Source organism: Leptosomus discolor, chromosome 5 (genome assembly GCF_034619465.1).
Source record: "Leptosomus discolor isolate bLepDis1 chromosome 5, bLepDis1.hap2, whole genome shotgun sequence".
In the NCBI taxonomy this organism is placed as follows: domain Eukaryota; kingdom Metazoa; phylum Chordata; class Aves; order Leptosomiformes; family Leptosomidae; genus Leptosomus; species Leptosomus discolor.
Window position 1 is genome coordinate 35,416,485 of NC_141395.1, and position 72,089 is coordinate 35,488,573.

Genomic DNA, 72,089 nt, shown 5'->3' on the forward strand with positions numbered 1-72,089 from the left:
CAGTAGCTATTTTCACCATAAAATGAGGAGGTTTCCTGAATGCCAAAGTTTTTTATGGATTATTTGCACTATTCTTCTATGTTGCATTAAGTACAGTTGTCCCTATGTTGAGACTGAATTTGTGCTGTTAAGGTCTCCCCTCACTGTTCTGGTGCTGTGTGGGCACATCCAAATTCCATGATGCCAGAGCAGGGCAGTGTCTTGGCTCAGACCCAAATCTGGTGAGGTTTCTTGAAAAAACAAGCATTTCTCTGCCCATTTTTCCTGCTTGGTCCAGTACAGAAAGTATTCTCAGAGTATGTGTGATCCATCATCATCAATGAGAACCTTTAAGAATCTGAATATTTTTCTCCCTAATTTTTGTTGTCTGACCTTATTATAGAGGGTCCTTAATGATCCTGGGTTGTGGAGCAACATGTGGCAGTGCGGTAATGATGTGGGGGCAGGCTCTCTATCTTCCTTCATGGGAAAAAGTGAGTAGCATCTATCAGCACCTACCTCTGGGAAAGGTTTTATGTCCTGGATTCTGGTGTGCGGCTAATTTCCTTCTTTTGGTCTGAAGGTCAGGCACTGCCAAACTACCATGGTAACTGCAGGTCCTTGAATTTTTGCTAAGATCTGGGGATGCGTTTGTTGTGCAGGTTCAATGGCCACAAAAATATCAAGATGCGGAGACTATCAGCTTCATCAAACTGCTAGTGCCTCTATCACACAACAGGAGGCCCTTAGGCCGTTTATTTAAGCTGCCATCTGAAGTTATAGTAGCCTATGACTGCCTATTTACTTAGACTGAAGTAGGTATTTTTTTTTGCAGGGAGGGAGGATTAAGCTCTTGTATTTCCTCCAAACTGATCTGCCTAGGTGCATGGGTGCTGTTCTGGATCTTGCTGTGTGTCCTGGGTTACAGTGTAAAATGTGCCAAAAGGAAAAAAAATATTCTATTACCATCTTCAGGAGCTGTTGAGACCAGGTGGGGCGGTGCTCCCTGCCTCCCCCCTCTGGACTATCTGCTGTTAATGGGCACAACAATGCCTTATCGCCTGACCCATCGATAACTCGCTCCTGGGCTATCTTCTGTTAATGGCCCATCAAGGAACTGCTTCACGACTCCCCATCCCATTGTGAGATGCTCCGCCCGGGGGGGGGGGGGGGGGGGGGGGTTGTGCTAGGAGGAGACAAGCAGTCCATGCCAAATAAAAACGGAGATTTTGAACACTCTAGCAGCCTTCTTCCACTGGATTCCCAGAGGAGCTTTTCCCCCCACTGGAGTTCCAGAGGACAAGAGCTACCTACCACTGGACCTTCGGAGGAAGATCAGACTCTTTTACCTGATTGCTGCTTCCACAGAACTACATCCATCGCTTCAGGAGGACTGCAGCCAGCATCTTATCGGACTGCTACTGCCACCCTAACAGGGTGTCAGGTTGTATTTCTGACTCTGTCAGTGTAAACCAGTGGGTTGTTTGTTTTTCCCTGCCTTGTGTTATATATATTAGTAAAGAACTGTTATTCCTATTCCCCATATCTTTGCCTGAAGGCCCGTTAATTTCAAAATTATAATAATTTGGAGGGAAGAGGGTTGCACTTTCCATTTCAAGGGAGGCTCCTGCCTTCCTCCACAGACACCTGTCTTTTCAAACCAAGACACTGTGAGAGCTGAATTCATGATGATAGTCAGACAAACTCACTGTACTTGAAAAAAGGGAGCCACTGGATGGAGTGGAAAAAGTAAGAAAGAAAATTTCATAGGATGGCATAAATTGCATCCTTTAGCATTACCAAGTTTCCTTCAAGCAAAGTCTTAGAAAAATCAGTTAAAGTGATACCAGAATTGTGTCCTGCCTTTTCAATTTGTTTGAAGAGATACAAATAGTAAAATTTAAGAAAAAAAGAGAGAAAGTCAGTTTTATGAAACAACAAGGAATTTTATTAAGATATTTTTATTATGTGTCTCTGAAGGAATAGACCAACAACCATATAAAAGCTTATGAAAATGGTTAACCTTCAACACTACAAATGTGTTAACATGACAGAAGTTGTTCACAATTTTGCATCTTTATTGACTTTTAGAGAGCGAAGGGAGAAAGTTCTCAACTATGACATGCCAATGACAATCTTTGACAGGAGACATTTACAATTGCTTTAAATCCTTTACCTTTTTTTTTTTTAAGCAAGTCAATAACCCTGACTTGCAGAGTTAGGAGTGAAAAATACATTAGCACCATCATATTAATCTTTTACACTTCCCTAATTTTAGTGGTCTTGACCAGCAATGACAGGAAAGTAGAGAAGCACCTTTGATAACAGAATACAATCCAACAATAAAATTATGGTGACTACTGACATTAAGGTATTAAATTCTTAAAATAAACTGTACTTTTTCATAGCTAATCAGTACAGAAATAAACGATTTTGTACCAAATGATTCCACTGAATTGACCAATGGGTCCAATGTGTTTTGATTGATTTGATTGATTTTTAGTTTTACTCATCAAACACATCCCAGTTTCCGTCCATGTTGAGGTAGTTGAAACAGGGAGGTCTTTCTAGCTTTATGGACTGCATCTTAGAAAGAAGGGTAAACTTTATTACTGGGAGCAATCAGTGCTTTGTAAATTGGCTAACATTCAAATAATAGAACACAGTGTTGTTTTATTAAGTGTTGAAGTTGTATTATAGCACCATGGAGACATGTTTTGAAGATGGAATTTGGTAAAAAAAAAAAAAAGTAGAGCAAAAAAGCATTTTTACTGTACTTTGTGTAATAGCAAAAAAATAACCCTTAATATCAAATTGACTTTTCCCCCAGAAATTTTGTTAATAAATAACTGGGATACAGATGGTCACCTGTAGTAGCTGACAAGGCTAAAACAAAGGAGCACAGTTGGAGTGTGAATCTGTTTGCTGGGGTTTCAGAAAGAGCAGGGTCTTTGAGTTATAGGAAGCAGACCGGGCCAATGTCCACACCAAATTCCTGATCAGGGCCACCTATATCTATGGGTGCAATATCAATCACAGGCAACCTCATTGTCTTGCGTGTTCTGTATTCAAAGACTGTTTTACCCCATTCACCAGTGTGTTTCTGTGAAGTTAAAAAGAAAAGAAAAAAGAAAACGTTAGAGAAATCAGTGTTGGGTTGTGTGAAACTTATCCTACAGTTTAATGGACTTCATACTTTCCCTGTTAACATGTACCCCTTGACACCATGAAAACTGGTTGCAATTTCTGTAGAAATGAACATGTAGATAGACATTTATAATTTCTGGACCTTTTATGCGAGGTCGTATAGGGATATAGACCTTGCAGCTTGGAAGGGAGAGGATTCTGATGGACAGTAGAGTACTCTGGAGTGGCACCGGTGCCCTGACTTAGGACTGAAACGTGGGCTGTGTGCTGGAGATGGTATAAATGGCTACTCTATTTGCAAAGTGGTTTTGGCCTCAGGAAAAAGTGACAGCAGTAATGAGGTAGCTCCTTGTGTTCACATTAAAGAAATGGCCGCAAAGTGGCTGCAAAGTACACATGTTCATGCATCTTTAAACGTCAGGTTTGCCATGCACATCAGTGTTGTTTGTTGTGCTTTTGAGACCTTAAACAGCAGGAGGGACAAATTGTAGATGGTATTATAGTGTTTGGTATTTGTTACTGAGAAGGCTGCAGATGCTTGTAGACCAGCATGCTCATTGATGTTACTGCTCCTCTCTAGTACTTCCTGCTGCAGTGAGCATGGCCCAGTGGAGCAATGTTGCATCTGCAAAAAGACTGTTCCCCTAATCACAACCCATGGCTTGTATCAGCCAGCCTTGATTTCTCTGTATGATTAGGATGATGCCTACTGCTCATAGTTTTAGAGCTGACATGGGATGGATCAAAACTTGGTTACTATGACTTCACTGACTTTGACTCTAAAGCAAGGAGATACCTGTAAAGCACAGATTTAAATGGAAGTGCACCTCACTTTCTACAGTTGCTACAGGAGTGATTACTTGTGGTGTATAGAATTGAAATTTCCCCAGTTAGGTGCAGCTGTGGCCTTTCCTTACTCAGGTCATGCAAAGCTTTCTCTTCCTTTATTATGGATCTAGTCCTCTAGAGGGAATTATTGATTAAATTATCATACTAAAGTCTTGTTTACTCACAGTACAACTGTCTTCTAGAACAGCATATGTGAATTTGCTGTTTCCTTCAGCCTTGATCTCACTTTCCACAGAGCTCATCAGTTTCAGAGCTTTTTTAACATTTCCACTAGCTTGATCCATGTAGGCAATGCTGTTCTTGCAGTGGTAGGTGACGTTCTGGGAGGCACGGCTGGAGAGGATGCGGAGGAAGGCCAGCTGAACTTCTGAGACATCCTCTGGAAGCTCAGGGTCTCCGTAGCTGAACTGCAGAGTACATACACATAAGCAACATTTTTTGTTTAATAGTGTCTAGGGGCAGTCCATATAGTTATTATTTCATGCAACAAATATTTAGCTTAGTTTAATTTCAGGATTATTTTTTAGTACATTGTGATGTATGTGAGCACAAAGTGTGCACTACTTTTTGGTCTGTTAACTGTGATAATTTCTTACCTGGAAGCCCCCATTCATAGATTCTCCAAACCAAACGTGTTTCCTTCCACTGCTTTCACTGGTCCACCAGTTTTTCCTTGGCACAGTGCTGGGATTAGGACTGAGGCATGTCTCACCTGTTTCCATATTACAGTATACTTTAATAGCATCCATCTTGCAGCCTTGGTTAGGATCAACCCAGTACTCTCCTAGAGGTTAAAAAAAAAAAAATTGTTAAGGGGCTTAATATATTTGGAGAATAATCTGACTGCATGATGGTGAAGCTTATTTCTATACCAGATTCCTGAGCCAAATTAGGAAGCATATTAATTTTGACAGAAAAGATGTCACAGAAGATAATATGATATAAAAGTATACTGAGTTCATGTGAATACTGTGATATGACTGACATTTGAAATAAATGTAGGACTTATACTTGTCATGGGTTTTTAAAAATTATTTAAACAAATGTTCACTTATAAATATGTAAGAGTGGAGTAAAGTCAGCATATATACAGTATAAAAGCATAGTAAATTAAAGTTTAAAATTATGATTACATCTATCATTTCTGTCACGACACTTGTTAAAAAAGAACGCAAATTTTTCTGGCAGATCTCTGCATTTAAATACTCAAAGGCAAGAGCACTCATGAAAAAAAAAAAATCAAGATCTGCTACCATTGGTGAAAATAAAAACCTAACATACCACTCTTGAGCTCAGGATGGCAGAATTTCAGATCTCTGCAGTTACGAGCTGGATTCTTCCGTGACCCATCAGGACTAATGATGTTTTCAATCTGGTTGTTAATTGATTTCATTGAAGATATGAGGTCACCCAGGTTGATGTCATTTTCTTTTGGCTCATCTCTATATTCATACCCATAGCCCACTGGACCTTTTTCAGCAGCACCCAGGCCAACTGCTCCTCCACAACATGGACCAGGAGGACCAGAAGGACCAGGAAGACCAGGCTGGCCTGGTGGACCCTAAAAAAAAAAAAAAAAGAGAACATAGTGCTGAGTAGAGATCACAGGTTAAAAATAAAGTCTGTGTGGGCTCTAATCTTAAAAAAAAAGAGAATTCCCACATAAACGTTTAATTTACTTATTTGTTAAATAATGACATTTGCTATGTATAAACATCTATTAGACTTCTCAGGCCTTTATTTTCCTATAATTGGAGTTTTCTTTTCTTAATTTTGTCAAGCTCTGACTGCCCTTCTTCGGTCTGGGCTGTGAAAAGGAGAAGGAACTCTTTCCACCAAAATCCAGAGAATTACCATTTCTTGGCTTTAGGAGAAGTGACTATGCTAGTGACCTTTGCAGCGCTGGCCTCTCTAGAGGAGTCTAGGAAACCCATTTCATGGCTTCCAAGACACAAAGGGAGTCTGTGCTCTGAAGTAAAGAGGAGATCTACCTTCCCATTGTATGCAGTAAAGTCGATTGATTGTCTGAGATTAACACAATACCCAGTGCATCAATAGTTACACTGAACTACAAATGATCTGTATTTTGGGGGGATTTAGCCTTGATAGCTAGACATCTCCTACCACAAACTCTGTCCATGAAATACAGAATTTTCTGAGGGAGATATTTAAATGGGAGTGAGCCCTATGTTTCATGAATAATCCCTACAGATGTGTAACTGTAGAAACAATTAAACAATTTACTTACTGCAGGGCCACTTTCACCTCTGTTGCCACGGGGTCCAGGAGGACCAATTGGACCTGGATAGCCACTCGTACCATCTTTTCCAGGTGGGCCAGCTGGTCCTGGGAGACCCTAAAACGTTGAACACAAATAATATTGTCAAAATAGTTTACTAGATAACCTCAAATTCAGCAATACTTTGTGAGATATTTCAAACATTTCTGTATGATTTATCAAGTGTTTTCTCCTTCTTCAGCTGTTGCCTCTTAAGATGGTCAATTTATTTATTTATTTATTTAAACCAAACAGTCTGACTCTTCCTTCCAGTTATGCTAAGGAAGGAGTGTTTCTTACCCTTGCACCTGAAGCTCCTGGACTTCCAATTGCACCTTGTGGACCCAGGGGTCCCTATGAAGAAGAGAAAAGCAAGTCATACACCTTCCAGTAATATTCTGGAAATAGCTGGATGTACCTTAAAGACATTGAAAACAACTTTAAGATTATATAAAATACATCTTTACAAAAAGACTATACGTCAGATATGAGAGAGAATGGTTGCCATTCTTTAACCAGATAAAAAAACCCCAACAAATCAAGTGTCCTCTATATGAAAAAATATCAGTGATATCCAAAATGCAAGAAAGCCAACTGACATCAATGAGCTTTGGATGAAATCTTGTATTCATAAGAATACATAGCTATAGGCTCCAAATGCTTCAGTTTTATTCATATTACCAGTAAAGTTATTTAAATAATTTGACAAACACTCATGTTTTCAACTGCCTTAAAAAAATTTGCCCTATTTACACACCACAGAGTCATACGTTTAAAAATTATTCATCATCTCACTGTCAGGGTGTAAATAAGAATTTATCAGTTTCATTTTTTTTACTCATGGCATATGTTAGACGTATTATAGTGTGTTGTTAAACAGATTGATAGTGGTAGTATTTATAGTGTACACTTCCATCTTTTTGCCATCACTGGCAGATTGAGAGTGAGTTTTGGTTTCTTGATTCTCACTCATATCATGAGTGCTATTAATAGTTCTTTTCAGTATAAAACCTAGGACATGCCTGTCTATTACCCTTCAATTCTTTTTGCTATTAAGAACTGTTCAAAATGGTAGTGCGTGTTTACAATCCTATAGTTTACAATTTCATGCCCATTTTTCCTTAATATTAATTACCACAAAAGATGCGTCACAGAAGAGAGGTAGTTAGACCCCAACTTTTTTCATGGATTTAGCTGTCTGTCTAGCACAGATTTCTAAATATTTCAACTCCTATTTCTACTTTTTTTATAATTTAATCAGGAATAGCCTATATAAATGAATGCAAAAAGTGTTTGTTCCAGTCAAAGGCAGGCACATAGGTGAAAGGGATTATAGCAAACTCAGCTTTAGCTCCTAGCAGCTTCTTCCAGTTCTTTATTAATACTTATTTTCAGGTTGATTCAGGGAATCTGGACTTTTGAACACACTTGAAAAATCAAATTGCACAGGTTCTTTGTAATTTTTTTCTTTCGTCAGTAAACTAGTTAAGGCCAGCTAATTACATGGGCTCTAAATCACAGAAACTAAGAAAAGCTACAATTCCCAGTCAAACGCAAAATACTCACAGGAGGACCAGGGAGACCAGGGGTGCCAGGAAATCCTCTATGACCCTTTATGCCATTGCTGCCTCGTTCACCCGTTTCACCTTTATCACCACGAGGACCTTGAGGACCCTTTAAGAGTAGATTTTCAATATATAAAGAAATAAGAGAAATGCCCAAATAGCATGAAATAGCGAATGCATGGTATCACAAATACTTTCAATATGACTTACAGCAGGACCACGAGCGCCAGCAGGACCAGCAGAGCCAGGAGGGCCAGGTGGACCCTGTGACACAATAAGAATAAGATAATATGGATCACTTGGAGTTGACTAGACCAACTTTTTATATCCAGACAAGCAGTATGTTCAAAGCCAGCATCTGTTCGGAAACAAGAGGAAGCTCCACGCACGCTACATAATCAGCAAGAATTTTGGCCAATTTTTGTACCAAGGTTAGCCTACTCAGCTGCTTGTAGGCACTGATACATACTACATGACCTAGACCCCTTCATTTTTGTGAGGTGCTCAATGCTCAAGCTGTGCTGGTGTCAGCACTTCTAAGAAATAACTTGAAGACTTCATAAGTTACTCCTTTAAATAACATCGCTTGCGCTGCATGAGCACCAGATGGGATGGAAATTAACATAGGGCCTGGTGGGATGATGTGCTTTTTGGTGTCCTAAGGAGTACATGGATTTTGAGCTTAATTTATATACAGTTATGAGGAACAAACTGTGATATCTTTCCACTTGATGTTCTTATAAAAGAGATCCTCAATGCCAAGTAACCAGTGTATGACTCTTCTAAACTTCCACTTTATTACTGCCTGAAATGGACTTTGCATAGAAAAGGTATGTAAATAAGCAGTAAGCTATTTACTTTGGTCTTACCTGGAATCCTCTTTCACCGGCCTTTCCAGGTGCACCGCTGGTACCTGCAGGACCAGGGTGACCAGGAGGTCCCGGAGGGCCAGGAGAGCCACTTTCACCACGGTCACCCTGCAGATAGTAACAGTTGACAGGATAAAAATTTAAAGTTTTACAGAACTACAATGTAAAGAATATATTCAGTGGAGCATGAGGAGTTCAAGGAATAAGTTACCTAGCATAGGCTACATACATTGTTGTCTCTACATAATATTTAATCGGCAATCTAAAGATATTGGTGATTCTTACTTTGCCTCCTGGGGATCCATCACGTCCAGGCAAGCCATCTGAGCCAGGGTTACCCTGGGGGGAAAAAAAAGAAAAAGAAAAAAAAAAAAGTGGTACAGTTTTTTGTAAACTAGGTGATGAATAGACAGCTTGTTTTCCAGTAAGCTTAAATAATGCTCAAAGAAAGAGAGTCTTCAAGAAGGATGAGTTCCTGGAGGTGGAGTGGCCCATTAAAGCTCTGTAAGACCTGCATTATTTTGTAGGAGCGTGGTGCAGGCTTTTCTTCAGTTCCAAGTGAGACAGAGATGTGGTCCAAAGGTAGTGAAAGGTATAGCAGAGACAACAGGCTACACCACCTTACATGAGAATGCAATATGCCCAGGCCCCTGTGCATCAAGCACTTAAGGGAGGCTTTGTGAACCTTAAAGCATATTTACTCCCAGAGTCTCCTGTTTGTAACTCCCGAGCTAACAAGACAGTCTACCACATCCACTCACATCTCTGCCAGGCTCTCCAGGTAAGCCTCTTTGCCCAATGGGACCTTGTGGACCAGGAGCACCGCGTTCTCCTGGCACACCATTGGTGCCTGGTTTACCATCTTCGCCCTGAACAAACAAGGAAAGGATTTCATTGCAGATAATGTACACATGAAATACTATCATATTATGCACCTTTAAATTAACATGCAGTGATTATGAAAGAGACCTAAAAAAGAAGGGCCAGTGTGACTTTGGTGATTGTGAATACTCAAAACAAGAAAGAGAAAAACTTGGCCAAAATGGTTTCTTTTTGTTACTGGTAATATTTGTGCATTGAATCCTAGGAATGTTCCTTACTTTTTTGTTAACTAAGATATAATCAAATGGGTAAGAAACCTCACAACCACAGCTGCTGGTTACCAGACATTTTAAAGCCTGATCTTACAGATATAAACACAAATAGCTGTAAATTCTGTAGTCTCTGGACTAAAAAGCATTAAAAAAAAAAAACAAACCCAACACATTCATTACTTATCATATCTCTAAGCTATTTTTAGCAGCTGGATAACAGTTGTTGCGTTAGCTTTGAGGCTGTTGCTGCAGTGAACGTGCTCTCACCTTGGTACCTGCCATACCAGGTGGACCACTCGGGCCACGCAGACCTGGCAAACCTGTGTTACCCCGACCGCCAACAATGCCTTGAGGACCTGGTTCACCTGGTGCCCCCTGTTTAAGAAAAGGTCAGATCAGTCAATACTGAGCATAGGTGGCTGCTTATTCTTGACAGACATAATCCCTCTCTATTGGTGTAACAGTCCCTGGCTGGATGTGTACTTACCCTTTCTCCTCGTGCGCCTGGTGGCCCCTTTTCACCTGGTGAGCCGGGCTCACCTCTTGTTCCAGCAGGTCCTGGACCACCAGGAGAACCGGCACTACCAGGGGGTCCAGGAGGCCCATCCTTGCCTGCAGGCCCTGCGTTACCAGGAGGACCTGGACTACCCTAAAAGAATTTTAAAAAGAAGCGTGTGAGCTATATTACCTGAAACAGTAGCACATGCTTATTGGTGTTGATCTTTCCTTATAAAAGCCAACCAGGCTTGAATCATTGCCTGAAGGTGGATTTGAGGTCCAACCTCCATGCACCCAAATCTGACCTGGTCTTATAAAGAGAATCCTTTTGCTTGCTACTTTCAAAACTGCTATTTTTTTTCTCCCTACTCTCTGGTCATACCATTTACATAATGCAACACCTGCATGTTTTGGATGCCCAGTGGTTGTAATGCATCCAACATAGGATACACATTCCTGACTCATGGCTCTACCACAGAAATTTGAAATGTCAGCAGACTCTCCTGATTTCTGGAATCACTCATGCCAGATACCTTTAAGGTGGTGTCTTGGACACATACAGAATGAAATGTCTTTCATTAAAACTCTCAGCTCAGCCAATCAATGGAAAGAATTACATAGACTTTAATAGTACCTTAAATAAAATCCTACTTTTTCTTTTTATTCAGGAATATTCTAATTTTTATCTGTCTGTAACTATAAGACAGAAAATAAATTCTTTTATATTTGAATAAACAGATTTTTTCTTAATTTCTATCTATCTCAGTTACTGTACAGCAAAGCATAACTTATAATTTTTTATTTTAAAATGGGTAAATCCATTGTATTTTCTTGATTTTTAAAGAAGCAAAAATCAGAATCTAATTTTTACTCTGCGAGTCAAAAGAAGGTGCATGTTGAACACGCAAGGACATTATGAAACAGCTTTTCTTTATGCACAGATATTGTACTGCGTGTGAAGAAAGCTGATTCATAAGTATAATAAGTACTGGAATTAGCTGGTACATAGTAAGTACTGGAATTAGCTAAGGCATCAGCATATGTTTTTATAATAGGACACTGCAGAGTGGTAATTAAACCTCTGATGTAGGCCAGAGAAACTTTGCCAAAAGAATCTTTCCAAACTCCTCTGTCCAAAGATAATTAAATCTTATGCCATTTCATTCTACAGGCAACTAAAAAAAATTCTCAACAGTGATCTACAAAATGTAGTTTTGAAAATGCCAACAAAGTCAAGATCCTGAATTTAATATTTCTTGCATCATAAAAGAGCAAGAGAGAAGACAGAATGTCTGCCACCAAGAGAAATACTCAACGACCTGACACAGGAGGAGGACTCTGCTAACTCTGATGGACTTTGGAAAGCAAACCATAATAGAAGACAGTAAGTAAATGAATTGCTATTCCATATGAAATAACAAGAGAGTAAACTCTGTTTTGCAGATTTTTTTCCCTAAGTCCAAGCATATTCAGAATGCTTTTGCTTATGTTATGTTCATGTCAAGGTGCATACAGCTTAATATAGTTTCAAATATTTATATGTGTCTAAATATATCCAGAAGGTAAGTATAAAAGAAAAGGGGGGATAAGACAACTTACATTGCTACCAGGGGGACCAGGTAGACCACGAGCACCAGGGAAACCAGCAGCACCCTATAAAAGGTCGATACTTTTAGTTGTCATTTTCTGAAGACTGGAAAAACATGAACAAATAGATTTTTATGCAACAGTTGACTTTAAATTACATTTAATTGTTTTGTTTGAAACCTGAATTAAGTGTCCTGAAACCGAACAAGAAAGTCACTTTTTTTTTTTTCCCCAAGAGAACGTCCCATATGTTCCTTAAAGGTGAACTAATGAGCTCTGAGAAACTTGGCAAAGACGGTTTGTAGTCTAAGAACTGTTGAGATAATCCACTTTAGAGCTTTGAGTCATTGTGCCAAAAGCTGTTTTGGCACCTTACTTATATTAAAATCACTGTAATCTAGATTACCAAACACCTCAACTTTAATTATTCCTTCTGGAACACTTTCATTATTCTTGAATTGCCAACACTAAAGTCACTGAAGGTCTTGTTTTTCATTTACATCACATTTGCTGTAGATAGAGTCATTTATCAGTGACTAAGTCAAAGTAATACTCACAGGGCCTCCAGGAGATCCACGTTCTCCTTTTATTCCTTGGGGACCAGGTGGACCCTACATGAAAAGAAACAGATAAAGCGAATTATTTGATAGATAGATTAAAATTTTTGGAGGTGTCATTAAGTTTTAGGCATTCCAAAAGCTGGTGCTTGGGCCCGGCCACCTTGAGGCTGAGGGAGAACAGAAGAAACCTCTCTTTGTAGCAATAAGGAACAGCAAAAACTTACTGGTGCACCAGGACCACCTTGTGGACCTGCAGCTCCAGGAGGTCCAGCCTCTCCTCTTAGACCAGGTGGCCCTCTTTCTCCTTTCCCACCAGGTTCCCCATTTTGGCCCTGTAGAAAAATTATATTGTTGTATATTACAACTCAAAAAATGCAGATGATATCACTGTGATGAGAAACCCTATGCAGATACTCTTCTGAAGGGAATTTAAACATTAAATTAAATGTGAATGCTATTGATCTACCAGTACAGGAAGGGAAGGATTGTTGCAATGTTGCTCTCTGTGTGACTGAGTACAGAAAGAGTAGCAAATAAATCACATGTATGTAGCAGGTATGTATATTAAAAGAGGTTACAGCAAGCCTTTCTGAGATTTGGATGAATTTGGAGAGAATAAAAACTGATAATCACATTAAATTGCTTTAAAATATTTATACTTACTGGAGCTCCAGGGAAGCCAGCAGGTCCAGGAAGACCTTGCTCTCCTCGTTCACCCTGTAGAAAACATCATGTCAGCAATGGAAGGTGTTAGAAAGATAGACTTCGCTTTACAAGTTAGAGAACCCTCCTGTGAATACTGCTGAAGTTTCTTTGTCTTATCAGCTTTTGGAAGAAAAAAAAACCTAACCCAAACACCAAAACAGTTGCTCCGGAGTTCTAAAAAGAACTGTTCAGGAGTTATTTGATAATTATGTAAAGTGTGACAAACTGATCTCAGTTACACCTGTACAAACCCTGAGAACAATCCATTAATTGTGTTGTTTTATCAATCTAAAAAATAAATATGAGTATTGTGAAAAGTTTACTTAACTGTAAGACAAGATGAAAAAAACTATTGCTCATGCTCTTGCCCTGAACTGTTTCTACAGCCATCTGACCCCTTTACAGTCTTAAAAGCAGTGATTTTCTGAAGTCCTTAACATCTGTAAATCCCAGGAGCCAACAGGAGCTGAATGAGCTTAGTTTATTTTGAACTCAAGCCACAGGTGTTCCTGATAGGGTAGGTGCAACACTCATATCCATACTAGGCTACAGGGACCATGGTAACGTTACAGTGGAAGAAAAGCACTATCACTTACAGGACCACCACGGGAACCCGTTGGACCTGGGGCACCTGCTGGACCAGTCTCTCCCTGTGAGGAACAAGAATGATTACTAGGTGTTTCTCTTCCTCCCATAAGACATCCACTAGTGTGATTCTTTATGGTATCAAACATCATTATGGAGGATATTTTACCTTATCTCCAGGTGGGCCGGCAGGACCAGGAGGACCGATGGGACCTACATTACCCTAAACAATTAGAAAATAATATATTTTGTATGAAAATGTGACAATGTTAATTCCTGTCTTTTGATCAACAGGATTTATATTTCCGTGTAAACAGGTTGCTAAAGATATTTAAATGGAAGTCAGTTTACAATGCCAGTGTGCTGTTGCACACTACACTTTGGAGTGACACTCCGAGATCACACTATTTTGCAACATGAGAGGTCTCCAACTATATAGTGTTTGTCTTTTTTTCTTTTTTCCTCCTAAAGCCTAAACCTAATCCAAACCCACCCAAAGTTAAGAGATTTCTTTCAATGGTAGGCAATAAAAGGTATTCATGGCCCTAACTTTTCATATAGATAATTTGTCCACATTTCTTCAGTATGTGTTCAACACCTCCTGACTAGCTCCCTGACATTTTTCTTTCTTGAGATTTTAGTGCGTACCTTATGGTTTGAAACAGATTTTTTGTATTTCCTCCAACTCATACAAGCTGCATTTTTTATATTTGTCATCCCTCACTACTTTGATGTCTATACCGCTTGCATACACTCATTAGGTATATGTATATATTTCAAGTGTCTATTTTATGTGTATACACTATATAGATGTATAAATATATCATATATAGTAACCTGTAGTTAAGTAGTCTCATACAGAATACTTCTATCTTGATGTCTTTTTGTGCTTCATTATAACCAGCATTACCCTCACCAGTCAGCTAGATTTAAGAAGCTAGTAACATCTTCTCTACTTTTGTATTGCTGCTTTCCCACCAAAATATTGTCCCAATTAACTGTAATTTTCTGCTTGCAAAAAATTCTATTATATCTACCCAAGCAGCTGTAATCACAAAAAATAATATTGAGTCTAATTTAGTTTACAAAGCCAGATTTGCACTGCTGGAATGAAATACAATGGGATTACTACTTTACCTCTCCTAGACAGTATTTATTTACTCTAAGTTTTCTCATGTTCTAAGTGTAGACTGTGTGAAGCTACCTGACTGTTGGATGTTTAAAGACTACTCACTCTCTCTCCTCTTGCACCAGGAATGCCATCAGCACCTTTGCCACCAGGTTCTCCCTAGCAAGCGTAAGACATAAAAAGCATAAGCAAAAAGCAAGCATAAGAAGAATTAAAACATTACTGAGGAGAGGCTCTCATACAAATCTAAAATTGGGGATGATATTCTGCCCAATAGTCAGCACCAAACACTGAATATTGTGATGGAAAAAACCACCAAATTGATTCAAAATGGAGTCTACGCCAAGATGTTGGCCAATGGTATGAACTATTCTCATTGTTTATTAGCTTCATTAGAACTGTTTTGTTGTACCTTTCCCCCAAGAGATCCAGCCCAGCAAAGTATCTAGTGTATAAAACTAGGTGGAAAATCCATCTTTTTTAACATATAGGACCCATATAACACTGCTAAATCAACAGTACTGCTATACAGTCTGCAACTCTGAAATCAGGCCAAAAGTGAAGATGTTAACAAGCCCAGTACCTTGTGGGAAGCTAACACTAAATTAGCATAAAACGGGCAGAGTGTGGGTTTGTTACCTTATCCCCTTTTGGTCCAGGACTTCCAGAAGCTCCTCTTTCTCCTGGCATTCCCTGTAAGCCAGGCAGCCCTGTGCCTCCAGGGGCACCAGGGGGTCCAGGAGGACCCTAAAGAGTTAAAAAAAAAAAAAAAAATTAGGGAAAAAAAAAAAATAGCCTGGACGCTAGACACAATAACAGGAAAGCAAACAAGTCTGTGGGTACCTTGGCACCTTCTGAGCCAGCAGGACCTGGCCCACCTCTTGCTCCAGGAGGTCCTGGTGGACCCTGTGCACCACGTTCACCTGGGATACCATTTTCACCCTGTGACAAAGAAATGCATTATTCTTTGTTTTCAGGTTCATAGTTTGTTAATTCATTCGTGTCATTATAGAAACATTGCTGTTTGATTTACCTTAGGGCCTGGGAATCCAGGTCCTCCAATATCACCTTTTGGCCCCTGTTTATGAGAAAATAAAAGCAAGTTATTAATGCACTTAGTAAATCTATATTGTGGTCAGCAACCTGTTTCTCTCACACGTTTTCCCCAAAATCAGACTTCTCTGCTCTGCAGAGTGCTGATCGATGTCTCAATTTGGGAATGTAATCTAGGAAGAACTTCTTACATATTTTTTGTTACTCAGAAAAACAGAAATACTACTTACTGGTTCTCCAGGCTTTCCATTCTCTCCAGCTGGTCCTGGGCCACCAGGCAATCCCTATATGAAGGAACAGTATTATCATCCATGATACATAGATAAATTATTGATTTTCCTATCCAGATTTTTTTTTTGTTATAACGATTTTACCCAAATTGTTCCAATTCTTTACAAAGTAGGAAGTGCTAATTTGATAGCTAGAGGTTTTATGTGACATAATCTACTGAGCTAGCCATCTGGTTTGCAATTATGAACTACTAAACAATAACTTGTCAAGTGGTTGATCTGTCTTACTTCAAAATACGATGACATGCACTCTAGTGAAAATGTTTAGGTGTCTCCTTTCTTTATTATTTTCTTTTTTTTTTTTTTTTTGGCGGGAGGGAGCGGTATGTGAGGGTGTTAGTCTATTAACAATTAAACACACATCACCTGGAGGCCAGGTGGGCCTGATGGTCCTGGTTCTCCTCTCTCCCCAGAAGCACCCTAGAATCAAACAAAAGATTAAAAAAAAAAAAAAAAAAAAAAAAGAAGAAATTTTCTGAGCACATATCAAATTATATCAAATTACATAAGCACCTCCACATCACCTCTAATCTAGGCTTCTTTATCATGATCCAGTGACAGCATCATACAGTCCCCCAGACTAATATATCTTGGTGTTCTGGTATTTGCTCTTTTCATGCCAACCATTAGATGTAATTCAGCAGACACATTTATACTTGATACTAGTCTAAAATGCTATAAATGTTAAAGGGAGAAACAACATGCTTCAATTTGAAAAGGTGGTAGATCTATAAGAGCTCTAAATTGACTTTGCATTTCAACTTATACCAGATATACCTGATTCCGGTTTCTCGTAACAAAGTTTTGAGAATTTATTAAAATAATGGCAAAGAGCAGCTCTTTTATTTGTCTTCGTAAAAGGAGGTTTCTTTATATCATTAAAAAGATTTTCCTTCCCCTAAATTCACAGTCTCTATCTGTAGATGCCATCTTGACCGTAACTGGTAATAGCCTCTTATATGATGAACTCACTTACAGTAGGACCAGGAGGACCTGGGAGACCAACATCACCGTTCTTCCCAGCAGGACCCTACACAAAGACAAAATTAGGCTGTAGTTATGGGTTGATATAATTTTTGTAAGACTCTCCAAGTTATTATTTATATTGTCATTATTAAATTATTGTATTATTAAACAAAATGTTAATGTACTTACAGGTGCTCCAGGTGCTCCACCAGGGCCTCTTTCTCCATTCTTACCTGGTGCACCCTTACAAAAGAGAAAGATCACATTTAATGTACTTGTTCTGGTCAGTATACAATGACCTGAAGTTGTAGCATGAGATAGCCCCACTACAGAGCAATTTATTTTAACATTTTATTGATCAAGCGTAAGCACAGGAGACGTGGAGAAATCCCACTCACCTCATTGCCCTTAGGACCAGGGAAACCCATTACACCTGGTTGGCCACGTGGGCCTGGAGGGCCAGGTGGACCAGAGCGGCCAGATTCACCCTGATTACCCTGGGATAAGCAAATAAGAAATAAAGACATGGCATCTATTAGGGGAAATAAATGAATATCCTTGGGTCAGTAAATAGTGAGGGTGAGATCAGGCTAGAGACATCATCCTTCAAAACTTGTTATGTGTTCTGTGTTTCAACTAAGCTTCTGTATATTCTATATTTTAAATAGTATTAAATGACAAGATTTATGGAATGTTATTACAGTGAGACAATGTATAAAGTGCTCTGGTAATTAAAACAAACAAACAAACAAGAGACAATTAATCTGACTATAATAACAACCTGTCATGTAGATACTGTGGGATGAGGGTAAGGTCAGTGGGCGGACTAATGTAAAATATTTGCACAATGTACGTACTGGAGGGCCGGGTTTCCCATCGCTTCCAGGGCTTCCTGGAATTCCAGGCAAACCCTGCAATTGAAGAAAAAAAAGTGTTATTCTTCAGTTTAAAATGTGTAGTATTAAGTTATGATACATAAATACAAATATATAAAAATACATTTTAAACTCCTTGCTTGATTTCAATCTCTTTAATAAAACTGTTCCAAATCTCCCCCCCCCCCCCCCCCCCCCCCATTAAGGGGAAAAATAGGAGCAAGCTAACAAATTCTTTTGTTAGGAGTTCATCACTTTCTCTGAGAGTCATTGTATATAATCAGGGCATCAGACATTAAACAACTTGCACAAAAAATGTATTCTTTCATTATTTGGGAAGAAAACTAATTTCAGGAGGTAAAAACCAAGAAATTAAACAATTTTGACTATGTGCCTCTACTTGTAAGCAACACAATCTATAACATATTTTAGTTAACTTGTTTTATATTTTTGAATATTATTTTTGTTATATTTTAAGTTGTTCATCTTCATTTTCAGTAAAATCGTGTTTAGCTCCCGGAATCTGTCAATCAGGCTGACTTAAATTTCAATGTATTTTTTGTCAGTAGTTGTTGAATCTTAGTACAGCTCACAATGTTGTTACATTGTGTACCTATTACACAATAGGTTATCTCTTAAAACCTTCTTGATACATACTACGAAAATCTGACCAACAGCTTCTTTATTTTAATTGCAAATAAGCAATAAATATAATACTTAAGTATATTGAAATATACAAATTAATATAGAATGTAATTATTTAAATGTTAAATTTAATTCAATTTAAACAATAATTTAAATATAAATATATTTACAGTAACCCAAATAAATATTAAATGTAATAAACATAATGCATTTTATAATAAATTATAAAAATCGCTAAAATGTAAATAGATAATACAGAAAATCATCCAGTGCTAATTCACATCAAAGCCATATCTCATGACAGTGTATGGCATACTTTGAAAACTGGGGAGCATGTTCAGCTTCATCTAAGCTTCCTCACTCACTTATGACTGATGTTCTCTGAATGCCCCATGTCTCTGCATGTTTACCTGTTGCATTATGAATACATGTACTCAAAGGAACTAATAGAATTTTTTCCTGTTTGGGGTCCTCTATTCTATCAGGTCAGATGAGGCATCTCTAATAGAGTCTGTCTCGTTTTCTTGGAGACATCCTGTCTTACTCTTATTCCAGGAAGACCTGGGCCTCCATCTTGTCCACGCTCTCCTGCGGGTCCACTGGGGCCAGGAGGACCTGGGCTACCACGTTCACCTGCAGGACCCTAAAAAAAGAGATGTTGAAATTCACAACAAGGAAATCAGCATCATATTGGATCTGAAATTGTCCATTCAAATTCACATGGATTCTCCAGAAGTTTGGGGTTCTTTTTTAGAGGGAGACCTATACCTTTTCACCTGGGAGTCCATTGGTACCAGGTAGGCCACGGAAACCAGGGGAGCCCTGCCAAATAAGAGAACAGAATATGGATTTTTTTTTTCGGAACTATTTAACATTAGACAAATTGTTATGAAAATTAATGAAAGAAATAGATGGAAATTACATTTCACTGTAGCAAGAAAGTCCACAGAATTTTCTTCTCTTTGAATATAAACCTCCTGTTGAAATCATCGCCTGTTCTCTATTATTTTTAACAGGCCCTGCATTAGTTACTCTATTCATGAGTCTTCTAAATTCAGATCAAAAATAAACCAACACATTCAGTCTTGAACAATTATTTTCTTCTAATTCAATATTGAAAATAGCTCTATTGTATTGTTTTTATATTTATATTTACTACTATTGTCATAGCCATCAAGAAATTTGAATTATAAAATTTAATTTGCAGCTCCCATTTATATATTTAATATGATTAATTTGTTCACTGTGCATCTTTGGTTTCCTCATAGCTTCAGCAAATACTACAATCAATTATTAAATTAAGAGTTTGAAATAGATCAGCACAAGTTCCTTTGGTTTAAGATGGGAACAGAAATCTAAAATTTGTAAGGGTTTTTGCTATTTATTTTGTTGAACAAATCAGTTCAGGAATTTCTTTGTGAGAATGCTCTTTAGAAATTTATTGAACCTACTAGTTAAAAATCCTGTTGGCAGTAAAGATACTTTAACATAGAAAACAACCTGACAATGTCACTGTTATTGACGGTATCAACATTTAAGATCTACTGTCAATAAAGATGCTGCTGTAAAGACATATCTTGAATGTAGAAGAATTTTTGTTAATTTCACTTTCCAGATCTGAAATTTTCTCATATTTCATTTTTGTTAACTGAGAAGTAATTTTGAAATTTGTATTTTCCCCCACACCCCATGTAATTCTCACAGTTTATGGTTGCTTTTCAGCACAAATCTTTTGATACAACTTCAAGGCATACAAAAGCACTGTTTCTTCAATATCGAAAAAAAGAAAGAACATAATTTATTTCCAACTGAGATAGATTCAAGTGCTGTAATTCAGATGAGGAACTAGTTAAGAATTCTCCCCAGTTTCACAACTTGGTTTCACATCTGGAATTTGCTGAGAACAGATAATGGAGCCAAATTTCTCCTCAAGGTATTTTGAACACCAGATTTTTGCTGTTTCTATATTAACTCAAAATGTACTTCGTGTGCATGGTCATCTACAGCAACTTACTCTTTCTCCAGGTGTACCAGGTACACCATTTTGGCCAGGTTCACCATTTGCACCTCTTTTGCCTTCCTCACCAGGAGGTCCAGGAGCACCTGGGGTGCCATTTTCACCCTGGCAACAACAACAGAAAAGCCCACCAATAAGTTAGCAGTCTCCAAAAAAACACTCCCAGGTTTTGTACAGGGAATGATTCAGGGTTTGGACTTCCTTGGAAGAAGTCTATGAATGCATTTTAAAATCACTTACACGGTCGCCTTTTGGGCCTGGATCTCCTTTGGCACCATTCTTGCCAGGTTCTCCCTAAACAAGAGAAAATTCCATTAAAATTATGAGTTGCAACAGGGTATTATTCTAGAGCTACTTGAGTTACTGAAATAATAAATAAAAGACATGCTATCTTTCAAATTATTGATTCGTTTTTGTAGTTTTACATTCTGCAAAGGAATGAGCATGCCCTGGTTGAACCTGGATGTGGAATGCATGGGACTCCTTAAAAATCCAGTAGAGGAAAGAAGTGGTATAATCTTAAATACCACTGAGTAAAATTTGATGTTTGTTTCTGAGCTATCTCAGACATCATTGAGACTTTTCATAGAATCACAGAATGATTTGGGTTGGAAGGGACCTTAAAGATCATAGAATTCCAGCCCCCCTGCCGTGGGCAGGGACACCTTCCACCAGACCAGGTGGCTCAAAGCCCCACCCAACCTGGCCTTGAACACTGCCAGGGAGGGGGCAGCCGCAGCTTCTCTGGGCAACCTGTGCCAGTGCCTCACCACCCTTACAGTAAAGAATTTCTTCTTAAGATCTGATCTAAATCTCTCCTCTTTCAGTTTGAAACCATTACCCCTCATCCTATCATCACGCCCCCTGGTCAAGAGTCCCTCCCCACCTTTCATGTAGGCCTCCATTAAGTACTGGAAGGCTGCTACAAGGTCTCCCCAGACTTTTGCTTGAAGTCACTGCATATTTTCTCTGACAAAGAACTATGTGTGGTGTAAGACTGTCAGGAAAGAGCCTGCTGGGGTAAATAACAGTATAAGAGTAGGCACAACTCACTAGGTGGAGTGGACTGTGACTCAACCCATGAAAATTTAAATAGGTGAAATTAGGATTTTGAAACAACATATGTTGTCTAAAGTAGACATTTTAGACAAGCAATTTTTTTTGTTGTGTGTTTTTGAATTGCAAATAAATGTTATCATATTTATGTATTTTTTACATATAGCAATACATGAATGTGTGAAAGATAAATATATATTTATAAAAATAATCACCTATTGTTATTATAAAATAATTTATTAGACCATCTCAAGTGAATAGGACAAATTCAATGTTGTTTTGTTTTTCTTTTAATGGTACCAGAAGCACCATATTTTTTTGTACAATCAGCATAATGAATATTAGTAACTCACGGGAGTGCCTTTTGCACCAGGGTTTCCACTTGTACCTGGAGGACCAGGAAGACCACGGCCTCCAGGCAGACCAGGAGCACCAGGAATACCGGAAGGTCCCTGTGGAGAGTGAACAGTAGACAGATGTGAAGAGAGCACAGCATTGTTTGACTCTGCCCAGCCCAGATAATGACCCTCACCAACACAGTGAAGCAAAAGACAGTGATATGAAAAATACTCACCATTTCACCCTTGTTGCCTGGGCTTCCAGCTCTTCCAGGAGGGCCCTGAAAAAATTAACCTATAAATAACTAATGATGCTAATAATGAATAATTAACTAATTAAATAATGATAAATAATGAACTAGGACTAAACCAAAAGTCATGAAGGGCTTTGTGTAGTCCAGGTGGCACAACACTTCTCAGTTCCTGTGTGGTATTTATGTACCTGAGGCCCAGGTGGCCCAGCATGACCCTGAGGACCCGGTTCTCCTCTCTCTCCAGGACTACCGCTAGAACCAGCAGGACCAGGAGGACCAGCTTCACCCTACAGAAAAACAGTTAAAGGAGAAAATGAATGCATTTTAGTCTAGTCTCCAGGGCAAGCTGTATTAACTTCATGGTTTCTTCTACTATGGCATCTTTGTGAGATTTGGGAAGATGGTTACCACCATCATCACCTGAGTGCAAGAGCCAAATCAGCATGGTGACCTGGTGCTGAGGCGCAAGGTACCCATGCACTCTAGCCAGCATATGCTGCACAGCTCCTCTAGTTGTGGCAAGGTCACTTGAACCCCTCCCATAACACAACATAAAGCATTGTGTCTACCACTTAATGGTGTTTTAGGGTGGGTATTCATGAAGGTGGTGAGTTTTGTCTTATGCTGCATATGAAAACACATCAGTTCTAGCCTTGCAAACTGTGTAATAGCAGGAAGAAAAAGGAAGACTCATACAATAAAGATGTGTAAGGACAGAAGCTGGCCAACTAGAGAAAAGACCAAATCCTATATTTGTATACATCTTCAACTGAATACCTTAAAACCTGGAGAGCCTGGAAATCCTGCAGTTCCAGGGGGACCTGGGGGACCCTTAAAAGTGAAATAAATACTATTAATGCAAAAGGTAAAAGCCATATGGAATTAATCTTGAGTTAAAAAAATTCTGATTATGGGAGTTTTCTCTGAATAAGGAAATACCTGGCAAAATATAAATCATGCTGTAGAAGATGAAGTTTGGCTAGTCCTAAAGTATCACACTTACATCTTAGTTACCCTGATGGTCAGCTTAATTTCTCTGTTGTAAATTTAAAAAACATGAAAGTTATCATTAAAGAGATTAAGTTATAAAAAATATTCAAAATTTGTTCTAATTATAAAAAAAGTGTAGTAGAAAAAAAAAAGCCAATATAGTTGCTACACATACAAGTGGCCACGCTCAGGGTTTTAGGCAGATAGGAAAAAATAAATTTTGCTCACTTCAGAAAGCTAAATAATATATTTGATAATAAGATTCAAAATTTGATCTGCATAGAGAACAGCAATTCTATCCATCTATATGTTCTCTGAGAATAATCTCAGTTTGGATTTATGCATTTTCTGTGTTACGATTTACAGTGTTAAATCTCTCCTGTTGCGCTGTATGCTTCAAGTATCTTGACCAACAGTTACGAAACATACTAAAATAAAATGCTCATTCTTAAACTGGTGCACCCCCAGTTTGGGTTAGTTGGCACTGCAGAGCATAAGCTAGAAATAACTAGACTTGAGCAACACAAATACTTAAAGTCAAACATCTGTAGGTTGCCTTACAGGTGGACCTGCTGCTCCTGGAGATCCATCTTTGCCATTGGCACCCTGCAGAAGGAAGAGAAGTGTTGGGTACAGAGCACTACCCTGGACACAGAACCCACATACTTTAATGCCCAGGACTCACAGACTATCTCTTTTTGTCTGTACATTCCCACTTAGTTGAACAAGACCCAAGGATTCCTCAACTGTGAAATTCTAAAATAATAATAAAGTAAATATTTTGTGAAGGAGTATCCAGCACTTTCCATGATTTGTACTGTAATGATGATACAGCAAGACCCAAAAATGTATTCTTATTACATTTCTTAAGAAAATAACAGTTACAAAGCATCATCTGTGTGGACAGTTCTTAAGGTTAAATAAATAAGATTGCAGTAGATGTATATTTCAAAGCAACAGTTACTTTTAATTCACATAAAAGACTAAAATTTCACTCCAAAAACCTAACAAACTGGTATAATTTAAATCCTGTTGCCTATCTTGTAGACACATTAGACCAGGTCTGCTGCTCAGGTTGTGTAGTGTTTGTACTAATAAGTTGCTGGTTATTATGCTTTAGCTGTGCTTTGTTGATTGTGTTGGACACGATGAACTATGACCATACCCCCTAATATCAGTCAAAGACTGATTTTATCTTTTTCCTGCAAGTTACTTCTGAGATTGCATTTTTTCCTCTTTCTGCCTTCCGCTGCTACCCTTTGCTTCCACATCTCCTCCCTCTTCCTCTTGGCTGAACCTGAGCTTATGCTGAAACACCGAACTCTCCCTCAACGTGTAATCTATTCATTTAAAAAAAGAAATAGAAAATAAGATGGCGAACACATTGTGAGTTGGAAGTACTACATCTTTAAATGGAGACTGAAAAATTTTCATGTATTAGTCTACAGATGCTATGTGGTTTTCCAACCTTTTGCATTACAACTGTTTTAGAGTGTATCTACAAAGTAGGGAATTCTCAACATACTGAAACAAAATATATGCTGCTTCTGGATAAGAACAACAGCTGCAACTACTTACAGGGCCACCAGGATTCCCAGGTCTTCCTCTTTCGCCAGATGGACCTCTTGGTCCCTAGAAAACATAAGAAAATGAGTCTGTTAAATGGCTTCCAAAATAATATGTCTGAGCAAAGAGACATTGCTCTTATCTGCATATCCTAGTATTGTTCAATGCACGTGATTGGGTAATTAAAGTTAAAAGAAAGCTGAGTAACTCAACTGGGAAGCGTCATTTGCACTTCCATTTAAATACTGTAGGATACACATACTTACCGGTTGGCCCGGTGATCCATTTGCTCCAGGAAGACCAGTTTCACCCTATTACAGAAAGGAAGCACCAATTTCAGAAAGAACTGTGGTGAGAACATTTTTTGGTTTATTCAAGGGGAAGAGACATAGAAACATTATAGTCCAATCCGTTGCCCTTTCCTCCGCGATGATGAGTGTCTGTGAGGTCTGAGAAGTCTAAACAAATGCTAAAACAGAATATTTCAACAGGAAAAAAAAAATCAGCAAGACTCAGTTCTTTAATATTATGCAATAAAGTCAGATTATCCAAGCACGTCCTTTCATTTTGGAATCTCATCTTTATTACATCTGGAAAATTGGGACATGATGTGGTTCAGAAAGCCTAATTTCTTTGGAATGAATCTCCGTCTTTCATGGAGATATTCAATGAGTTTCTTTGATGTTTAATGGATTTTTATAATTGTGTAATATGCAGAGCATAACTATATGACAAATTGTGGAGAGTATTACTCTACTTATTACAAAGATGACACTGTAGTTTTTTACCTTTGGACCAGGAGCTCCGCTTTCACCTCTGGCACCATCTTTTCCATCAAAACCCTGTGGGAAAGGAAAATCATACTTGTGAATAGTATTCCTCTTGTGTTCTGGAAAACTTGGTTCCTCTTGGCAAAGTACGAGATTTCAAGACAAACTCATATAAGGGGGCATATTTTTAATAGTGAATGCAATCAGCTACTGGAACATTTTTTGAAAGAAAGTTCTGAATCCTCCATCTGTCCATGGTCATTAGTTAAGAGTGGATGCTTTTCTGGAAGGCCTGATTCAGTCCAGCTTTCAGGATGGAGCTCTACAATTGGGATAACTAGATAAAATTTAACAGTATTTGTTGCAGAAGGTCAGAATACATTGTCCAGAAATTGACCTTCGATTCCATGATTCAGTCTCTAGCTGGGAGTTGATGACTGAAAGATTACAACAGTACAACACCATAATTCAAGTACTAACAGACTCAGCTATGCTCAATATATTCAATACTTACTCGTTGACCTTTCATCCCAGGCATCCCAGGCATTCCAGGATGTCCCTTGTGACCCTAAACACACAAATATAGAAAAACTGATAAATCACATACAGAATGAAGGGCACAAGCCAATGTTCATTGTGTGTCATGTTCATTGTGTGCCATGTTCACTTGACTAACTTAAAACGGGAAAACTTTTGATTAGAAGACTGTTGTTACTGGGGGCTTTTCCATACCGGTAATCCAGGGATTCCACGGTCTCCATTTCTGCCTGGTCTTCCTGGTTCTCCCTATTGAAAGAAAATAATTTTTTTTTTACTATTTTTCTATTCCTCCAGGTCTTGGCAAAGAACCAGTCCTAGTAGATCAAGGTGAGTTGGAATAAACAGGTGAAACTTCCACCAAAGACAGTGGGGAAAATTATAGCAGGGTGACAGTTCACTGTATGACTGCCTTCTGAAAAACAGTTGTCAGAATTTATGAATTCAATTTTTACAAGATTTTGGATAACATCTAATTTATTTCAAGTCAAATTTTAGGAAGAGGGGATCAAAGAAAACATTTTTCATGGTGAAACACTCAAAATAGACAAAAACCTTAGCTGCTTGTCTCGCCTTGTACTATACCTATTCAGAAATCCCCGCTGTGACACAAAAGAAGGTTTTAACAGCCTTAACTCTCAAAGTAAGATTTGAAGAGAGCAGACACTACTGTCTGCTTTTCTTTATAACTGCTAATTTATTTTGCACAAGATCAAAATATCATATTTCATGCTTAGGTTTTCTTTTTCTTTTAAATTGTGTCAATATCAAATTGCTTGTTAAAATTGAAACTTTTTGGACATTTATACTTAGTGTAAGACAAATCTAGTTTCTTACAGTCACGTTGTCAAATCGAGAAACAGTGAGATGTTAAAAATTCTTAAATGTAATAGTATCAATTTGCTCTGCTGTCTTACCATTTAATGAACTTTCTTTCTTCCCATTTATTAAGCACTGGAGGAATAATAGGGAACTTACATCTTTTCCTGGTGGACCAACTGGGCCTATCATTCCAACAGGGCCTGGAGGTCCCTGTAGAAAAATAATTAATATTAGCTATAATCATAAAATATATTCAGTCTCTTTCAAATTAAAAATGCATTAGGTGTCGTAAAATACTTGTACGTTTGAAATACATGATAGTAAACACACAGGATGAACTGTAAAATTTCAGTCCACTTCAGTGATGACACAGATCCATGCTTGTAAGATCATGCCTTTAACATATATAGTGATAGGTAATATACATACAGGAGGGCCAGGTTGTCCTGGTTCTCCAGGTGAACCTTGGTATCCAGCAGATCCCTATAATGCAGAAAAAAAACCCAGTTAAGATGTGAACAATGTGCTACTATATTTTATACTATTCTTGTAATTGTAAGGAAAACGGTAGTCAGAACTGTCAACAAGTGACCAAAGATGAAATTAGCAGAACCAAGCAGAACATGCCTCCATGAAAAAGAAATTAAAACTACTCCTCTAAAAGGAGATGTACATCAAAAAAACTCAGACTCTTTGTGCGTTCGCTGAATGTGTATTAGGATTCCCACTTTCCTTAATAACCCGAACAAACATTTGGGAATATTAACAGAGGATGATAGGCAGTGGCATGTCTTCAGACAATCTTAGCTGACACCTCACAGAATTGCAGAAAGCTGCGTGGAACACACGGACTTAAGCAAGCACAGTATATAGCCCTCAGCCATTGAGTCTTGGTGGAGCATAGATGGTAGAACCCTATTAATAGATGACACTTAGCCACAAAATTCTTCAGCATAGTATCTAGATTTTTGGGTTGAAAATGTACCTAATATTTATGACAGAGAAAAGGAGAAGCTCATATAAAAGAATATGAGATGATTATGAAAAGATTAATTTTACTTACAGGGGGACCTGCATGACCAGGTGGGCCTGGGGGGCCACTGGGGCCAGGGGGTCCTGGAAAGCCAGCCTATAGTGTAGATTAAAAAATACTTATTTTATTAATGTATATAACTATAAATCTTAATGTAGTTGCAATAGTTACCAATAACTGTGAAATATTTTTTTTTGTATTAGTACAGAGAAAAATCCATGGTGACACGCACTTGGTGTAGTAAAAAAAGAAGCAGCAGTGTATACACACATTGTTAAATACATTGTCTAGTACCTATGATCTCTTCAGAAAAAGAATCACTGGATTTCTCTTTGCAGCCTTAGCTAATATACTCCACAAGATATTTTCAAAGCTGTAACTTTTTCTTTTGAGTCACTATTCCCTTTCTCTAGACTCCTAGAAGGATGCTCACAGCTTAGCTTTTCATCTGCCTAAACTGGAAGAGTAGATAACTAGAACTCTTAATTTGTTAAAAAAATTAATTGTTAAACAGGGTAAATGACCTTCAGTTTCTCTGCCATGTAGGTGACCTTTATTAGCCTAACACTACATCTTCAGTGGTGGAGCTAAAATGTACTAATAAACTTGCTTACTAGTCTTTTGATGCCAGATTTTGCTTTCTAAAACTGATTAAAAAATTTCTCACCTGCATTCAGGAGCTATATTACATATACACGTACAATATATTAGAAAAATTTCTTATGATAAACTCTGTTTATGACCCTAGATTATTAGGCCTTACAGGTATACTGAATTAAGGACATATTTTTGTTATTGCCAGTAAGGCAACCATTTTCACCAGTGAAATCTTTTCTGAATTTTAACAGTACTAAGCCACGAGAAATAAAGAATGTCTGGACTAAACAAAGGACTCAGAGGGTGAAATCTCAATATTCCTACGGTTTAACTCAGATCAGTAATGCTGTTCCTTATTTTCACTGGTAAAAAGGGATTAAAATATTACTAAGTAAATTCTCATCTTGGGAAGAGTGCTAATATTTCCACTCCCTTTAGCAACAACCACAAAAGCATTTGATACTCAAAAACAGAAAATGTTTGAACATTAACACAGGGGTTTACTGCAGCTATGTGTGATTCTTTAAAAAAAGCTTTTGTTAATTTAAACTCTTCATGGGTTTGATACAGCCAAAACAATTGAAATATATTAATTACTCGAGAAGCAGTGTGCTGCAGTACTGGTAGTATATTCCGTAACTTAATATTGCACATAATATGTTTCATGAGATATTGTCATATTGTGTAGAATAAGTCATGTATTACAGATGCTACATGAACCAAATTTTCACAACACAAGATGAATAGCATTGTTATACTATACTAGAATATGTAACATAGTATACTACAAATATATTATGTTAGTATTAGTTCACAGATTGTCTTTTGTCTAAAAAAAGATAATCGTTGTGATGTTTGCTATTTTCTAGGACAAGTGCAGCAAGTGGCAGAGCAGTTAGTGTTAGGGCAAATTGCATTGCCTTCAATGCATGAATGCAATGCATTAATTGTTAGAACTCATTTGGTATAAAATCATTCTGGATTCAACATGAATCGAAGCCATCAACTCATCAATTGCAATCAATTGATTAGACATACGGCTATAAACAAACAAGATGTTATTTTTTTTTTTCAAGCTGCACACTGAGGAGATAAACTGATAGGTATGACAGCTGCCAGCATCTCCGGACTGTGAACAAATGAGCATATTTTAGTTAGAACATGTGTACTTGTAGAAAGAGACAAAGACAATATGTGGAGGTTATATAAGCAACTAAAAAGAAACTGTCATGTAAAGTATAAAATCAGTCTAGAAACAATGGAAAGCCACCGGGAAGACAGTAATGAAGAGATGTGTGACTGAGGAAATACCAGGCATGGTAACCACCTATGGACAAATGTGGGTGCTATAGCTGCCATTTTTTATTTTATTATTCTTCCAAATTATTTCAGTTTGGATATTTATTTGAACTGAGTGTTTAAGTTGGAAATTGATAAATTAAATTTATAAATTAAGAAATAGTCTGTGTAATGTTAATGGTAAACATGATGTAGTTCTAGTGATTTTAGTCACATCTGCCTGTAACTACTCTGTTACTTACTGTGCAGTTATGTATTGCATGATGCAATATAAGAGACCATATGACCTGAAAGTACACAGAAAATCCTGGCTGGGTGCTCAAAGAAGTTGATTGTGTTTTAACCCAGAGGTCAGAGCACAAGAAATCACTAAACACCTCAGGAAAAAATGCCAAAATAGAAAGGAGTAACCATAATCGTTAACTGAAAGGTATCTTGATTATCTGCCTGGTTCAGCACATCCCATATTAAGACACTAAGCAGCAAAATGTAGATGATATGATGAGCTGTGGGCAAAAACTGTGAGGAGCTGAAAATGAATAAAGGAATAAATAAACAAAAAAAATGGATGGTTGAAGAAGACCAATGCATGCATGATCATACTAGCAAATGAAGGAGGTAGAAATAAACAGATTAAAATAAAGGTGAGAAAATAATGAACTATGTTTCAGAAAAAAACAGCTATCATGATTAGGAAAATTTGTTTCACAAGATGATCTGACGGAACCCTGAGAAATAACACATTTGCTTGAAACTGCCTTGAATTGTTACAACACATAATACTTAAACCTTGTTATGCAGCATTGGACTGAAAATAATGATTATGCTTAATGAAGCAGCAGCCAATTTCAAATAATCACAATTCTCCACATCCTCTATATAGCAGATTGCCTGAATCAAGAACACTCTGTGTCGTCAGTGGAGAATATCTCTAAATCCCAGTGCCTAAAAGGAAAATCACAAGGTGCGATGTTCAAATTTATTTTATATGGGAAGCATGGCCCAAGCATAACTCTTTCAAAAATCCATGCTTTATCTCACTAAAAAAAAAAAAAGTGTTAAAAGCTTGGGCCAGGCCTAGCAGGAAGATATAGCATCCTTAATACACAGTCTGAATAGCTGTGGTTAAAAAAATGGTAATTGTAAAAGGAGAAAGTGAAAAGTTTTGACTGCTTCTGGGATGAAAAAAAAGGTTATAAGAGGGGTTTACTCACTTGTTATTAGGCAAATTTGAGTTGTGGAAAAGTAAACAAGCATGAATTATCATACTGAGTAAAGATAAAGTGCTGCTGAATAGACAAAGGAAGATAAAGGACAGTGGAAGAGGTTAAAAAAGTGGTGGAAGTGGAGAAGCAATTAGTAGAATACCAAAGCAGATAAATGAGGAGGGTATGCAAGGGAGAAACGGATAAATGTTTAAGTAGTGTAAGAAAGTGAATCAAAGAGAGATTAGGAAAAAGAAGACAAGAAAAGGAAGAAAGAGAAAAGGCAAACCCCCAAGATAATCTATCATTACTTTCTAGAATGATATTGGTCAATCAAACTGCGGCCTTACCTCACATTCCGCTTGCAGGTAACAATTAAGTTAAAATTTATATTGTTAAATTAAAATCAGGGTACATACACATCCAAGGTATAATCTATAAGCAGAAGTTTTGTGTTTGTTTGTTTTTTTTTTAAAAAAGAAAGGACAGAAAAAAGGATGTATCATCTTACAATGGGTTGTGGGTAACCAATACCAGCTGAACCAGCCTTCACATCATAGGAGTCATACTGTGGAGAAAAACTCTGTAAAAGAAATACAGAAAAACAGAAAGAAAAAAAAAAAAAGAAAAAAGAAAAATGATGATTGCTGCAAATCAAATAAGTCTTTTCTTACGTTGGTATGGCAAATGTATAGAAATAACTCATTGAGTGGTACTTGTTTGACATATAGCTGCCATATATTTAAGTCATCCATAAGAGAACCCAGACAATATCTTTCTTTCGAGGTCATGGTAAAGTTGTCTCCCTATGCTCTGTGCACCCAGTTTTCATCTTGACAGCTGCGCCTCAGCTGAACCGAAAAATTACCATTCTCTCTCCTCTTTTTCTTGTTTGACTCCTTCTAAGCTTTTCCCCTGATTTTCTTTACCAGTCTCTTCTGTTGGATATAATTGGACTCCAGGAAGTTGATGAAATGTTTTCTGTTGCACTAAAGGATGCAACAGTTCATTATTATTTTCCTAATTTCTTTTATCTGTGACTAATAAATGAGTCATTTCAGAGTATTTTGTAGCAAAAAATCTCTTACCTACTTATAAGTAAGTCTGTACTTCCCTGAATTACAAATATTTTTTTACCTCATGCATGGGAACTTATATGTCTCAGAAAACTGAGTTTTACACTATTTTCCTAATGTAATTTTCCGTATTTCCCTTTCTCCCTTCCCGTTCACTATGTCACTCTAAATAATTCAAGTACAATCATCACTTTTGAGATCAAGTAGCCAAGCCTCAATGCTTTTGACAATTTATCTTGAAAGAAATGGAAGCTCAGTCCAAGCATGGAGTAAAAATGTGCTGTGGGCCTTTCTGAGAGCAGATAGCATCTTTGACAGACCATTTACATAAAACACTGCTTTAAAAAAGAAATCTATAAATTCTACAGTCAGCTTTTCAAGAAATTCCCATGTAAACCTCTTAATTGGCATACATTGATTTTATTATGCAGATACTAGCAAACTTAGTTGAATAATATGGCATTAATGCAGTTTATGCATTAATGGCACAAAGGTGGTTGAGCAGGAAATGTTGAATAAATTCAGCAGCACACCTTTGACAGAGTGTTGGAATGAGTGACTAATTCAGCCTATCGTGCTCGCCTGTGTCTATATCTGCCAACCCAAATGCAGTAGCTCTCTTGGTGTGTTATGTGATACTCATTGAGACTGGTTATCTGATCCATGGGTACCTCTCCCAGAAGCTCAGTCCTTCAGAGGCAATCCCTTTCAGAATTAAATAAAATCAAGACATCTTTCCTCAGTTTTTGGCTTACCTAGGAGTGGGAAGCGTACATGGAAGCTATGAACAGTGGCATATGTTCAAAAGTAGCAATTGTTTTAACATACAATTTTTAACAGTTTTGTGCTAAAGTAATCCCATCTTGTAAAGCTAAGCTTGCTTGTTTGCATGGGAGACGTCATCTCCTAACAAAGAGCTACCTGTAGCTCAGCTCCCTTAACAAATCCAGCTGCACAGAAACTTTAGTTTAAATTAGCTCTCTTGCCGAGTCTGCCCAACTCTTCAGAAGAGAATTCAAGATTTGGTGGGCCAGAAATAAAGAGGGAGCATGACAAATAGCACTTACATGGCACTTCGCTGCAAGCACAGGACCTGTGTTTTGGTCTAGTCTCCTGGGAATGTTTCTTTATTAAATATGCATTGGATAAAATCCAGGAAAGTAAGAGACTTGCCTAACCATGAAACTTGAGGGGACATACTTCTTCCTGCACCCTGTCTTTCTGGTCAGCTTATTTCTGAGTTTTATAAGTTCCTCATAAGATCTGGCTCCAAAAGTTTTAAAAAGTGAGATAAGGCAGAGATTTAATTGCACTCCAGCCAAATGTTTTGGACAAAACCACAAAACAACAACAAAACCCCATCTACTACTCAGATGTGTTTTTCAAAAGCACGAATGAGACAGGTGCCACTGAAAGCAAAGCACACGTGAAGATGCAAGGGATAGGTGCCTGCAGTATTTCTTCGTATGTTTATGAGCAACAAGGTGGACACTGAACATAATGGTGACTTACGCCTCCGTTTATACTAGGACACGACTGGCAGATCCCAGGGGGGCCGGGAGCTCCAGGACTACCAGGCTGTCCTGGAGGGCCAGGGGCACCGTTTCTGCCTGGAATCCCAGGAGAACCCTGCAAAGACACAAACACAGCAAATACAGATGTCGACACTTGCCTCCAATTACAAGGGCATCAGGACAAATCCTTCCATTTGTAACAAAGTCTGTGTCACTGTCATGGGAAACTATCTCTATTAAACATAACTAAGACCACAACTGAACATTCAGGAAAGACACAGACATTAGACAAAATTCACACGTGGAAACACTTCATTGCTGGAGTCTTATTGCAGCTGATATTTGATCAAACACACTAGAAATGTTAAATAGGTCTATTACTGAATTTAAAATGAATACTGCTAGTGGAGTCCATAGATTTTTATTTTTTTTTTCTTACTGGGAAGAAATGCATCAAAAAATAACAAATGTAATACAGTTTGGCCTAAACTCTCTCTTTCTCTCTCTGTTGTTCAAGTTTAAATTTTTAAGAGTTCTGTTGAAGCTAAAGGGCTACTTCAAAATGACAATATGGCACAGTCCTGCAGACAGTGCAGACATCAATGAAAGCCAGATATCTCAGCAGTTATGAATAGGATATACAGCACTATAAGAACTGGCTCTTGATTTTGTTAGATTCCTTGGGGAAAAAAAACCAAACAACTACACTTACAGGATCTCCTTTAGGGCCTCGGCTGATTACTCCAGGAGTCTAGAAAGAAAGGAAAAATAGTTAAATTAAGAAAGAAAATCAAAATAAAACTGAAAACTGAAAATACATATATATATATATATACACATATATATGTAACAAAATCAAGAAGAAAACACATTTAAACATTGGAATATAGTTTATCAAATTGATTACATTTATTCTTATTCAGTATGTTTAAAAGCTGTGAGGTTTCTGGTCAGTCTATCTGCATTTTTATGGTTCATCCATAAAGCTACACCTCTCCTGCAGGCAAAACACGGCACTAATGAAGTCAGTAGAGCTTTGCCTTTGAGTATAATGGGAATAGAAGTCCATTGCAGAAAGCTGTAAGGGACAGTTTTCATGTATCCTTCTCAGTCCAGCATGTCAGGTGTGATAATGTAACTAACTTTAATTTCTCATATCTACTCCTCCAGTTTATTTATTTTTCAATCAATAATTCAGTTACACATTGCTATCTGGATTCTCAATTAATAGTTCAGAACAGTTTTTATGAGTTCAGCTGCTGGTGGTAACAAAGAATATTCAGCTGTAACTAGCTTTGATCTTTCAATGTGGCATCCTCCTACACAGCCTCCAGGATCAGCATGACAGCTTCCAGTGGGCTGACCAAACTCTTGTATTTTGAAGACAGAAGCTGGAGGAAGTAGTCCACATGTCCTTTTCATCAGGAACCACAAAACTGATCTAAAAAAATTCTCTAGAATCAATAAGAGAGGAAGCTCTGCTTAAATCTCCATCATACTTGTATGTACCACTTGTTTACACCTTCAAAACTGTTCAGTGAAGTAGCTCAGGTATTCCTGAAAGCAGCACAGTCATATATTTGTATATGACATTTCATGTTTAAGCAGATACGTCATAGATCGGCAGAAATACATCTTCTCCCTTTCTTTCCATACACACAGCTATTTCACTCTCTCATTTCTGGATAAGAATCTTCAATGTGCCTGTGGAAATCTATGTACTTTAACAGATTCTCATGGATCTTAATCAAGGATAAAATGGTCAGATAAACTTAGAGCTCAGTATAGCTGACTCACTGAAGCAGTTTAGGCAAGGGACTAATACAAGAGTTTGGTCAGCCCACTGGAAGCTGTCATGCTGATCCTGGAGGCTGTGTAGGAGGATGCCACATTGAAAGATCAAAGCTAGTTACAGCTGAATATTCTTTGTTACCACCAGCAGCTGAACTCATAAAAACTGTTCTGAACTATTAATTGAGAATCCAGATAGCAATGTGTAACTGAATTATTGATTGAAAAATAAATAAACTGGAGGAGTAGATATGAGAAATTAAAGTTAGTTACATTATCACACCTGACATGCTGGACTGAGAAGGATGTTAGTGGCATGCACTAACATTCTTGATTTTCCTGAGGTTAAGATGCTGTAACTGGTTCAGATAAAGTTGGTGTCTATAAACAAGATGATGATAAATTAAGGATGCAGGGCTTGAATCACCTTTCCTTTACAGGGCATTAAATCAGCAATAACTCTTCAAAAGGAAATTTACTCTGTGATGATCTAGGATTGAGTTGATAAGAAATGCAGATCCGCAATACGCTCTTAAATTTGTCTAACTTATTTTAATTCTGTGTTGGCATTAGTTTAATGCATATAGATTGAGCATGCAGTCCAAAAATAAGCTGTTTGCATTACTCCTATGTTTCTCCACAAAATGAAAAATGTAATGGCTAATTGTCTACTACTTATTTGTGACTGTTGTCTATGTAAAACTGGATTGAAAGACTTCATGCTTTCAGTTGCATAGCTCAAAGGGCTAACAAGTATTTTATGAGAAATGGTACCAATTCTGTGATAAAATATGGAAGTATTCTTGAATTTAACAAAAAAATTAAACTCTGTGAAAATTCAAGCTGTTTTTTTTTAAAAAAATTAGTTTAGCAAAATTGCCCATCCTAAGTGTTTGCCTAGAGTCAGAAAGTTGCAAGCTTAGCATTCAAAAGTGTTTAAGAGCACCTAAAAGAAAATGGATTGAGGTTGACATGGATCAAGAAGATGACATCAAGGAAGTAACAACATTGAGGAGAAACTTACTCTTGTAGGTTGTGGTGTTGTTTGTGGACAAACTGGACAGCACTCTCCAAAGGGAATCTCTGGGTTGGGACAGTCCAGCTCCTGATCGTCACAGATGATGTCATCACAGAGAACAGATCCTGAGTCGCACACGCAGATTTGGCATGGCTCTGGTTTCCAAACATCCCTGTCAGCATAAACCTGCCCAAGATGGGTACATTCTACAACTGGAAAGAAAGAAAAAGTAGTGTTCAATATTATTTCAAATGTGTTTTCCAAATCAAAGATGAGTAACATGAAAATTGTTGGATAGTCTGTTTTGTTTTCTGCTGTAATATAGTTTATGCATGTAAAGTAAAAGGCTAAATAGTTATCTTCAGACACTGGGAAGATCTCTTACATTAATTGCAGAGTCTGCTCTGAATCTATAAACAGACATCAATAGAAACCTCCTGGAGCTGATCCAAAGCCCAATTAAATCTGTGATAATTTTCCGTCTTGAGTAATTTTAGTGTCAGACTGAGTTACTGTGTAATTAGCAATTGAATTCTCTGCTGCAGCTAAAAAGGAAACATGCCAAATCTCTCAAGCAAATGTATCATTCGCCCCTATGTGCCAACATGAGCACTTACACATGGCTGTAGAATAAGCCATCTGTCTAGCACAAACTCTTGTTGCTAGCATCTTGCATTAATAGCAAGTGTTTTCAAAGTGTTTTTTGAAAGCCAGCGTATGCAATAGATCTAAAAGAATGTTCACATTAATTGCCCAAATGATTTGCAGTCCGTGTGTCATCCGGTCTGCTCAAATGTTACAAGTGTCTGTGTTTTCAGAAAAAAACTCTGTTCATCTGTAATATTCATACCTTTGTGAATTCCTTCCAACATCTATTACACTGATCAAATTTGTTGTAGGTAATAAATTTGAAGAGACTGATGAAAACCAGCTTCAAACATTGTATTTTGTGTTTGTATTTTCTGAGAAACAAGATCCAGAAAGCCCAGTCATTTAAGATATCAATATGAAAAAAAAACTTGTCTGACTTTGACAAGGTTCTTGTAAGTTTTGTAGAAGCTTTTAAAGTCTCAGATTGCAAATATAAGTATACGTGAATGTCTTGAATAATGGAATAAGATTTTTTCCATGAATAAGTCAAAATAATTCAGATTACAAACACAAAATTCTGGAGAAAGAGCTATTTATGTACCAAAATTGTCCTTAAAACTTTAATATCAGACTAAGTTACCTATTACACATCACCCTTCAAAAAAAAAAACAACCAACCAACCCAAAAGATAGAATTCAAAGTTCTGACATTAAAACTCCAATGACTCCAGACAGAAAATTCTGAATGCCGTCAAACTGTTGTAACAGTCATAATTATGTAGTACAAGACTGAGTCCAAATTTACAGTGCAGTCCATTCCTATGGGTTATGAGGCACTTTTTTCTTTTCTCACATGCAGCATCTTTCATCTATTTTTTTCCTCTTTTCCACTACTATATTAGCACACTGGTCTCTTTTTTTCCTCTTTACATTCTCTGTTTTTCTTTGTCTCTGTATTTGTGGATATCTGTTTCCATACCTACACCCATGCTCTTTGGCATGGTACACACTTTGACACGTATCCTCTCTTCTCATGATTTTGCTTCAGTCCCTTTTTTTTCTCTATTTGATTTCATCTTACTCAGAACACGTACCTCCCCTTTTCGTCTTCCCTGAATTCTCTTTTTGATACCTGAAGAGTTCACCTTCTTTATTGCCATGTATTCAACTGAGCTTAGTTTTGCAGATTCTGCTCCCATCCCAGCGTCTCACTCAGCTGGTTTTCCTGGTGCGTATTAACATGACTTTTTCTCTATGTCACCCATAAAATTCATCACCTCCCTGTATGAGCTCTGTAATGGCAATGGGGCATACAGCCAAGATCTCTTGGCTCATTGAGTGGGGAACCAGAGTGAGGATCTCGGAGCAGGACATTGCATCAGACAGGAGGTTTCTTTTCCCAGTTTCAATCCCACTACAGGATTTCTGCATACACCAGCTTATGTTATATTATTTCTGCGCTTCAATTGTAAAAGAAGCAGACAGGAAAATGTTGACTTGTCAAGGCTGACACTACTTATGATAGTAAGTTGTTGGTTTTGACCATCAGCTGCATTAGAACAACAAGATGCAAAAAGGTTCAAAAATTGTTTCAGACATTTTCAAGCCAATATTTTTTTCTTTGCCTGACATTGGGCCAGGTGCCAGTATTTTATCTTCCTTTGACAACACAAAAAATCTAAACATTCCAGTGGCATATGAAACTAATCCCCCTCAGAAATTTTTTATCACTTAAAAATCCACTTTTTCCTTTTCCCTTTGCTTCTCCACATTTTGGGCCTCGCCAGAAACTTCAGATCCTGCACAAGTAGGATGGAGTACTGCTTATTTCCAGGACAGCATCTTCCTCACACTCACCATGACACAGGGTCACGGCGTCAAAGGATGCTGCTTCAAAGGACATGGCCTAACAACCACTACCTCTGAAGAGGATCTAGACATCCTTCTTTAATCCGCCAAGCTAGATTCCAAAAAAGTTGCTTGGTTTCCCAGCTCTAACACTGCAGAATCATGTCAGTGGATCCCAGGTAAATAAGCTGATTCTCTGCTTGATTAATTGCTGACTGTTTCTGTAAGGAACACTTTCCTCCTTTAACAAACCAGGATTTCACTGTGGGCGCTCAGGGAAAAAACAAACTGCCCAGCCTTGACAAGAGTAATGACACATGTTCCCTGAAAAATAAGAAAGCTGAAATGTTTTTTAAACATGGCAAGTTCAGTTTTATGAACAAAATCTTTATAGTCTCTCTAATGACTTATGAAAATCCTGAACTAAAAAGCGTTATAACTTAACTTATATATATATAACTTATAATATATATATATAAAACTTATAACTAAAAGTTATATAAAACTTATAATTAAAAGTTAAGCTCAGTGTGCAAGTCGTTTGTTGTATAGAAGATGACCTTGAAAGCAGTATACTGCAGGAGGCAGAATACCATCAAAGCCACTGGGGAGGTTGGACCTTGTTATCTGTCTAAAAGGAGCTGGTTGGATACACCCTAGAAAGCATGGCTGGGCATAGATCCACTGCACCCGAGAATGATGTACTCAGCTGTCACTCTGCTTAAACACTTCCAAGTTCCACAGGTTGAAACATCCTTCTCATTTACAAAAGTAATGAGGAAGGGAAGAGATGATTTTTCTTTAATTTAGAGAAAAACATAGTTTATACATAGTTGTTAAATAAAAATACCATGATAGAGATCTAAAAGAACTTAATACTGTTACTGTGTGCACATGTAATGTACAGTTATACGAATTACGTACACATATAAAAAAATGCATAGTGCAAACACACTTCTGTATCCATAAGATGTGTTTGATTATTTTTAATAATCAGATTTTCAGCTCTTGGTATCACTCCCTTATCCTTTCAAAACCACATTTTTTTTTAAACTATGTGTGACAGCAAGATTCTGATTATGAAATTCATACCCAAGAATTTCCCTTTCCATATGTCAATTTTCCCTTATCCTTCCTTAATGTTCATTGATTTGTTTCATTGTTATTTCCAGAGGTGTGATCCTGCTGCCTTACAGTGAAGAGGACAGCTTGAATGAGGATCAGAAAAGGACTGTCTTTCCCGTATTTTTGCACTGCTGGTTAGAAAAGATTCTGTTTTCAGGACAGCTGCTCTTTTCTGAAGCAGAGACTTTTCTCAGCGACCAATTTTCCACACTGAGAATACTCACCTTTCCCTATTTTACTCAACAATATTGGTGAAAATCATGGTAATTTAAAATGTGTAACAAAACGACCGACATAATTTTACAGAAATAAAATAGATTTCTCCGCATTTTTCCAAGGCTGTCATTCAGTTATTCTACAGTAGATGGCACCATTTAACAGAAAGAAAAGAGAAAAATATTGAAGACTTATGGATATAATGACATTTATATTTGCTTTTAACTTTATGGACATTGTTAAATGAATTAAGAAATAAGCTAGGAACTCTGCAATGAAAATTGTTGTGGCCTTTGGCAAATGAAAATATTAAATAGGTTTCCAAAGGAAACTTACATCTGGGAAGATTTAGTCTATCCAAGACACCCCCTCTGTGCTCAGATGTAGATCTGTGTGTCAGCATGTTATGACATAATGCGTTTTGCATTGCTCATAAAGATTAACCGTTTCCTCCAAAATCCTTTGGAAAGCTGATTTGTGCTAAAGCACTAGCAAGTAACATATAGGAATAATAAGGTTATAAAAAAGCTGACTTGCCTACTTCTAGACTTGCAGTAAAACAGTCAAATACTTGCCTTAGCCAGCTTTTCTTATTGATTCCTAAACATGCATATTAGGCTCAGATTTTAAAAAAAAAATATTAGAACTCAACAGTATTTGCCTATGGTAATGCAAAATCTTATTCTTCTTCCCAAAGCCCTAAATACAGTGGCTATACAGCATTTTGCTTCTATGGCACTTATTGCAATCGTTTGTTGGAAGCTGTGTCAATCTCTGATTCATTGTACAAAACATTAAAGTTTAATACATGAAAACCTGAATAACTTTGCATTTATGCTCTTTACTGAGCATTCACATTTTTAAAGATTTTGATGTGAGTAACATTTCCCTGGGCCAGCCTAAAAGGTGAAGAAAAGAAAAGAAGGCAACAGAATCTCTGTCATATGTTGGTTTCGAATTATTTCCCATTTTCTAAGCAGACTAGCAGCTGTATGTAAACAGACCAATAGGGAAAGCTGAAAAGAAAATCACTGTTTAGTCTCAAAGGGCCTATAAGTGTGGTACATAAAAGAGCACAGATATGTACAGGGGAAAACAAATATGGTTGTTGTAGGCCTGAAGGATGACAGATGTCATACGGGATATAACCCAAATTTCACTGAGGTAAATGGGAATTTGTTATCAAGTGCTATGACCTGAGAAGCTGAGCTGTTTTGTAATTGCTTTTGTGTTTGCATTTGTGCAAGCGCCGTGATCATGATTCAACCACATTTATATGGCAAAAGGAAAAACTCTCCTAATAGTAACCTCAAAACCCACATGCTTTTCCACTTCGGACAAAACAAATGTCCAGCTATTGCATTAATAACAGAATCACAGATCTCATTTGCAGAGATGTGACTCGATGGTTAGAAATTAAAGAACATCTTGATCTTATCTGGTTCTGCCTCAGAAAGGGCAGTAGTCCACGCAGAAATGACTCACGATCCTCCAGCAGCCGCTCAATGATGGCTTGGGAAGCAAAACTGAGGAGCTTTGATCTGCAAGAATCTGATTACAAACACAATGAGTCAAGCAGTTTTTGCTGTTCTTTAAAGTGAATCTGGTAAAGGCTAAAGCACTGAGATGAAGGAGGCCTTGCCTCTTAACTTTGAATGCAAGCTACGAAGGGTCTTTCTACTGCTTTTTATGGACTTTCAACTGTAAAAAGCCTGTGCTTCCTTACTCTGATCTGGTTTTGGTCATTTGCTTTACAGGATGATTACTTCAAAAAGTGTTTTTAAATTTCTTCTATAGTAAACACATCTATTTATTGTGTATTCCAGCACTGTTTTGTACATTGTTTAGCCAAAAGGACAAAGTAGAAAGGAGGGATATTGTTAATTTTCAATGGAAATGCTATAATTTTCCCCTAGACTGGAGTAGATGGAGGAATCCATTTCAGCCTCTGCAGCATTGCTGCTTTCCATTTACTTAGCAGAAAAGAATGCCACAGCGTCTACCTTGAAGCAAATGGTTTGGACTCTCTGTCTGGTATTATGATGATGTTTATAAGAAAAACAAACATACTCATTCCATCCTGTAATCAGTAACGGAAACAAATGGACTCTCATAATGAGCTATCTGGTTGCTGAGGCAGAATGGCATGATTTGTCCGCATGTTCTCCTGTCAGGTAAGTGCTGAATACTTGAAAAATCTGAAATAGCATCTGTGTCAGAGGATTCAGGGAAAGAGGTGGAAATATAACAAATGAAATGGTTTAACAAGATTTTTTTTTCAACTGCAAGGCCTACAGACATTTTCTCAGCTGGAATTATCTTAAAACAACCAGCTAATTAATTGCATCCATTTCACATAGTGCATGAGGACATAAGGCCCAATTTGGGTGTACCTACCTATTAGGACATTTTCTGATTTAATAGTACTGATGTAAGGCTTGTCCACCATGTGTTTGGAGGCACCAGGAATGTAATCTCAATTGATAAAACACTTAAATGTAGGTTGCGAGAAATCAGAGTGTGTCCATCGTAAAAATCCTTTCCTGCTCTGTGTCCTGTAGGAGGAAGAATTTCTATCCAGTGGAATGGAAAAGAGGTATGAATGAATGGTTCCCAGATTTCCCAAGTTTCACACCAAGAAGGACAGCTATATTCTGTGCTTTCAGACCGAAATCAAAGCTTTCTTACTTCTAGGGATGCTCGTCTGCCAAAAAAAGCTGGTGTTTGAACAGTTCTGCCACTGCGCCCGTCCCAGATGTTTTCCTCTTTAGTCAGATGCAGAGCAAGAAAAAGAAAGCAGCATAAAAGAATGCTGGTTAATCATAATACCGTACTTGTCTGTCAGAGGTATTGTGGAAAGGAGACGCACTGTTTTACTGTCATTGTGTAGAAGAGGCTGGATTCTCAGACAAAGGATCTTCATGTCAGGTAGCCAAACTGTCCTTGCTCTGAGGCTCACCCCACCTGTCTTTCAGATTATAAAATGGAAGAAAAACCTGAGGGCTACACTGATACAAACAAGTATTTTCATTTTAAACAAATTGTTGCTTGTTCCCTTCATTTGTCTTTATAAGCTCCAAATGCTGCAACATTTCTGCAGCTTTTAGAAATATCAGGATTAGAAAATACCCTTATGGCATATTTGCTACCAAGTACAACACAAAATGCCTCAATTTTCCTTGCAGATAATTGGCTTTTTCCTAATCTTTCAATGTGTGATTTATGTTAAGAACTCTAATCTTTCTCTTTCATCTTCAGAGAGCTATTGTTCTTCTCAAAGGTAATATGGTCTGAAGTGGCTGAATCTGTCACATTGTTCTGTCTCAACATTTATGTTTCACAAATTACTCTATTCAGGCACATATGTTGACGTCCTTGAATGATGATGTTCATGCAACTTCTAAAGGTCATCCTACTACATAAGCGTTGCTTTGAAATAGGGACCAGTGATATCCCATCAGCAATATTGTTACACAACAGCCCCACTGGCTTCAGCTGGTGTCCGGCATGAAAAACAATGGCAGAAGAGTTTTCTTGTTTCAAAACTGCTAACATGAAAACAAAGTGCAAGGAGGTTTTTTTTTGTTTGTGTAGTTGGTAGGGGTTGTTTTTGGCAGGACTGCCATTTCAAACTGAGTCATATGAGGGGCAGGGTATAGCAGACTGCTGTATATCTGTCACCTCACTTCTTTTTTGGCGTTGCCCAGAGAATTGTTTTACTTGTTTCTGATCTTACAAAAGTCATTTTAAGAAAAACACCTGATGGTTATACTCCTTTGGTTATTAGCTATTCCTCAACAACATCATGGCCTAAATTGTTTTTTGTAAGGGAGGAAGAGATTCCTGAACGAACATCTCTATTAGGATGTTATTCTGGGATTTTCTCTCCAAAGTCCACTCTCAACAGGTTGACTCTGTAACTCAATTATATTTATACTTCTGTCTTTTTGGTAGAGATAGACGTCTTTTGCTATAAACTACAGAATGTGTATCATTCATTCCTGGTTAAGAGTAAACGCTGCCTGATAAGAACCTCCCTTGATTTGTTACCGTTTAATGAGGGCAACTGTTTGCATTAGAGCAGAACATGCAGTAAGCAATAATTTCATCTTAATTCACTGCATTCAATGCCTTTTAGAGGGACCATTGCATAATTTTTCAGTCACTCTTCCAATTATTGTTAAAACGCCTATGAGATTTTTCCATCCCCTCCATTCTTACATTACAATATTTTTTGGCACATCACCTTCTGTGCCATTTGGTGTCACTCTAAAAATAAGCAGCAGGCTGCAATCACTTTATTTGAGTCTATTTGGTTGTAGTGCTGGCATAAATTCTCACTACTCTGCAGTAATCTGATTTTAGTGTGCTGCTTGTCTTTAGAGTGAATGATGCCAAACGGCACAAGACTTGTGTCTTAAACCAAGCAGAAACTGACATAAACTCAAGGTCCGATGTGATAAGTGATGATTTTATCGATTTATCAGTTGCTTTAAACATACATCCTGCCCACTCCTTGAGCAGTCATTGAAGACTTCTACAGTCAGAGTTCAAGAGTGTGAACACTTGAACACTTCCAATTTTATCCCATAGGAGGCTGGCCTAACATATTTCTAAATAAAAGCAATAGCTTCCTGCCTAACATTATTAGAATCAATTAAATGAAAAAATTTACCAAAGTCCAGCACAGCATTTTGTCAGAACTTTCAAAAAAAAAAAAAACCAAAACAAACCCAAACCCAAAAACCCCCAAAACCACAAGGTATATCTTAAAGACATACTTCTGCATTTCTGATTTTAGCTAGGACCAGGAATAGTTTATAACATTGGAGCGGTCTTTGCAACATTTCTTGCAGTAGGTCTGTCCTGGCAAGAATAAAGAAAAACTGGAAAAGTCATTGTCTACAAGCAGGTTTCCCAGACTGTACAACCAGTCTCACAGAGCCAAAGCATCTGAAAGTGAGATTCAGCTTCTGAGCTGCTAAGTGAAAGGGAACCATTGGAAACTTGTAATTGTGACAGCTTGCTCTATGTAGCACCTTGAGTAAAACACTAAACTATAACTACTTAGTTCAGGATACTTTAAGCTTCTCACAAGATAAAACCCAAAGGCGGTGTGGGAAAAAAAAAAAACCACGATTTTTGTTTTTCGTTGCCTAACTTTGTAATTAAAACAATTTTTATCAGGTGTTTAAAGCTTCACGTGGGACGTGATCTTCTCTTTCCCTTTAGCTCAGTGAGAGGGCTAACAATTTTATGCAATGCTATTTCTGTGGTTTGCCTTGGAAGAAATCAGCTTGATCCAATGCTTCTCTCCAGAGAATGAAACAGCTGGGAAATGTTACAATGCAGTATAGTACATATGGTAATGTAATCTATATTTTCAGATACACTGAACAAAATCAGCCCCAATGTAACTCCATGGCCATAGTGAATTTACATCAGAGATGAGTAAAGCAGCAGGGGGTCAAATTCTACATTAACATAATTCCCTGCACGATTTTATTGATTTCCCGGTAATTTCAGAAGTTGGAAGTAAATGAAGGGTCTGGTTTTTGTATTTCGTATTACAGTGATGGATTAAAGAACTCTGGCATATTGTCTAAAGAAAAGAATCATATCTTTGGCTGCCAATGAATTAAAGGTATTTGTAACTCAGAAGGTCAGGGGGGACTCTGAATGCATAGAGCATCATTAACCTGGTTTCATCTGCAAAACAGTTTGTATTCATTCACTCCTTGTTCCAGTTTGTACTAACTCACTCCACATCCATTTTGGACAGTTTGTTGGATACAGATGGCAGTATTTGAAATTCTTCTTAATCTGCCTCATAGAGAATATTAAATGGCTATTTGTACACTGGATACAACGTTCTTATTGTCAACTTCCTAAGGCTGCTAAAGTGAATATTGTGAGGGTTTTCTCAGGGTACCAAAGACAGCTTACTTTATTTTGGGGCCATTCTGAAGTATCAAGTTCTATGCCTATTTTTCAAGCATGAAGACCTAAGGATCTTCTTAACTAATTCCCTCGTCAGGTAAAAAGCCATACTTTCGGTGCGGTGAAGGTCTTGCAAGCACAGAGCTGACTTTTTATTCATATCAGAGGCCAGAAGCATTGCTACTGAAGTGGCAGCCTGAAGCCTGGCACACATTTACCTCTCCCTGCTCTGTGCAGCAACAGTGCCTGCTGGCACAGGGTGAGGATAAACAGCTACACATAGCAGAGGAGGGCTAGAACATCTTCGGCAGACACAGCCAGATACACCAGAGTTTATCTGCTGGAGTCCTTAAAAGGTATGAGTGGAAGACCCTAAGCCAGAAGAAACCTGACAAACGAAGAGGGTCTGTACTTATTTGTAATTCTTCACTGACAGACTTTTACAACACTCTCTCTCTGCAGTTGCTGTAACAGGAAAAGAATCAGTTGGACTTGAATGCCTCTTGTCTTCCCTTTTTCTTTTTTTTTCCCCAACCATATTTATGCTATTCTGCTCATACAAAAAACAGGGATCTACAAAGAGGACCACCCTGCCAACGACTAAGCCACCAACAGACTTAGAATATTGTGCAAAGAATCTTTGAAATGTCTGGGCGGATTTCAATTACACTTTTCAAAGATTTGCAATTCCCACTACATAGCCTATTGTTGGCTTTCACTGGGACATTCTTCTCTTAAACAGCTGGCACAGAATGATTACTGCTGTGTAGGGAAACAAGCAAATACCATACAGTAGATTCAAAGCCAACAACAGAAAAAATACACATTTTTTTGAAAGAGCCTCTCATGAACATAGAATATTTTCCAAGATAATATGCATTCTATTTTCACTGCTTATAGCTGAAGAAAAGCGTGGGGGATGTAGTTCATTCTCCTTTGATGCTCAGCGTGTCTCTTACAGTGAACATCAAAGGAGCCATGAGAGATGCTTCCCATATTTTCCATTAGCTATGTTTGGGTGAACACTTGTTTCTCTCATGTCTGTTTGAAAAAGGAGCTGCAAATTATGCTCTTGCCTCTTCTCCTAAAAGAAAATGGAAAGAAAGAAAAGTGAAGAAGCAGCACAAAGGGAAACAATAGAGGAAAATAGATGTTTGCAGCAGACAGCCTGCTAACGCATTGACTGGTCACTGAGTGTGAATTGCAGGGAATTTCAGTGGGAACTAATTATGTCCAGAAGTGTTCCAAGAACTGCCAGTATCAAATTGCTGTGGGAAACAATTCCTAGACACAGATCACACTGTCATATCTACTGCTGCAAACATGCACAGGATGCTCCTGCGATGCTACCGTGCTTCACAGTGCTGGAGCTGGGAACTAAGCGGTGCCTGAAGCCATCATAGCAGCCCACAGAAGTTTTGTCTGTGGAAGGAAATCTTTTGTTGCCTGACAGAAGAGCAGAGGAACCTGTGCCACCCTCCAGGGCAGGATGCACAGTGACTGAAAGAGAAAACCAGCAGCAGAAGGGGATGAGTCTCCTGCGGCTGTGTATAGCTTTGTGTTATGCTGAAGGCCATTCTGGTACAAACTCAGCTAAAGTTTTAAATTTACAAGTCACATGCCTCACTTCTTGAGAGTCATTTGGATGCCCTTTTAGCTGCAAGACAGGGTCTAGGCTTTCAAAATAGTGAAATGTATATCTTTCCATTATCATCACATTCTTCCTGTTCAATGTCCTGTGCACACTTTCTCCTCCCTCGCAGACATCTCTTCACAGAGTACTTGTGTGAATCAAAGCAAACTAAAAATGTTCAGACACTGTTAAAGGAGATAACCATTTTCATCCTCATTCTGAGAGTTCATGTTCAAATGAAGGGTTTGACGTAAATGAGGGAAAATGGAAGTAGTCTCTTAGCTAATCTGAAAGGAATCTCTTCTGCTGTACTTTCACTAAACAAAGCTAGAAGTCCCAGGGCTGAAGTTTATTCAAACTAAAGCCAACAAATGGTTGTTGTTGGAGGGGGTTATATCATGTTTTCCATTGTCATTTTGACATGAAACAGGCAGAGGCTTCCACCTCGCAAACTCAGAGACGAGAAGATCGTCTCTGAAGTGAAAATAAATAAATGAAGTGGTTGGAAGCAGGTTAGGTTTTCTCAAAGTAAAATGGAGAGAATCTTTCCTATGAAACAGATGAGAAAAAATATGACTGCTTGAAAATATAAAGGAAAAATATATTTTACTATGGCTGTGCATGAAAGATGTATTGCTCTACAGACTATGATGTAACTCATTCCTCCTTGCACCTTTCCAGTATTTAAGATAGGATAAGCACACCTCTCTATCTCTGTCATACTTACAGAAGAGACTTTCTGACTCCTGTAATATGTAATTTTTTAACTGCCTGTGGACATTACCAGTTCATTAGCCACAGCCAGGAGCAATGTAAGGGTTAATCTTTGAAGTTGTTACACAGTCTCAAAGAAATTTGAGAAATATTAAGGGTATAGTCCATATATACAAATACAGGAACCTTATTTCCCTGAAACACAAAGTGTCTGACTGTGCTGAATGGAGAAGGATCAGGAAATTCTGTGGGAATCCCTTATAAATTTTTCCGGGGACAAAGCATCAAAGAACAAAGCATCATGTGATCCTGCACATCAAAAGATTCAATGGAAGAAAGAAAATCCATTGAGGAGTAGATGTCCTGCAGCAGTAACTATGCCTAAACACTGGGGCCCGTATCTAGTAGCAGCATGGCCATGGGGAGCCAGTTGCAGTGAGTCACCATACAGCACCTATGTAATAGAGATAACATCACTGTGAGCAGCACAGCCCCAAACAGCCTTCTCTCCAGGAGGAATCCACTGGATCCCCTGGGCTGGAGATGGGTAGCATGCTGAGGGCTAAGGGCTGCAAGGTTCTTCTGCACCATCCGTGCTCAACAGCCTGACCTGAAGGTACAGAAGCAAAATAACACTTCTTGCATTACTCCTGGAGAAGGAATCACATTTGTGTCCAGTTCTCCTTTTGTACAGGGTATGTTATCATGGGTATATCAAAGGAGGGATAGGCTGGTAAAGTATTACAGCTGGTAAAATGATGACACAAAAATTTTTGTTCCATTTTGGGTTGAAGGTTATCATCTGCCAAAAGCCAAAGTTGGAATGTCTCAAAACCGTAGACGTACAGGTGGTAACCACTGAACTCTAGACCATGTTAAAGTTGTGCAAGCTGTGATTTACCAAGCTGCCAAAAGGAGAATGAACTAACGGTTGTCATGTTGAATCAGAAAAGATTATACCTTTTGCAAGTTTGAGTTTTATTTTTTTGGGTGTTGCCAATATTAGATCAAATTCTACACCATCACACTGAATTTCTGCAATGATGTAGGAATCCTATCCAGTTACTTCAAGACCGAAAAAACCCATTTTGTTAACAACGTATCTTTGCCATTGCTAAAAATTTTCCTTTTCTTAGTTGAGATATTTTGCCTAGTTTCTTAAACAAGCATGACTAAAGGACAGCATAATCTGGACTATTCACGGACATGACCATTGCACTAATTTCCACTTCTGTGAGTTTTGATGAATTATTACTTCAAATCAACAAATTAAAACCTGCAGTTGTTACAGCAGCTGTGGCTTGTGCTCTTCTCCAGACTACTAACCTACCATAAAACACATCAAGAGTAATATAGTTTTCATGGTGCCTGCTAGGCCGGGAAAGCACTCTTTGTTATTGTTTCACCCTACTGGTAGGCTAAGTCTTTCAACTCTGAAGAGGTTGTTTTTAATCCAAAATGAGAAATGACAGTCTGCATCATTTCTGTAACTGACCTAAAGAATACTTTCTCAATTACGAAGCCAGGTATGTCGCATTTTCTGCACATTTCTGATTAAAACAAGGTTTGAACAACATTAGCACATGACTGGGACAATGACTAATAGATCTGTGTCAGTCTGGTTTATCAGCCAGTCTGTGAAACAAAAAAGTTATTATAATTCATTCCTTTCTTTCTCTTGAATAGCAGTAATTAAAACTAACATCCAGCTGTTGTGTAACACTGGCATCGGCTGTGATTTTGCCAGTTACACCTCAAAACTTTGACAGAAGCTGGAAAAGGAAATAGGATCTGCTTGTAATCTGCAGCTCTAAGGCAGGAGATGTAATGATTCTGACTGAGGCATCAACAGTAATATTCATGCCAGAGACAACACCCTTTACCTCTGCCTTTTCCCCCTTTAATAAAGCAGTGGATGTTTCCAACTCCACCTCCTCTTCTAAAAAATCAGTCTGTGTGGATTTGGTCTCAAATCAAAATCAAATCTGGAAAATAATGAAAGGAATATATAATGGTCTCATTTTCCTAAGGCTAATGTCTTCCAGGGATGTGTGATCTAAAATGTGTTTATGAAATTTGTCATATTTCCAAGAACACATATATAATGTTTAGAGGGGGTGGACTCCCCAGGCCTTCACATAGCATGATTTTTCCAGACCAGAAAGGAATGTTTCAATTTTACTGAGCATAAACTTGCCTGCTGTGTGCTTGGTAAAAAAACAGTTAGGAAAAATGGAAGAAGAGCAGAAGACCCCTGATCTTTCATACCTTCACATAGTCCAGGTTAATTATGGTGGTATAATTATCTGTTGGCACACAGACATGCATCATCTGGTTTTACCTTCAAAACTTAGAAGGGTAACTTTCCTGTGTTACCAAAACCTTTGAGGAAAGATGGTTCTGATTGTCATTAGCACTACCCTTAACCTAGCTAATTTATCAACAAAGAATGCATATGAGCAATGTAGCTAAGCAACAGCTAAGTACTAAGAATGTCAGTCTGGGTGTCTCACAAATACACTGCATCTGTGCAGTACCCATCTACTTCATTACCTATCTAGTCCCTTCCAATTAATAAAAGAAGAAAGCAAAATAGCTAAACCAAGCTCTTTACAAGTTTTCCTAAAATACCATCCTTCTTTTCTGGGGGATCAGAAGTGGGTGCTCAGCATAAAAAGTTCTTTGCATGCTGCCTCCTGAAGCCTGCATGTAATGGTTGTGCTTAATTTTAAAACTGTAGTTTGTGACTGAAAGTAATATGAAAGGTCAATAAGACTTCTCAGAGGTATTTTAGGATCCAGTCATTACCTCAGAAACCTGACCAAAACATCCAAGATAACACTTATATTACAAGGAAAACATTAAATTACAGTAGAGCAAAAAAAATATTTGGAATAATAATGAAAGGTTTCTGGCTGTGCTCTCACACTACTTTTAGAACAGTAGAGTTTTCCTAATAACCTCAATGAAGTTCCTCAAGGACTATGAGGTGTACATATGAGAAGTGTCACGCTCCAGGTGACTGAGATATGCTTTATCATCTCAGATGCAGCTGAAATAGGCCCAAATCCCTCTGTCCTCCCTTTTGACACTAATGTGAGTAGGGCTGTGCACGTGCTTCCTTTGTAGTCAGTGGAACCTGCTAAAAACCTTCGGTCTAGCTAAAATTTATTCTGTCTTCTGGAAGTAGCTGTCTTGATTGACTCTGCTAACTCAAGACCCAGAGCTTTTGAAAAGGTTCAGCCTGAGGCTGTACTCAAATCTCCATTTCTGGTTATTACAGCAAGACAAAGAAACACATAGCCCAGAGATACATCTGACTATCCTAAACTTAGTGTATACTGAGTGGTTTCCTTAATATCTTGCCAAGTCTTGTCTCCTGGCAGGCTTTCCCAAGGAAAATTTTATATTGACTTACATTTGATACTAACCATATAAACATTTTTCTTGACAAGAGAGAGCATTTTAGCATGTCTGGAAATTCTTTTTTGAATCATGGAAAATTTGGTTTCCCGGTACACCGCTGCAGCTCTAAGGCAGGATCAACTCCTTCAATTATTATTTTCTGAGAAAAGCTTATTCAAATGTGTGGAAAGGAACACTTCAGAGAGAGGACAGAATTCAACATTTTAAGGGATAACTAGTGTTTTAACAGTCTCTCTGTATAACCTCATCCCTGTAAGTAGTATGGAAGTTAGCCCAGTAAGGAAATGTTACTACACCATGAAAAAGGAATGTGGCAGAGAAGTGAGAATACTCCCTCACACTTCCTTTGTATATTGCTCTTCTCCACAAAATTTACCATTTCTTGAGTCAAATATGTGTTGCACCTCAGAAAAGTCCAGAGGTATGACCAGAGTGAGGGAGTGATTCCTGGCACTCAGAGGGGATTTGGGTTTTGGTATAAATAAAACTGATGTTTCTTCTTTTTATATTGGATGGTCCCTTAGTCCTTATCCATCTGAAGATATATACATATATAAAAATATACATAATGCATATTAAATATATGCAATATGTATAGTATTTGCTTCTGTAAGCAGAGAAAACTCACAGCATGTGTTAACTCAAATTTTGTATTTTCTTCACTGAGGATTACTGAAGAGACAGTTTATTTACTGGAAAAAACAGAAATGGAAATGCATCAGTTCAGAGTATATTACGCTTATTCTCTACAGAACATCTTTAAATGCATGTTTTGTTTGTTTTGTTTTGTTTTGTTTTTTTTAAGATACTTTACAAGGCTTAGCCTGTGTCTGTGAGTAGTGAGGGAGGCTGGTATTTGGGTTTGCTGCTGTTGCAGATGATGTTACCTGTTTTGCTCATGCATGGAGCCCTCTGAGCTCCAACTGCTCCACTGCCAACAGCCTGCTGGTGGACTCACAATCACCTCCTTGGCAGAGGTGCCTTTCCAGGTGTACTGAGGCAGATAGATTTGCCATGAAATGGCTAAAGTAATTGTTTTCATGATTTGTATCACACAGTGCAGGATAGGGTGTGGTTTTAAAGACATTTGGCTTTCCTTCACTGCACTACAGTTTGTCCTCTGCTTATCAAGTTATTTGTAAAGTTATTCACTGCCTCAGTGCACGAATAAATACATTGCAGATCTTTTATATTTACAAGAAAGAAAAATGTTTTATCTTAAGGAAGGTCTGGTTTACAATGTCTGGCAAGCACGAACAGAGCACATCCAAAAAAGGTCAGCTGGACTTGTGGAATGTCATCTGTTTAACTTAAATACTCATACCACACTTATCTTCACTCTGAGTTGAATTATTGTGTACAAAGTACTTTTTTTCCTCTCTAAATTTCACATTCATTCATTTTTTGGTGTTCTCGCTCTCTGTAAACATGCACACATGTACTTGCACAGACTCCCAGATACTATCAGCTGCTAATCAGTCTCGTGAGGGACTGAAAGAGCCTGCAGATGCACAATTCGAACCATTTCAGCTGAGGGAATTAATTTACCCTCCTGCTTTACGTCAAAGTAAAAACTCATAAGCTGACATGTTTTCATATATTGCTCTTAAAAACTGTTTCATCAAAACAGGTTAGAATTTTAAGCCTGTCTTCTGCACAAAATTGTTTAAACAACCCCCCATGCTGCCAGTGGAAAACATGAAAGTACAAAGGAGAACTCGAAATAAAAAAGCTGGAAGAAAAGACTTACTGCTTGTGACAAATAACTTCCAGGCAGCACAGAGCTAACAGTTAAAATGTTATTCCAAGAGTTAAAAGAAATAGTTTAAAAACTCTCTGATGTCTGTAATAGGAAAAACAAGTAAGAACAAGAACAAATGCGGCTAAGGCAGACAGCACTGTGCAGTCCTTTTAACCACAGAAGAAAGCAAAGCAAAGAGAAACCTTTGAGATGGTAGTACAAACTCCTCCAGCTTTCAGCTTCAGCACTAAATATCTGACTGCTGCATTAGTGAAGGAAAAGTCTTCTGGTGAAGATTTGTGAACACGCATTTCTTGTAAGCTATTAAAATCATTGGTGAAAATAAAAATAAAAACATTAAATCATAAGAAGCTTGAATTACTCACCGTCTTGTTGTGCCAAAATAACTGGGGGTTGAAACACGGCAAGAATGAGCAAAGTTACCTTTTGCACAAAGCTCGTCATGTCTAAATATTAGACATGAGACTCTCTGTGCAAAAATAAAAATGAGGGGAGAAGAAAATTCTATTCAAAATAGCAACATCGGTTGTTCCCTGCCCTTCCAGCACAGGGCCATGTACAGAACTCAGCCACAAGCATTCCCCAGCTTTGGCCTTAAATAGGAAAAAAATTGGCTTACTTTACTTTTCCACCCCCTTTACTGAAACATGAGAAGAAGACCCATCCCCTAACAGTAAATGAATGATTAATATTTCTCTTGGCTTTACAGAAGAATAAAATCAACTAAATAATATACACAGCAAATCTGGAACTTTTGTGTGTGTACAAAATGCACACTGCGACTATATGAATAGTTAGTGTGTTCTGTGAGATATATGTATGTGAAAAAAAGAAGTCCTGTGGTAAAGCGTTTTTTCATGTTGATTAGGAGTCAATGGGTACAGCCCAAAGAGTATTTTTAGTTCTTAGTGCTCCTGAACAAAGATAAAATGTAAGTACCTGATGCGGCTGCACAAAGAATCTCAGAAGTGGAGGAGCAAACCTGGATGTTTCTGCTGACGAGCAATCAGAGTTGATGATAGGGAGGCCTGAAAATTGCAACACATCTGTTCCAGTGCTTTTCTTACAATCTCTACCTCACACTGTGAATTTGTGTGACCTGGGGAGAGAGTAAACATAAAAAAAATTATGAAGAAAATAAGATCCCAAGTCAGAAGCACCAGTCTCCCAAACTAAAACTTTTCAAATAATTCAGTTTGATGCTGTCATTACATTTGAAAGGAATGTAGAACAAGTACCACCTTTTTCTTTATTGTTTTCTCCTCAAACAAGAAGGTATAGCAGACAAAAAAAGTCTCAAGACTACTAATCCCTTTTAAGACTAGTTCTTTATTCCATGCAAAACTTTATTGAGAACGGGATCAGAACACACAAACTTGTTTTCCAAATAAGACGGCTTAAGCTGGTTTTGTTATGAAAGTGGTTTTGCTGGGAATGGAGCTCTAAGTACAAGTTTGGGAGACTCCAAAGTGAATCCAGAAAGCTGTAACAGTGTGCATCTCTGCTAAAACAATGACCAAACTAAATTGCTAATCTCAGTCAATTAATTTGATCCAGGTCATTAACTGCAGGAGTGCTCATTCATTTGTTCTTGTGTTGCTGAGGTTAGTGACCCAGGGAACCATTCCTCCTATCAATAATTCGTTAATGTCATGAACTGTCATCCCCAAAAGAGGATCAATACCTCTGTATGCATAACAAAGAGCAGCTCGAGGTTGCCTTTTACTCTGATAGGTATTGGGTCTCATTTCAAAACCTGTTTATCTGAAATACATTTGCACTTAAACTGGGAAGTCCTCTTCTGCTGGGGTCACGAGGTGGAAGAAGTTGAAACAAGTATAAAGAGATCTTAAATAACTGGATACCACTATCAATATACCCTGAGGGTCTCTTCTGTGTCTTATACACTCGTAAGACATGAATGGGTTAATACATTTCAAAGGAATTACATACCACTTTTTCACATAAATTAAATATCTCCCAATTTTCCATGTTGTCTATGCTTTGCGTTTTCATATCCAGTATCATATTGCTTAACAGGTTAAGTTATTTGGTTTACAAGCTGCAAGTAGCTACAATCAAGAAACAGATAACCACCTCCTGTTGAGCTATCCTAGAACGTTAAGACAAAGTGCTTCAAACTTTTATGCATGGGCCTATAACGTTTTCTCCTCAAGACAGTTTAGAACCACAATATCTAATAATACCTGGATTGATTTGTTTGGCTGTCTTCAACAGAAATGTACAAACAGAGCAAACACTGGATCCAAACCAATCTCAGCTATGGAATGAGAATTGAACTAGCTGTTTATCAAAATTGCATGCAGATAAGTTTTTTATTGCCACTGTTTTCTGTATTAATGCCTGCATGTTCGCCACAGTAATTGTTTAATTTACATGAAACTTCATGAATATTACATGGTAAGTGTTCACATTTAAATAGCCAAGAAAAAAATAAGAGAAATTTGATCAGTCTTTGACTTAAAGCCATTTTCATATTGAATTCTACAAATTTTTCAGTCCATTTGACCACAATAAACATTTCTCTACATTTCTTACCCTTTTAAAAAAAGAGAACACCCTTAGTGACTCCCTTATTTTCACTAATGCTTCCATTCAATTTTTACAGAACAACACTTGATTGTTTGAGTAAAATTTAAATTCTGAGAACAGTTCTGGATTGTTCAACTTGGATATTACACTAGTCTCTATCTAGATTATGAACCCAGATTTATCCACTATACCTACTCTTTCCCATAGGCATTGGAGTTACAATCTGTGTGTTTCATTTTGTAGAGAAATAAATCCAGAGGTTTCTGTATGGAAGCATAACCACTATCACTTAATTATTACATCCCACAGAAACCAAGATAACCTATGGACCTTGGGTTCTGCAGTATTTTTGCCGTGGTTCAGCAAATAATGAATGGCAATATTCAGCTACACAGGAATTTCTCATTAGTGCCACCTTCATGTAATGGTGGATGTAGAATTGATTTTATAATTCTAGTGTAAAACCACAAGGCAATTGCCATTTACCATTGTGAGTCAATTCCTTTTGACTGGGCATTCACCATTTTGTTTTGTTTTAATTACCTGGCCTGAGCAGAATGTGACACAACTTCCCTTGAACGTCCATGGACACTTTATGATAAAAGGCTTCCTTTTCACCCCCTATGCACAGAAACAGGCCGCCTAGAAACCCAGCTGTCTTGATTCTTGAGTCTTACAGGCAGTTTTGGAGTATTCAGTAAATAGCTCTTGGTTAACACTCACCTTCCCAGGGTTGTAATGTCTTGGCATCTAGACCAAACGAGAAAAAGTTACTCGTATCAGAATCAGAGAATTTTACATGGGGGAATCTGGAATAATTACTTGTAAAAGTTGTTGAATGTATTAGCCTTTTACTGTGGATACCATGAAAGTTGTGTAGACCAAAACTATTGACCAATTTATATGACTGGAGTGTTCATGCTGCTCCTGCAATTTGTCATTCCTTGTGTAAGTTTGAGTCTTGGGGTTAGCAATATTCTGTCTCAGAAAGGCAGATGAGAGACACACATATTTATCAGGTGACCTCAGGTCCACCTGCCAAAAGGTCAGTCCTTAAGCAAATGACCTGAGTGTTATTTTAAAAGTTCCCAAAGTTCTGACCTGTAGAACAGGCTGGCAGCTATCTCCTGTTTCCAAGAGAGCTTAATCTTCAGTTTTCATCGTTGCGATTACCCCTATGTCAGGAATATCTGTTTTTTGTTCTGTGTGGATTTTAATGATAGTAAAGAATCTCAGAATTTAAAAAGCAGTGTATAGTTTCACAGAAATAAAACACTGCAAATAGTGCAAATAGTGACCAAGAGCACAGGAGGGGAAAGGAAAAAAAAAAGGGGGGGGAGGTTGCATTTGGGTAAGTACAAAGAAACTATATTTTTGCTCAAATTGTACTTTGTGAACCAACGCACACTGCAAAGTTGCATCTATGACATTATTTTCCCTTAAAGCCCACTTTCAAAAAACATTCAACCTACAGGAAAAGCTGAATCTCGAGCCACTGAACAAAAACAACTCCATGCACTTCTTCAACCATTCCTGTTTATGAGCTAGAAGTCATGCAAATTATGACTGATGGCTTAATGGACAATTACAGGAATTAAGGTGGCCATGTCAATGAAATTGTTTCATTCTTCTCCCATCTTTCCATTTTCACTAAAATTTTTTCCTAAGACAATGGGAAATCAGCTTTTGAGATGCAGTTTCTTGTTAACATATGCTCTGTTTTCAGCTTTGCACAGCTTCAATGGTTTTCACAAAAGAGAATTCTCTTTTTTGCAAAAGTCCTGTGCAGATTAAATAAAATCCTTCATCTGAGTCATGTTGGGAACTAACTGTGTTATAGCACAGCTGTGAAGGCTCTTAAGGCAGAGCCAACATTATGACTGCATAGGGGTGAAGCAGACAGCACACTGCATTTTCTCTGCACAGCAGGAGGGACAACAAGCCAAACTAGTTTAATGACCTTTGGGTGTACCAAATGCTAGGGAATTCGAACTCTACGGCCAGGGTGTGGTTTTTCTGTATTGAACGCGCACCTACTCTTGTCGCCAATGGTGGAATCTGTTAATTTAGAGCACTGGCCCAATGCCTTTGTGAGGACCGAGGTGTCAAAATTGTTCTGCAAGGAATCCTTTCTTCTTGTCTCTAATTCGGATTTCCACAGTACAACCGAAAAAAACCCAGACGTTCACTTTTTAAAGAAATACCACTTTCCTAAGGAAGTACTTAATGAAATGGCTACAAGACTTGGTGGCAGGATAGTGTCTTGTAAAGGCTTTTGTGCTCTACAACTTGTGGTTATCGTACATCAAAATAGCGTAAAATGGCAGAAAATGTTTTATAATTTTAAGAATAAACTTGGTTGTGAATTTGTGTCTATATTTAGTTTTACACAATCACAAAAATCATGTTTTGCTATATCTCTAAGTAATGAAACCCTGTTAAATCTATCAAAAAAAAAGCAGTCCAAGAACAAATTATCGTAAAGAGTAGGTTATCCTTTCCGCCACATGGTTTGTGTAGAAAGTGGGGTGCATCACACAAAACAGTCACTTTGTTGGCTCTGGTCAGGGATCGGTTGCTGTCTCTGTTGTTTCTGCTCAAATTACTGTTGCTCCAGACAGAGAACATGTAGTTCCCAGAAGGGCTCAAGTGTACTGTACTTCAGCTACTGGTTTATACGGGACCTCAGCATAGAAAGGTTCCAGGTTTGGGCTTCAGCACTAGCAATCCAGCACATTTTATGAACAGTTTATTTTTTTTTAAATAAAAAAAGAGCAATAACTGTAAGATAAAGCCAAGATTTTTTTAAAATTATTATTTCACATTTTTCTGTTTGCTGATTTACTGTTTTTCTAATGAGGGAATAAATATTCTTCTTTGAGTTTACTAAAGAATAAGAAAAGGCCATCCGTACTCATATGACTCATCCTTTAGAAAAAAACAGAAAACAGAAGAACACAGGATAAATGATTTAACTCTTGATCTGTCCAGTATTAACATGATTGGAAACAAAAGAAATTACCAAGGCAAAACAACTGAATTTTTGAAAAAACAAACCTATTCTAAAAGAAGGCCACTGAATGTGTACAAGTAGATCAGAGAACATGGCAATATAAGAGCCTTCCCCTAAAAATGAAATCCCAGTCTGAAAAGTATAAAAGAAATAGCAGTAGCAGCCTTCAGGAGTAGTGTCAGACCAGTTTTCACTGGCCGACAGTATAAGGCAGGTATGACGTTCTCTTCTGGACTGTAAGAGCTCCACGTGTCTCAAAGAGCATACTGATTTCCTAGAACAGAGAAACAGCATCCAGCTGCTTTTCTGGAAGGAGGGGAAGTGTACCGCGCTGGGGTCAGCCCTGCTGCTGCTAGTGCCAGTGGGTGGGTGTCCAGGAAGGCTGACTGCAAGGATTCTCTTGTCATCTTTTTTATGGGATTTCTTCTGATCTGTGACGTCTTGTCACATTATTTTCTCTGCTGCTAACTCTAGTTTGTTGTCATAGAGCCCATCATACATGTGCTATTGGACAGTGGCAGCAGTTATGTATTAACCTGTTCAACGTCATGCACAGAGCAACAATTTGGAGCCTTAGTTTAGATATATGGGTTGATCTGTTCTGCTTTTCAAAGGTATCTGTAAAAGTACCTTTCCTTTCATGATGAAACCTGTCCTAAGAACATTAAATCACCACCTCATATTTGAGACCCTGAAAGTCTGTATAATAACATCAGATATAATGGCAGATAAAGAAGATATTTAAAAAATTTATAAATAGCTATATAGTTATACTACTGATCTGAACTCATTTAAGGCTGGGTTCTATACAGGCTTGCAGGTTTTGTTTTAATCTCACAGAACAGAAAACCCTAGTTCAAATGTATCAAATGTATGCCAGTAAGAGCTGCTTGGGCTATGATAGGCAAGTCTGGGAAAGTTTTGTTAGGTACTCTGAGCAAAAAGATACCACAAAACCGCCCCAAAGTAGTAACAACAAAGTTGTGGTGGACTCTGGTGACCAAGTTGAATAGTTAGAAAGAGTCACCTGGAAAACAGAATGAAAACACCGCATATTTGTTCTTTTTCTTCCCTGAAAACTGTGTCACACTGAGAGTGGTAATAATATAATTAGTTTTATATTTTAACTTGAAACACTTATGTTAATGAATTGGATCTAAACTATATTGTGGATCGAAAAAAATGCCTTATTTGAGTTCCATTTACTCTTTCTTTCCTAAAGACAAGAGATACTTTCAATCTCCTTTCCTAACAATTGCGTCTCATGGAAAAGTGGAAATCGATACAATAGAAAAAAAATATTTTTTTAATTGGAACAATACAATTTTTTTTTTTTTTTTTTAATAAATGGATTTGAGGTGGGAAATCTTCTTATTCCTTGAGATAAGAATGTGTTCTTCTCAGCACGATCATTTTCTACACACATGGAAAATCCAGAAAAGTGTCTACTCCAATTAATTAAATTAATATTTGAAGGTATTAAACATCCTTTTTTCAAATGGCAAAACAGTGAATAGCCTGTATGAATATACTATAAAGCAAGATTACAAGGCTAGTATCATGATTATGGAAGAGTACCGTAGTCATGATTTTGAGAGCAAAGAAAGAAAGAATATGCCTTTAAATGAAAATACATGTAACCCCACCTTCCCAGCAGCAGCTGAACTCCCTGTCCTCAAAGGGATATTCCACCAGACTCTTGCTAGAGATCACTCAAGCGCCAGGACCCACACTATCGAAGAAATCTTGCATGCAGAAAATTAAAAGCAGCAGCAGGGGAAAGAATCTCTCAGTGAACGCCATTATATCTGATTAGTATTTATTTTAAGATTAGAGATCTGGTCTGGGTCATTCTTTGCTGATGGTAGCACTGTTTATGCAGTGGCAGTGTTCAGCCGATTCAGTAGACATGGTAGGACAGAAGAAAGGTCTTGACCACAAAGACATCCCCCAGTGGGAACTGAGGAGTATTCAAATCCCCCCTCTGCTGGGCAACTCTGCATCTCATTGGCATGGAAAGAGTGACAATCCCCAGCCACCCACCCCGTGTCTCTCACACTGGCTTCTGCTTGTTCCCAAGGCCAGCAGAACACACAGCTGTCCGGAATTTATGAAATGAGTGGACATGCACACAGGGCTGGAAATTTCATCTGCTGTTGTGGAAATCTCGGGTGCTTTGCACAACACAGAATTAAGCCTGTTTCCATTCCCAGAGCTTTCAGTGCTGTTTCTGGTTTAGAAATTGCAATTCCTAATTTATAAAGGTCAGGAGGTCAGCGTTGTTGCACTGCCTTTCCCATAAGATGCCTTACTGTGCCTCTTTATGTTTTGCCATTGTGAACAAAACCACTGCATACTGTTATTTTTCCAGCTCCCAAGATATCAATCGTGACCATTTTGACTACTCAGAAAGTGGAGGAAAGACTTTCCTTTTGAAGAGTAATGAAATTTCAAAATGAGTAATTGCATTACATACCATCTCTAGATCTCTAAGAACTTGCTTTGCATTAAGCAAATGGGAAACTACAACATAAAGAAGAGAGAATGTTTTCTAAAAATACATAATAATAATATGAGCAAAATCCTGGTCCTGATCCAGTGCCATATTTCATGAATCACAGTTTATGGGTGTTGTCATGTACCTCAGATTTGGTCCCCATCGGTCAAATGGCACTCACCATTATTCCTCAGAAACATAACTTGCATTCCAACCAAACTCTTGGTACTTTTGGAATCAGAGTTGTGACACCAGCGAGTGAAACAGTAAATCCTTTTGAAGCTTTATGCTGCTGATTTGTTAGTCCATTACCGATGTCCAGACAGTGCAAATCACCATATTCAGACCTTCTATACCTTTGGCTCCACTTCTGAAGAAAAAAGAAAGACCTTTCTTAAATACAGGCACAGAGTAGCCAAATTTCTGAGGATGCATTTAATTAACAAAGTTATAACAGTTAACATCTCTAAAAACTTGCATGAGTACAATCTACAGAGAGCTGTACTGCTGTTGACATTTATGTTCTGAGCTAAATCAGGCACTGCAATGCAAAAGCTATCAACAAACAGATTTCACTGACTGATCATTTTTTGCCCCACGCCTGTTGTTCTCGTGGGTGGAGTTCCATTTTCATGATTCAAGGTCACTGCCTTAGGGAAACAACAAAAAAAGAAGGATCTTGCTTGCCTGATGCTTTCCATCTCGATTGCTTTCTAGCCTGGGGCAACCTCGAGATGAAATTTTATAGTAGCCTTCTGCGGGTGCGTGCATGCACATTTGCCTGGGTGCGATATAGATTTCAGAGAACAGTATGAGTCAAAGTACCCTGTATGTTATTAATTATGAAAAAAATATTGACAAGCATATTTACTTGTTCCACCTCACAAAACAGAAAAAAAAAAGATCATTCCCAGCTAAACAGCCTTGCAGCTTTCTCTTGCACACCCATCACATGCACAGCCAAGTGGCAAGGTGCCTGGCTCTGAGAGCTGGGGGCTGGAAAGTGAAAGACCCACTGAAGGTTGCTGCGGGTGGGTGCGGGAATGCACAACAGTACCTTGAAACATTAGTGGAAAACAAAGAAGCAAATTTGCCACATGTTGCAACAGGAATGTCAGCATTCTTGCAAGACCTTTGTACTGTTTTATAGTCACCTTCTGTTGTAAAATAGTGAAAAGGGTGCGCATGTTATGCCACTACTGCATTTCACTGTTAAAACTTAATGACAAAGAAAGATTACAGAAAGGTTTATGAACTTCTACTGGGCTACATCCTTACTATCCTCAAAGTTAGAGCTGCCCCCAAAGCAGACACCCCCTCCTGCCACACTAGACTCCTGGCTGCCACAGGGGTTGTGCGCTTGGACAGAACTAACTGCAAGGGCACACATCCTCAAGAAACATCAAGAGAATGGAAGCTGCATGATATATTTGGCAAGAATTTATAACAACTACACTGTATCATTTAAAAACTGATGACTGGGGGTGCTACCATAAAAAATTTTGAATGTCAGTACCTCCCATTTAAAATAAAATCTCACAAATTATGCCATAGTAAAGCCTGAGTGTACCTACCTCTCATTGCAGATGATATTATGATACAAATAAAACACTTAATACATCATCATTTTTGTTTGTGCTGAGATAGCTACCCAGACCCCAGAGAACTTGCCATCCAGTAAGATGAACAGCTATAGAAGGTGACATACAATCTGAACATGACTCTGCAAAGAGAGTTGGAGCATACAGGCATCATTCAACATACTCGCCATAGGTTCATGATACAGAAAAGTATGAATAAGCTCACTTAGCTATGCCCTGTAGTACAAGGTGTGTGCATGTTAAGTGCAAACTTACAGTACCATCATTTTAATGATCAGATGATTTTCGAATTTTAGCTGAAAGCAGCTTTCTAATGAAGATGAGCAGATAGCATTCAAAATTTTGACAATGGATTTTTGTCATATTCTTTTTTGTTAACCTGTGGATAAAATGTCACATAGGTGACAAAAACAACATATATTTAAATCAAACATCTCCTATACGCAAGCCTGGGAGAGGAAGGGAATAGGGTCTTCTATTTTTTTTTATTAAACATTTTCAAAGTTAGAATGAGGTGTCTTTTCAGGGCTTTTCTGTAAAACCTTGTTGAAACACCCTTTTCAAATAAATTACAGAAAATTCACATCATCAGTATTTCCGGAAAGCTGCAAAAGTGTCAGCATCAATACTTTTAATATTCATGAGATGTTTCTAACGTGGTTACTTGTAAAAGAACACAAGTAGTGTGGATTGTAAAAAAAAAAAATTGAAACCTTAAAAATTCCATGAATTTGAACTTATATAATTTCTAATGCTATCAATCTAACAATGTGCACTCGTTTTCCTTTGGACCTAGTGCATTGGCTATTTTGGAATACAATGAGCAAGCCCATTTTAATCTATTCATAGAGCTAATAATCCCTCAAAAAAGAAAAATAGCTATTAGTCATTCCCAGAAACCTGCATCTGTTTTTTTTTGGAGCTGATATGAGGTCTGATATTCTGACAGGTTTCAAGCTGAAAGGAAATTTTGAAGATTCTTTTTAGAATAAATCAGAAGTCCAAACTATATAGATGCTCATTATGCAAGTGTTAAAGCAGATATGCTTACATTTATAGACACATCAAGGTCTTTTTAATGAACTGAATGGTGGATAGAAAGCATAAACAAGCAAGAATCTTGCTCTATTTTCTGTTTCTGTGGAAGAGGCAGGCATAAATGGCACATGACAGAAATAATATTCTCTCACTGCAGAGTTATTCCTGGCCAACTGAGGAACGGATGCGGGAAATGATGTTGGATGTAGAAGAAAATGAGAAGAGACTGTGTTTTGCAATTTTTAAATGCAGTGTATTCTTTTCAATTAGCTGAATAACACATAATCCAGTCTCCTGAATACATCAAATGCAGTGTAAACATCACAGCCCTATCGTGTCAATATAAAGAGACTTGCCACATTCCTTACTGTTGAAGCACTTTTGACTTCCCAAAAGTTACACTTACTCTATCTAAGCTGGCTTGATCTCCTTGGGAATCCAGGTTCAAACCCATCCAAACAGGGCCTTACCAGGCACAAAAAAAGAGATTTTTTAAAAATTCCTATCAATTTGTCTCAAGAGAACATCTACTAGGAGGCAGAAATAGGACCCCATACATATTGCCTTATTTCCAACAGTAGGAATCTGTGGCCACTTCTAAAAGACAAGGCTCCCAGCAGCATTTGGATGGTGTATATACCTGCCATTTTCACTCACTGCATTTTCCTTTTTTGGAGCTTCTGATCTGGTTTTCACTCTAATTACACATTATTTGATTAACGAAGAGCACCACTAACATCTGGAGTCAAGTTGGACAAAAGGAAAAACCCCAACAATGAGGTTTAAGATGAGCTGTTCAGACCTATGATAGCTGAAGAGCCTGCTCTCCAAACCCCTCAGCCCCTGTCCCCGGAGAGCTATAAAACAACCCCACAGGCAGCCAGCAAGGCACAATCTACACACTTTGCATCAACAAGTTACTACTTGGCTGATCCTTTAGTCTCTCAGCTATCTTGAGATGGAATCAAGAGCTAGAAGCTGCTCTCTCTTAACATTTCAGAGCTTCACACTATGTTTTTTTTCTTTTAAACTGCCAAACACATTAAAAATTTAAGTTTTTTTTTCTTTTAAACTGCTTAACACAATAAAAATTTAAGGACATCCAAATCCATGCTTCCTTGTGTGCTGCTGTGTCACTGCAAGTACACCTGTAGCGTGAACAGAAAAGTTTGCCCAAAGAGCTTACAGTATTTCTTCTTTGCCTTTTACTTTGACAATTAAGTCAAATTTAAATTAACTACTCAGACTTCATGGTTTTAGCGACAATTTCAGATGTAAGAAATATCAGTGTTTTTAAGGACACCTTGTAATTTTTAAGCCATAAGTATTGTAAAATGCTCCTCTCACATGTGACATATTCACACATTAATACAAATATTTCACTAGTGACCTTTATCTTCAGACAGCTCTATTTCCATGAAAGCTTGTTAGTCCACAACAAGTTACCTTCTAATCTCTGTTGAATTATGTGCACAGTTCTGCCTTTTTTGTTCTCCCTTCAAACACGACTAATGATAACCATCAAAACAATTACCTGTCAAAACTGACAACTGGAAAATTGTAGAGAGAGAGTCAGCTATTCAAGGAGCTAACGATCAAGGTGTGTAGGACGGGTATCGCTAGAGCGACCAGGAAAATGGATGCAGGGACTAGGAGACTTAGATTTTGGTGGGAACCAGACCAGGCAGTTATGCAGGCAGAGGCTGACATTTGAGGCACGTTCTCTGTGAATGGAAGAATCAGGTCACACTAGGATGGAGCAGAAATGCAGAAGGGCTGACACCTCAGCCCTGTCAGCCCCGCCAGTCTCCCTGGAGCCTTTCTGACCTGCGAGCTGGGAGGCATGGTGGGACTGGTTAGGAGCAGCTCTGCTGCTGTCTGCTGTCTACAAACTCGTGGGGCAAGGCCAGTAATAACAGAGCAGAACATTTTCTTTAGCATAGGACAATCTCCACCCATTGACTGAACTGGAGTCAGAAATTTTGATGAATTAATAAATGAAATATATTATGTCTGAAATAAATTAATATAAGGACTGACCCATTCATGCTCCAGAACACACTCTGGAATGAGATAACCCTACAGCAAAAACACTTCATGGACCTTTAAAATTTGTAACTTAGTGCATGCAAAAGTTTAGGGATGTGCAAGTTTTGAGCTTTTAAGAATTTTCTGAATAAAAACACCTTGGAAATCAGGTGTTATTTTTAATTCCATTGATTTTTATAATGATAAAATTGTATATTTGAATATGAGACTAACTTATTTTTTTAATGAACAGATCAATAACAGTTATATTTCTGTACAATCTTGCGAGCCTATTTATATAATTGTATGGTTTTAACATATTCTCTTGGACCAGATCTTTTTTCTTAATTGTTTTTGACTCATCTACCTGAACCTAAACTTCCTTACCTGAAAACATTAACTCACACTCTGTTTATCCTAATGACATAAACCAACTTTTTAAAAAATGCAGCTTCTTTAGGGTGTACCTGTTCTCTTTCTGCTTTTTAAAAATATTTTTATACATAATATATTTTAAAACAATATGTTTTTATATAATATATTTTATTATAAACTTGCCTTGCTTTTCAAAATTTGGTCTGCTTCATGAGATGCCTGCCTTGGAAAGCGTATTTGGATGTTCAAGTTATTTTCACAGTTGTTAGTTATCCATTTCCCAGTTTCTGTGTACTTTGTGAAGTACAGGGCCTGGACAGAGTTGTAGCTATTCAGCTGAGATTTTGAAAAGCAAAAGAACCACTTACAAGATGCCCAGCCTGTTACTTCAGACATTGCTGCAGCAGAAGCAGAGAGGTACTGACCTGTCTGCTAACCTTTCACTGATCCACTCACACAAGAAAATTTCTGGCAAGCCTAGGAATAAAATGACCTTACAGTGAATCTGTTTTTCTGCATATTATCTTCCTGAAGGACACATGTTTTTTAAAAGCTGCTTTGATTTTTGTTTTGAAAATTTATGGCTAATGTCTTGACTGAAAAAAATGCCTGAAGATTTCTTTTATAGGGCATGTATTTTTTGTAATATTTCTTCATAAATTTGTCAAGAGCAGAAATAATGAGTATAAACTCAGAGATTAAACTTACTCACCTGGATAAATTGGTATTTTTGGTGTTGCAGACATATACCTATGAAGTAATGTGGAGAAACTTTTATGTTATGCAATAGGTGAACGTTAGTTTATCTGGAAACCTTACATTAATATATTGATTGATTAGTGCCTAACTAAAATCAGGGTGAAAGCAGGTTAGGAGTTTGCGTGGGGTTGAGTATCTTTGAATCCTTAACTTCGAAAACCCCTCTGATGATCAGAGCGCACAAAACTGAGCACTAATTATGTAGGCGAGTGTTTGCAAAAGCTGTTGCGCATTTCTCTGGAATGTTTGGATTGCAGTTCCTTTATCCTGGCCACATCTGCCTTTTCCGTTCTGGGCTGAATTTTACACCTCTGCCCTGTTCACTATCCTGCACTGTTTTATTTCTGTCTTCATTGTTCCTGCTTTATATTTTCTATTCAGATAACACAAGTGAAAATGTAACTAGTATTTATTTAAGAAAATATTACTAATGCACCATTTCCTGCAATATTTTCAATAAAAATATCCCTAGTATTTTCTAATTAGAAACTTTCAGACTATGATTGACTGAGTTTTCTGAGACAGTTAAAATATCCAGATGAATAGATATCTACATTGCATCTGCAAAATTAACTTCTGCCTATGCTGGCATATATGAAAATCCAATTTTGTTTTCTATGCTCAAAAATTCTTTTTTCCTAAAAACACTCATAGTAATACCTGGACATAAAGTTAGTCATAACTCCTAAGTTTTTGGTTTCATACTTCATCACTTTGATCTTCCCTATACCATAATCTTCAATTGGCCAATCATCTTTTTTCTGACAAAACATTTCACTGTCTTCCTCTACAGTGTTAATTATCAAGTCCCCTTTCAGTACCCTTACCTAGCTCATTAAGAACCACTTTCCAGGCTTTTTTCCTAGCTTCCGTGAAATTAAGCAAAATACCAATGTTCAGTCACAACTTTTTCTGCATGTCTAAAAAAGTTCCCACTAACACTCCTCCCTTTTGTGGAAGTCTTAATGTCAGAGAAGCGTGAAAGTTTTACAAAAATCATACAAAAGCTCTCACAAAAGTTTAGACATTTCTGTTAAAGCATTTTTTGTCTTTTTCTGGAGGAAGTGAAAAAAGTTTTCTTCTTGACCTCTGTATTAAATAGTACATATTTTGTTATTGTACACAGCCCTTCCTTTACTTTCTGAATTCACATCTACTGAAAATATCAAAGGCCCTGTATAGTCAGCAAAACTGTAGACTTCATCACAGAAAACAATGCAAAGTTTATAAAGTCCCATGACAACTGATATATATGGAAAGTTTGCTGTAAATTATGTTGGGAAGACTTGTGTAGAAAAAAATTTGAATCTTCAATGTTCTGTTTATCTGATACTGAGGCTTTAGTGTTTACTTTACATCACTCTCTGTTTTTACAGTGGGGTTGTGGACATTAGATTAGATAGCAATAAGATCCATAAAAGCCTGGGAAAAAATGAACAGTGGATTTCTTATTTCTAGAAAACACTTAAACTGTCAGTAACTTTTGATATTGCAATGGCTACTAAATGTATGTTACAAATAAGGTGAGGCAAACAATTTTCAGCTGCCAAACAAAATGAATCTGTTCAGAATGAATCACTATGGGGGTTTTGTGGTTGGTTTTTGTTTGGTTGGTTGTGTTTTTTTTCAGCTATAGGGTATTCTTTTTAAGGCACTCACATACAGAAGAGCTCCTGCTCCTTTCCCCAGAGCCCCAAAAAAACAGAATAGAATTTGCAGTTTGATGTCCTAGATTTATGTCCTATCTCAAACATAAAAATAAGACTTTTTTTTTATTATAAGAAATATATTAGAAGACCAAAGTTCAAAATTACTTTCTTAATGCAGTGGAATGATTTCAACTAAGTCCCGTGCTTTCTGGGTAAACGTTCTTCAAGGTAAACAAGGTATTTTGAAGTAAATACCTCTTGCCACTTGTTGTCAAATCTGTTTCACTCGCTCTCATGGAGACCAAGCAATCAAGGCAACCTAGAAATTAGTGTTAGGAGAGGCTGTGAGCAACTGAATTAAAAATGTAACTGTGTGTGGAAATACTGTGTTTATATATGTTGCAAATAATTACTTCTCTTTATTTTTATCATAAATGTCTTTTGACATTTAATGTGTTTTCTAACTGTGTGTAGAAACTCTATTCAACTCTGTAACTATGCTTTATATAATTATGCATTTATGCTGGGACGCTTTTTTCTCCAGGGCTTTTACAATAGTTAAAGAGAACTGAAATATAAGATACAAGGTGTTAATAGTATACAATGTGTGTCCACATGTTAGGCATCTGCTTTGGTGGATAAACAGCAAAACTTAGGAGGAGAACAACTTCTGAGGTGTTATAGCTTAACAGTCTTGAACAAGAAAAAGTTGCTCAGAATCTCCAAACAAAGATGCTGAACAGAGAACCAACTAGGTGTTTTCTCCAATTTGGGACAGTTCAGTTGCAGTTTATCTGCAAATGCCTTAAAATATGCAGGAAAGATGAAAGAGCAGTTCCTGGATATCTATGCAGATATTTATATACCAAAGCATTGTGTTTCCTTTACAACTTTGTGAGCATAGTAGTAGAAACTTTGGACCTACTATGTATATCCAGCTAGGAAAAGACATTAATCTTTGATGATCTCGAAACTTTATGCCCCAAAGGATTTCAAGTAGCAGAGCAAACTACTATTTTTATGGTAGCACTGGTAGATCTCCTGAGGGTCCTTAACTACCTTGTACCTTGCTACATTGATGAAAGGTTTACCAGAGCTTGGTTTCGAGGACTGAATCTCTTTAAGAGTCCACTGACAGGAACAGAGTAATTGTAGATCAGTTAAAATCCAAAAAGCTTCAGCCCTTGTGGAAGAAAAGAGAACTGAATCAGGATTAAGAAAGTGTGGGAGATGGCCCACAGAGCCTCATCGCTGCATTGTTATGACTTCTTGAGGACAAGAAAAGCTCTGGTCTGGGGACTATGTCAATAAAGGCAAAGCTCTCCTTAAAAAAAAAAAAAAAGAGAAAACTGTCTTTCTGAACAGCTTAAATTGTTAATGTTATACTTTACCCTGTTCTACGGTCTAAAAAGTGAATGATGAAAGTTCTGGTGCAAATTAATGTGATAAACAATTGAAGAATAAACTTCAAAAATATTTTTTTCAGTTTTGATATAATTTTAAGTCAAAAATACTGGTTGTGATCTCAGTCTGAAAGTAGAACATGCAAAATCTCCCAGTCTTTATATTGGCTACGGTGAACAAGACATACATAATCTGCAAATGAGAGGCCTTTCTCCACAGAATTTTTGTCTAAACTGATAAACCCTGCTTCACCTTGCACATGGCACAAAATGCCAACCCCCAAAAAATTAACAACTGCACTGTAGCGCACAATCATGCACTGGCAGACAGGTAAACCAGATGACCTAATAAGCTCTCTCTATTTGTAGTCTCCAAGATTACATGAGTATACTCAAGAGAGCAGTCTTTTTATTAAAATGCCAACTGAAGATGATCTTGCTTGGAAAATTATCAAATTTTGTGTAAGACGGGAATAATACTCCATGCAGGCTTGTGAGCTGTTGACACAGCATTTGATGGCATCCAGAGTAGTAGGCAATGTCTACAGGCAGGCCAAACCAGGGACCTGTTTTGACTACAGTGTTTAGCAAACCTAATAAATATTTCTCCTCTATATGCTGGGGATGGAACAACGGAGAACATCATGACACATCAAATTTTTCAGTTTTCAGTAATCCAGCTAACATTTTGTAATGGTTCACATAATATTTGATACAAATGCAATGCTCTCCACTTTTCTATTTTTATTAGAAATTTAGACTTTTATCATACTGTTACGTGTGAAGATCAGTCAAAGTAATCCTTTGGTAAACTACTTGCCAAATTCTCTTAAAATGTTTCTTTCTGCACCTTTTCTTTGTAGCGTGCTAACAAGATGAAGATGTAAAAGTATCAGAAGACCTTATAAGGATTTGTGGACTATTTAGATTTGGAGTGTAAAATAAAATTAAACTATCTGGTTACATTTAGCAAAATTGTTTTACTGGAGCTCTTGAGCACCTGTACTGTTCCAATTGACATCTCCACTCAGGATGGCTGCTGGTTGTGTTCTCGTGGCCTGGGTTAGAATCCACCAATTTAATAATTTCAGGAACTATTACATTGTAGATGCAAGTCTGTTTCTTGGATGGTACGTATTTTGTTCCTCAAAAGAAATGAACCTTCCTGGGAAATTGGCTAATGTTTACTTTGGATGATTTTCATTGCAAATAAGTGATATGGAAAACTTTATTAAAGGGTTTTAAAATTTTCTTAGATAAAATTCCTTCAATCTTTGTGTGTTCCCTGACTTTAAGTAGTGCCAACCATTACCATTTGCTGATGTGCGCTGGCTAACACCTGAGGAAGGCTCTGCCTGGCA

General features: G+C 37.7%; 1 protein-coding gene across 1 annotated transcript; it reads right to left on the bottom strand.

Moving 5' to 3' along the window:
• Positions 1-2,935: 2,935 nt before the first annotated feature.
• On the bottom strand, positions 2,936-54,256 carry COL3A1 (collagen type III alpha 1 chain). Its single transcript, XM_086465520.1, has 51 exons — positions 54,178-54,256; positions 36,564-36,769; positions 34,461-34,499; positions 33,747-33,863; positions 31,670-31,741; positions 28,088-28,153; positions 27,454-27,507; positions 27,181-27,234; positions 26,398-26,451; positions 26,180-26,233; positions 25,684-25,737; positions 25,162-25,206; positions 24,908-24,961; positions 23,891-23,935; positions 23,117-23,170; positions 22,528-22,626; positions 22,322-22,366; positions 22,101-22,199; positions 20,932-20,985; positions 20,689-20,796; positions 19,443-19,496; positions 19,219-19,317; positions 18,012-18,065; positions 17,553-17,651; positions 17,344-17,397; positions 17,165-17,218; positions 16,555-16,608; positions 16,129-16,182; positions 15,879-15,923; positions 15,689-15,787; positions 15,485-15,592; positions 14,951-15,004; positions 13,886-13,939; positions 13,728-13,781; positions 13,090-13,143; positions 12,651-12,758; positions 12,424-12,477; positions 11,879-11,932; positions 10,269-10,430; positions 10,049-10,156; positions 9,449-9,556; positions 8,973-9,026; positions 8,688-8,795; positions 8,029-8,082; positions 7,820-7,927; positions 6,554-6,607; positions 6,224-6,331; positions 5,257-5,536; positions 4,572-4,759; positions 4,140-4,382; positions 2,936-3,082 (listed from the first exon to the last, which is right to left on the bottom strand). The coding sequence occupies exons 1-51, from the start codon at positions 54,254-54,256 to the stop codon at positions 2,936-2,938; spliced, it is 4,380 nt and encodes a 1,459-aa protein (XP_086321646.1).
• Positions 54,257-72,089: the final 17,833 nt, after the last annotated feature.

Coding starts and splice junctions, on each gene's coding strand:
- COL3A1 (XM_086465520.1), bottom strand. CDS start 54,256: ATGACGAGCTTTGTGCAAAAGGTAACTTTGCTCATTCTTGCCGTGTTT. Junction 27,235..27,453: donor CAGGACAACCTGGCCCTCCT/GTATGTATATTA, acceptor ATTTTTCTACAG/GGACCTCCAGGCCCTGTTGG. Junction 22,200..22,321: donor CAGGCAACAAGGGTGAAATG/GTGAGTATTTTT, acceptor CACTCTCCACAG/GGACCTTCCGGTATTCCTGG.